Genomic DNA, 72,089 nt, shown 5'->3' with positions numbered 1-72,089 from the left:
AATTCACAAAAAGCACTCGCCCTTCGGGGTTTCCCATTTTTTTTTTTCAGGGTGACTACAGCGACTCCGATGAACTCTTGTTACGTTAAAAGTGGTGCAAATGTGTGACGTACAATACTATTATTGTTTGGCGGGAGTTATAGCTCTACCGCGAGTGGCGAAGGGACGAACTGAATCCAGTTGACGTAACGTCGGCGTTTTCGCAGTTTTCGCTTGTTGCGTTTTCCGCCGTCTGCGTGAGCAGCGAGGCGTAAGGTCCGGTTGTTGCTGTTTGTTGAGGCTGCTGATGCCGTTTGCAATCTGAAATGCCTGGTAAGCGACAGTACGGCGAATACCTTTGGAACACCAATTGCAAGATTCCTACCCGCTCGAAGTGCCGCCTAAACAATCGTCGGACTGTCGAGCGTCCTACTGTTGAGTCGGACGATTCCGAGAACCATGCTGAGGACAACGACACACCTGGCCAGTCTCAAGCCACTGAAGCTACTAGAGCTGCTAGAGCTACGACCCCACAGAGTCAATCGTGTGACAACAGCGACGGAGATAATGCAGATGCCGCCCACCGCGCTTGTGGTGGGTTATATATTCATTATAACTTTTCTGTTTCCACGGTTTCCACACACGATTGCGTCCGGGCATACACCACTCATAATGAAAATCATTGTTGTCCCATCACAGTCGACACGGCGGCTGCGATGGACTCGGCAGCCGAAAGCGAGGACGAGACCGGGAACAAGTTGTCATCGTCGGAGGACTCGCCGGACCCGTCATCGTCGGAGGACTCATCCGACCCGTCATCATCTGATTCTGAAGATGAGTCGGATGCTCCTACCTCGCCGAAACCGGGGTCAAGAAGCCAGCTGGTTTGTGACTTGTTACGTCTAAATTTCTCTTTGCCATTGAGCATTTCATAACCTCACAAAACGTTCTATTGGCGGTTGACGTTGAGCGCGCGGGAAGCGGTTGCCTCGGCCGCTTTGAAAATTTACTTCCCTAAAGTGAGAGGCCTGTTTAAGACGAAAACTCAAAATTGCCTGGCGCACAACGATTAAACCGAAACCAAAACGGTTGCTTGTTCATACACAATTGCTAGGGGCTAAAATATTTGTTCTGGAATGCTGATTGCGTACAATAATTACAATATGCTTTTCCTTTCTTCTGTTTTTCACCCTGAACTTATATAATTGATGCAATATTCTTCAATTCAAGGAGTAGACAGCTGACCTGGCAATAGATTCAGAACTTGAATGAGAATATTTTTCTCGAGGGAAACGTGGCAGCTGTATTTTTGCGAAATGAAACAAGGAATTTAATAGTATTAAAATCTTGGAAAACATTGTGACGGTGTAAGATACTGTATAGGCAAGGACACGCAGCACGGTGAATGGTGCGACCTGATCAACCAGATAAAGTCCTGTTGGCACATGCCCGAGGAGCCTCTTTTGACAGCGTGTCCTGCCAACAAAACTAAAAAATAAAGATAAAACAAAAAACTTGTTGCTACGACATTTCAGGTGCATGCACGCCTCGCTTGGCACGCCTGTTCAGAACACCAACTGCTCACTCCTCAAGTGATACTGCATGAGCTTGAGGCAAAGACGTTGGATGGGGTGTGGAAGCATGTCCAACTCCACCTTCCCGAAAAGAGACACCAAGGACAGGTGTTCGGTTGCCACACTTGAATTGAGAAATGGAGAAAGTTGTCCACACAGTCGAGGAATTCTTCTCAGGGACACTTTGCAGATGTTTGTCGCTCCCATCGGTAGTGAGCGTTTCTACACAACAGAGATGCTCGCTTGGACACCGCACCAGAGGTATCCGTTTTAGCTCTTCCAGAAAACTGTTCTTTCCACCGCTAATGCATGAAACTAAGGTCAGTGACAAAGCAGCATCTAAGCAACTTGTGTAACTCAAGTTCCCAGTTTTACATGATGTGGCACATACTCAAAACAACTTTAAAAAATTAAAGCCGTTTACAACTCCCTGTAATGCCGAATTAGAGCGCATCTCTTTAGGAGGAGGGAAAGATACGGAGAAGGGGCTGTGTTCATTTTCCTCTCCTGCTCGCCTTTCATTTAGGGGAAACGCTTCTGCTAAATTTAGTGGAAAAATTTCCCGCTAAATATAGTGGGGAAAATTTTCTGTTAGATTTAGCGGGAAAATAGCGACGGTGAGGCCTGTTGTAACCAGTGTGGTATGAAGCATTCTGAAAACGACCTTGTGAAGTCGTTTTCCTACTTTTTTACCTTAGATCTTGCTAGCCAAATCCGTGAGATGCTTGAGACGAGCGATGGCAGCATCCTAGGCAAACACCGTTTGTCGTACGATGTCACAGACATGACTGAAAGTCTTGGTTGCAGTAGGCTCCCACTGGGTGCAGATGACCTAACCGTAACCTTTAACACTGATGGTGTACCGCTTCTTGAAAGCAGCAACTTTGGAATTTGGCCCTTGCTTGTCTAAGTTAATGAACTTCTATTTAGGAAGCGAATGCAAAAGCTCCAATTGTTTGGACTTTGGTTTGGTTCAGGAAAACCATCTATCAATACATTCCTTGTGCCCTTTGTGAAAGCATTGAATGAGCTGTCGTCGTGTGGCATCTCATGGACCGACAAGGGAGGGAATACCAGAGTGTCAAAGGTATTCCCAGGGCCTTGCACGGTGGACACCGTTGCAAGGTGTGAACTCATGCAGATGACACAGTTTAACGGTGCATATGGATGTGCATGGTATGAGGAGCCCGGCGAGGTGGTGGAAAAGGGGAAGGGGCATTCTCGTGTGTACCCAGCCGGTGCTGCTCCTCCCAAAAGGAGGACGCACGAGTCTTTCTCGCAGCATGCCCGCAAAGCGCGTAAAGGCGAACCAAGCTGTGGTGTAAAAGGGTCAAGCATCCTTTTACTACTTTCTTTTTTTAGCTTTAATACAGGCTTTTTGGTAGATTACATGCATGCCGTAAGTTCAGGCTTCGTGCGATCCATCACATTTCTCTGGTTCAAGGCAAAGCGACGTGACGCGTTTAACCTGCGTCCCTTTATGAGGGATATGGATGCTAAGCTGATGGGCTTGCAACCCATCTGGGAAATGTCAAGACTGCCCAGATCCGTGAATGTCACGAAAGAGTGGAAATCGTCGGAATGGAGAAACTGGCTGCTGTACTGCTCGCCTGTAGTTTTGAAAGGAATCCTTCTAATACATCTTTTCCTGTTAAATCTGCGTTTATTTACACTATGTACAGTTTAAGTCGAAAAGAAGCTAGCCATTGCTCATGGCGTTTTGGAATCAGGCTGTCTCTGCTATCGCGGGTGCGCGCGTGCTTTTCTTGAGCCTCGTCTTCGTCTTTCTTGACCGCGATATATATCATATCCCCCTTCTTGATTAACACCCAGTACATAGTCTTTAAAGTGTGCTGGCTGCTTGATCTGGCGACCCCCTCGGGTAGTCCTTGAACCGGGGTCTGCTTGGACGTCCACGTTGTCGTCCACGGTGTCTCTGTCCTGGACTTCAGCATTATTGTCCATGGTGCCTCTGTCCTGGACGTCAGCATTATTGTCCCCGGTGCATCTGTTCTCGGGCTGTGTCATTTGTGACTCGTCTATGTCCTCCGTGGCTGGGTAGATTAAGAATGGCGAAGCTTCTTCTTTGCCCTCTAGAGTTTCCAAGTGTGATCTTCTGGGGCGAATATGATCAACGTGTCGCCGCTGAAGTTTTCCGTCCTCCGTTCTTGTTTGAAAGGATCGAATACCTAGCGGTTTCATGATTACCGCGGTAACCCATGCTGGTCTTCCACCGAAATTTCTCACGTAGACGGTTTGGCCTGCCGAGTAATCTGCCGTTACTCCGTCCGTCGGAGCTTCTCGGTCTTCGCTTGTCGACGAGCTTTGATTCATGAGATCGAGAGGTGTGGCGATCCGTCGGCCGAACATTGCTTCGGCGGGTGTTTTCCCCGTGGAGGTTGAAACTGTCGTATGCTGCCTGAACAAAAACCTGGCGATTCTGCACTGGATTGTTCCTTCCTTAAGTTTCAGGAGGGCCTTTTTTGTTTCGCCCACCATACGCTCCGCTTGCCCGTTTGTGGCCGGATGATATGGGGCGCTGGTGTAGTGTTTGATGCCGTTTCTCGTTAAGAACTCATCCATTTCGTTCGACACGAAATTTGGTGCGTTGTCGGAGAAAAGGATTGTGGGTACTCCAAAAGTTGCAAAGGTGGAGCGAAGGGCGTCGATGATGCGTGTAGACGTCGTGGAGTGCATCGGCTTCACCTCCAACCACTTCGAGTAAGCGTCGACGACGATGAGGTACGATATCCCGTCGATTGGTCCGGCGAAGTCGATGTGAATTGTCTCCCAGGGTCGAGTGGCAGGTGACCAGTCAGGCGTTGGTACCGGAGACTTGGCCCGATGATGTTGTTGGCACGTCTCACACGCAGCTGCGGTTGCTTCGATGTCTGCGTCAAGCCTCGGCCACCAGAAATGGCTCCGAGCAGTACTTTTCATGGAAACAATACCCGGGTGGTTGGCATGCAGCATTTTCAAAGCTTGCTCGCGTGCTGCTTGTGGTAGAACAACACGTGCCCCCCACGTCACGCTGCCGTTGTGTGTCGCCAACTCGAGTTCTCTGCGCTTGTACGGTGCGAACTCGTCTCCTGTCCAGTTTGTGCTGGTTCCGTCTTGCAGTCCTTGGTAGACTTTTGACAAAACGGAGTCTTCCTTGGTCAGACGCGCAATGCGTTGACCCGTCAAGGGTGGGCACTCCATTGCTTCGAGCATAAGTACATCTCCTGGTGGTGCGGCTTCGTCCTTCATAATTGGCAGTGGTAGACGGCTGAGTGCGTCCGCGTTCTGGTGCGCCTTGCCTTGTCGGTAACGCAACTCGTAGTCGTAACAGCCAAGTAGAAGGCACCATCGGGTCATGCGTGGTGACAGCATTACCGGAATCTGTCGACCTTGGCTCATTATCCCCAGAAGTGGCTTGTGATCGGTGTACACGGTCACTTGTCGCCCGGCGACGTACTGGTGGAAATGTTTCATGCCGAAGATGATGGCTAGTCCTTCCTTATCCAGCTGAGCGTAATTACGTTCGCTTTTGCCCAGTGTTCTGGATGCGTAGGCAATTGGAGCTTCTTCTCCGGCGTCGTCCAGCTGCGACAGAACTGCCCCAACACCGTATGGTGATGCGTCGCAAGACAAAACAAGTTTCCGCTTGTCGTCATAGTGAGCGAGCAGGGGTGCTGAACTAAGCAGCACCTTCAGCTCTTTGAAAGCCTTGTGCTCTTCGTTCCCCCAGCCCCACTTGGCGTCTTTGTCAAGCAGTCGATGCAGCCTTTCGGCGGTAGATGCCCTGTTCCGCAGAAAACGACTGTAGAAGCTCAGCATTCCAAGAAAGGCTTGGAGCTCCTTTTTGTTGCTCGGTTCCGGGGCTTCCGTGATGGCCTTTACCTTCTCGGCGGTTGGTCTCACTCCATTAGCGTCAACGTGGTAGCCTAGGAATTCTATCGCTGGAACCCCGAATTTGCATTTGGCTTGGGAGACCCGAAGTCCGGCTTCCGCGAGGCGTTGAAGAACGGCTTTCAAGCGTTCTAAGTGTTCCTCTTCAGTTGCCCCTGTGACCATTATGTCGTCAAGGTATGCTCCCGTGCCTTCGATGCCTGCCAACAGCGTGTCCATGAACTGTTGAAACAGCAAAGGCGCAACTGAAACTCCAAAAGGAACTCGTTTAACGCGAAAGAGCCCCATCGGTGTCGTTACAGTCAGTAACTCTGCTGTGGCGTCGTCCACTCGCAATTGCTGGTACGCTTGTTGCAGATCTATCTTCGAGAAGATCTTTCCTCCCCGTACGATGGACAACAGGTCTGGTGCTGTGGGAAGCGGATATGCGTTTGCCTTGAGTGCTGGGTTGACCGTGCACCGATAGTCCCCACAAAGCCGTAGTGCACCGTTCTTTTTTTGGACGATGACTAAGGGTGTTGCCCAGGACGACGACTTTACCGGCTCCAAAATGTTCTGGGCCTGAAGCTTGTTCAGCTCTTCATGTACTGCTGTTCGCAGAGCAAAAGGCACAGGTCGACTCTTCAGGAATTTTGGAGCTACGTCCTGCTTGAGGTCTATGTGTAGCGGTTCGCCGACATGACCATCGAGCTGTCCTTGGAACACTTGCTCATGGGTTCTTAGTAGATCTTCCAGGGTTGTTGAAGACATTGAGTATACGCCGGAAACCTGGATGTTCAACGCAGGAAACCAGTCCCGACCAAGCAGACTTGCTCTCTTTCCGTTAACCACGTAGAGGTCCAGACGAGCGTCTTTGTCCTTGAATCGTACGTTGACCGGCACCTTGCCAGCCAGTTGCATCTTGTCTCCAGCCCAGACGCACAAGGAGAGGTCGCAAGGTTCTAGCTTAGGAGGTCGCCCCTGCCAAAGACGTTTGTATGTTTCGGAGCTGATTATGGAGTGGGAAGCTCCGGAATCCACTTCCATGTCGAGGTGTTGTCCGTTCACGAGTATCTCCGCGATGACCCGCGAGGTGTCTCCCTGGGTAACGCTGTTGACAGCAAAAAGATCACCATGTGTCTCATGCTCTGTTGCGTCCGCGTGATGCGTGCGACACTTCGATTCCTCTTGGGACTTTCGCTGGGCTCTGCGTTTGAAGCAGGCCTCTTCCAAATGACCTTTCTTGCGGCAAAATGTGCAAGTTGCTTTGATATGCTTGCAGGCATCCGGCGTGTGCGAGCCTGTGCAGCGGAAACAAGGTTTCTTCGCTGTTTTTCCGCCCTTGGAGGTCTTGACTGGGGAGGTGCTCTGGACCTTCCCTTCTTTTTCACCTTGAATGTGACGTTGCTGGCTGGCAGCAGACTCGGTAGCCAAGGCAATCGCGTAAGCTCGGTCGAAGGTGATGTGACGTTCGACCAGCAAGCGTTGCTGTAGGCGCGAGTTTTTAATGCCACAGATGAAACGGTCACGGAGCATGACATCTAGTGGCAGAACGGTAGAAAGTTCAGTTCCTGGTGTTTGTGCGGCCTGGGCCGCTTGTGTCACCTCGCTGGACGAAGTAGCGGTTGTAGCCGTAGTAGTCCTGGCCGGTACATTAGTCACCGTTCCGAAGTTGCAGTCCGCTGCGATCTTGCGGAGGGCGGTGACGTAATTAGAGATGGTCTCTGCCGGTGCTTGGTTTCGCTGATGGAACTTGAAACGGCTGAGCAGTTCTGCCGGCTTCGGGTCGTAGTGTTCGTTAAGGAGTTTCACAATTTCTCCAAACTCGACTTCCGAAGGCTTTCTCGGAGCTAGAAGAGCTCGTACGGTGTCGAAGGTCGACTCACCGCATGATGTGAGCAGAACTGCTCGCTTCTTCACGGGGTTGGTTATGTCCTTGGCTTCGAAGTAGAACTCAAGGCGTTCCAACCATGAACTCCAGTTTCCTCCGGGGTTAAATACCGGAATTCGTCCGTGAGAGCCGCAGTCTTCCATCTTCAGGGTTCGCGAAACTCCCTCGTCGCCAATTAATACATCTTTTCCTGTTAAATCTGCGTTTATTTACACTATGTACAGTTTAAGTCGAAAAGAAGCTAGCCATTGCTCATGGCGTTTTGGAATCAGGCTGTCTCTGCTATCGCGGGTGCGCGCGTGCTTTTCTTGAGCCTCGTCTTCGTCTTTCTTGACCGCGATATATATCACCTTCCTTCGAAATATTTCAACCATTGAATGCAGCTTGTTGAGATCATGCATTACCTGTTAGGTCCATCACTTTGTATTCAAAAGCTCCGAGACCTTAGGGTCACCATGTTTGGTTTTGTCCAGAAGTATCAGGAGTTGTATGGCAAAGAGCATGTTACATACTACACGCACCTGCTCATACATCTTGTCGATAGTGCAATGGAGTGGGGCCGGCCTTGGGGCTACTCGTTATACCCCTTCGAGTCCATTAATGGGAAACTGGGGCGGCTTGTGAAGGGAACTCGTTATCCACATTTGCAAATTGTGGACAATTTTTCTTTGCTCCCGGCCTTACCAAGACTTTGGAGATCTACATCTCATCAAATGGGAGAGGTGGGGGGGGGGGGGGGGGAATAGGCCACTTATTTAAGGCCCTGCTGAAGGGATACAACTTGAAAATCCAGTACATGCGCAATGGCCTCATTCATTTTTATGGGAAGGGACAAGTTGGGGATGTCGGGAGACAGTAAAAAATATTGAAATTGGGTGTTTTAAGCTCTGCACTGCTGAACTGGACAAATCTCGGAGGAAAATTTATTACGTTGTGGCAGATGATGTCTTTGGTCGCATTACTAAGATGGTCGCCTACTGCTCGAAAAACCACACAGAATGTGATTGCTTAAAGGAAGTTGATTTGTATGTAAGAGCACAACATGTTCAAAACAACGTACTGAGTAGGTTCAGTGAGGGTAAATTTTTTCAGTTTGTTGAAGTTAATGACACTAATCAAGTTTTGAAGGGTAATGCTAGGTCTGTACAAAAGTGTGTGTGTCTCTGCTGTCCTCCTCACACTTACTTAGCCACTGTAAAGGAAACGTTTGTGCTAGAGTCTGCATAAACTCACGTGCAGTTCTGGGTGTTTACCAGATTCCTTGTTTTAGCCAGAAGAAAGCGACAAAAGGAAACCATCAATGGGTAATGAAGTGAAAATTTAAATGCACAGTTGAGACAAAACGAAATGCGAATAGACCGTGCTTGGTTTTCAGAAGATGCTGCACCCCTGCAGTAGTAAAATCCCGGGAGATGCCCCAACCCTGAAAGATAGTGCATCTTTATTTTTGGCTTGATTTGTTATATTTTTTTAAATACCGAAACACAGCCCACTCCTAGTAATAATAGTGCTGGGATCAATGAGGGCCTCGTCATACATGCGGCTTGTTCACTGTGGCGGGATATAAGCGAACGCTGCTGACTGGGAAGTACAGTCATCTTTGCTTCGTTGCCCCTCACCACCATTACAAGCTTGGAAGGGACACCACTTAAAAATAGCAATTTTTTTCAAACTTTTCTTGAATGTACATTGAAAGTTAGCCCACTCCATATTTTCAGCTGATTTGCGGTTGGTGTTAGGTGGGCTATCTCTCGGTATTTTATTGTAGGTTGCGGTTGGGAATGTGCAGCTCCACCTTTGATGTTTTAAGTTCTCGCTAAGTGCATATCAAATTTCGTCGTCATGCCCTTAGGTGATGCAGCATAGGTCAAAAACCATGCACCCGCTATTCGTGTTTCTTCTAGTTCCGACTGAACATATTTTGATCACCAATAGTGAAGTACCGTAAAATACTGAAATCCATGCCATGATAAACCATGATAAAAACCATGCCACGATAAGTACAACCCCTCAATTTCGTAATAGTTGGGAAATGCGCATGGCATGCATCTGCATATTGATGACCAAAGAAGCACCCATCTTTCAGTTTTTTGCAATTATCTCCAAATTTTAAGTGGGCACTTTCTAGGGACGTTTTGGTAGGATTGACCACAACCATAATCGACAATTGCACATTTGTATTTTGAACAAGTTACCTTATCCCAAGGCACAATCTGACTTGGAATATCCCTGGCATGTGTGTCACATCTTGTCTCTGCACTGGTGCTGAATGGAGCATTTTTATTTTTTGTGTTTTTCTGTGGCATAGTTTTTTCTTCTGTCTTTATTTTAATATATATTTCTATTTAATATGACAGCTGGAAGTCAGTGCAGTGTCTCTGGTCTTCTGTTTTTTTTTTTTTTTTTTACTTCTGTTGTATTATGTTTTATGCTATGAAAATTCAGGGTTTATATCCTGAAGCAACAAAAGTTGTTCTAGGGTTGTTTTCAATTCTCTTTATTTTGTTTAGAAATCTCATATCCAATTTCTAAGCTAAGTTAAGGCTGGCATTCGCTATTTGTATCACGGGCAGAAATCGTTTTAAGGAATAAAAGAAATAAAATAGCGTTTTTTTTTTGTAATTTCACAGTGCAATTTTCCTTACCCCCTGCGCTATAGATTTGTTTTCTCCATTAACTGATAAGAAGTTAGTGAACTTCAAACACCAAATCAATTCTTGGTTCATTTTAAGGTAGCTGCTTACTCCTTCATGGGCAGCATAAAATATGGCTCCTTGGAAGGGGTTAATTTGTATGTAAAAATGGAAGTTCACAGCATTATACTCATGAATTCACTGAGTGTCATACATCTAGTGGTATATGTAAACCTTAAGATTTATGTACATCCCTAAGCAATGCTTGACTTTTTGTGCAGAGGTTGATAGCTGCTGTACCATTGCTGTGATAAAGAATGTCCGCACTTCGTATCTAAAATATTGTAAGCCAGGTTCATTGCTTCATCTGTGTGCGACTTTGCAGCCCCCAATGAAGTGCATTAGCTGTATTCTAGCTGTCAATGAATTGCGTAAAGTTGTGAATAAATGTTTTCGATGCATCTGAACAAATTTGTTTGTCCTGCCTAATGCACAGTGTAAATTCATGCTTTTTTTATTTTGTTTTTTTCACCATTGTTTTTGGTGGGTTCCCACTCCAAAGAATGGAAATCAGCCGATGTGTCTGCTGCTTTTGATAAAGCTGGCCGCGGTCTGTTATCGCTTTTCTGCATAGATGAGGCATGAGAGTTGTTCGCTTTCAAATATTTCTATTGTTTCCTTCCTTTACGAAGTGACTAGTATATAAGCTCAATGATATTACTATTTTCACAGACTGAGCGAGAGCGGCATGGCGTGTCTTTCAAACACCCGGCCTTCAGCGCGCGCTCTATGCCTTCCACCATGCTTTGGCAGTATGCGCGTGCTGGATGTGAACGAGATGTCGAAGCATTTTCGAGGGGGAGACTCAAGCTTGAGGGGAGACAACTGAAGCTCCTCCCTGTTCTCACCTTGTCAGTTACCTTAGAGATTTTATAATGCAAGCTATAGGCTCTCAGTGGTGTTAAGTTTTGGATTCCAATGTTTGCACATATGAGTCTGAGCAAGAATGTTTATTCTGAGACATAAGTGCATTGGTTTTTTTGCAGGGTACCCTTGCTGGGGTCCTCTAGAGCAGAAAGCACAAACCATCTGATGTCAACTACTCATTGATACAAACTCTTTTGAATCCCTATTGAGGAGACAAAGAAATGTATGTTGCAAGGGATTAAATTCAAGTTCATGTCCAGTGACTAAGCTCAAAATAATGAATGATGAAACTCATTTATATATCTAATGAGTAAACTCTAAAAAAATATTGACCTCTTAATAATAAAAGGTTTTTGCAAATAAGTAAATTCAAAATAATATTGAGTTCTTGACGATAAAACTCGTTTGCATCATGGATATTGCATTCATCATGATGAGCAAACTCAATTGCATCCTTAATGATTAAATTCAAAGGAATATATGTATATCGAGTTCAAAATGGAGCAAACTCAATTGCATTCCTAATGAGTAAAATCAATAGAATCGATATTGATTTTCTAATGATTAAACTCAATTGCATTCCTAATGAGTAATATCAATAGAATCGATATTGAGTTTCTAATGATCAAACTCAATAGACGCTGAGTTTATACTGAGTTTCAATTGACTCTATAGGAACACAGTAGAAAGTCAATTCAAACTCATTGATCATTTTTGTAAGGGAGGTTAGACACGAGAACTGCGTGAGCACTCAGCTTTGGTTCCGGTCAATGCCTCGGCGGACACTTTTGTAGTGGCTCGTTTCCTACCCCTTCGGTGATGAGAATAGCCGAACTCTAACAATGCCTGGAGCTCAGCACGCGTTGTCTTCGTCACGAATCCCAGCGCGTGGCTATCATTAACGTTGGCGGCATAGGATAGGCACAAGGCCATGCGGCGGCTTGTTTTGGCTTTGAGTTGAGGGTATGAACGATGCTTAGATTTGTCCGAATTTTTTTGACGACTGCGATTGACTAGAAAGAAAGCTAAGTCAAGTTTATTCGGTTATTCACGTTAGAAAATGATTCTAGGTAGTATTTAGACAAAGTAGAAAAATTGTTTCATGGATTTTTAAGTAGGGTTCTTGTCGGTGTCCTTAATCGTGAACTGGTACATATGTCAATTTGCGACACACCAACAACTGAGAAATGTTTCTCTAGTATATCTTCTTACATATCCTTTGTTCAAGTGAAGCGGTTCTTGAGAAAAAACAGCTAGAGCTGAATTCTAGAGTAGTTTTATACCGTGAATCTAAATATCGTTTTCCCCGAAGATGTAAATATACGCGAGGAAGCACGAAAAAAAAGCGGCCAGTCGTTACGTCATACCAATATCTTTCGGCCGCCAAGCGAAGGTCGCTCATGTGGTCAGTACGTGCAATTGCAAGCTTGCCAGGTATATTCCCCCGCACTGGCAACAGCCGGGGCGCATTTTTCTGGTCTTTTTTTTTTTTTTTAATTATAGCCATAGTGCCCGTGCACAGCTTTAATAGGCACTGAAGATGCGCGAGAGCAGAAATATTGAAAATTTCGGACATGACGTCATGCTAAGGGAAGGCGGTGCTTCAGCTGTACGATGAAAATGATTTTCTGCGGACTCCACGTAAAAAAAATTGAAAAATAATCTGAATATTTGTTATCCTGTGGGCTACATGAAGATGTTTTAAGGGTTTCTTCTCAATTACGAAAGAGCTTCAGTTTACATTTAATAAATTAAAATACTCTGCAAAATAAATTTTTGTTACACGTTCAATATTTTTCGGGGACCATAATTATGTCAATTATTTGAGTTCGGCATCCCCTATTTAGGTTATATTATGGCGGACCGACCCCGGCTGTATTACCACTTTTTTACTTTAAAAAAAAATATTCAGTACAAGAGCCATTAAAGGCATCTGGTTATAAATCGGCGATATGTTAAAAAAACATTTTAGTCCCTTTGGTGGACACTGACAATCTTAGCTTGTGTCAGTTTCTTCAAGAATCCAAATGTTTTTTTGGTCACGAATGACAGACGATCAGGAAGGAGAAAACGGAATGAACTAAAAATTTAATCGGTGCGAAGTTGTGCCAGAAAAAACAAGAATAAAAAAACGAAGACCAGAAATCGAGAAAGCACCAGCGAGCATCGACGGCGGCAGCAGCAAGCGGTGGTGCTTTGGCGTAACAGCTGGCTATCGCGAGAGAGAATCAGCGAATGAATCGGCAATACGACGCACGGCTCTTTATCTACTGGGCTCATCATCTCGAATATTCGGCCTAGAATATTCGGGAAATCGCTAGGGCGATACTGACTTTAGGCATCATTCTAGCCTCCTTACCTCTTATGCTCGGGGTAACAGTATAGCGAATCTGCTAGATGAACGGAGCAGCTACCGTCTATATGATGCACGCGGCAATATTTTTAGTGGCAAAGCAATCCAAATAGGATTACCCGTTTGTGCAAGGTATTCAAGCTACTAGACAAGAAGATTACACTGAATATATTTTTCCGAAGTAAAAGCGTAATGTTGATGACATTCTAATTATGTAAATGTATTGCAATAGGAAAACATATGTCGTATCACACAGAAAACAACAAAACAAAACAAGGTTACGAGTTAAAACCACACGTCACTCATGAAACAAAGCACTAAAAATTATCCTCGAAGATTGCACTGTGAGAATGTTCAAAATAGTACACTTTTTTCCGCATGAAAATAATAGTTTTAAATATAAATATAATACGCACACACACACACACGCGCGCACATGCACACACACACACGCACACGCACACACGCACACACACACACACACTCACACGCGCACGCACGCACACACACACACACACACAAAGAACCATCATTGGCCAATAATCAGAACCTAACATGGACAAGCTGCTCTGATATGCTTCGGCTGTGTCATAACTGCGACGCTGTTTCATCAGATAAAGCCAAGGTGCGACAGTCCGTGGGGAACGAATTAATAAGGTCGAATTACACGGGGCGTGTTCTGGACGTGTTAAAGCGTGCTTTACCGGGCGTAATATTGACGCCTGGCTGGCATCGACTGTAGCCTCCTTGGCGCCTGAGGGTCGACCAATACGCGTGTTTTCGGCGATCCGACCAAGACATCGGCACTTCGGCGTATTTTGACGTCGCTTAACCGTGGCGTCCGGCGGGGTGCCGGTCCGTCAGCTCGCGAGTTGAGAACCTGAAGTTGCTCGAGAACCGGCTCGTCTAGTGACGTATTTGTTCAACGCTCAAGTCACTGCAGTCAAGGAAAATGTTTGTCGAGTGCGCGAGTTTGTAGGCCTGCATTACGGCATTCGCAGCGATGCATATGAGCCTTGAGAGCAAGAGAGGTTAATGAACGAGCCCTGGGAATGAACATATAGATGTGCTCATATCTTATACACCAAATATTTGTAGTAGAAGCCTTCAGTTGGGTTCCTCTGGCGGACCCGAGAAACGCCAAACCTTGGCGTGTCCCGAATTCCCAGATTAGGACTTACTATGGCAGTTATGGCTCAAGCATGGCACCAACTTTGGCGCTCTTCTGGCGGACCAGAGCAACGCCAAACTTTGGCATGTCCGAAATACCCAAATTGGGCGTTGCTCTGGCAGTTGTGGCTCAAATATGGCACTACTTTGACACTCCTGTGGCGGACCAGAGAAAAGCCTAACTTTTGCATGTCCAAAATACCCAAATTAGGCGTTGCTCTGGCAGTTATGGCTCTAGTGTGGCACTACTTCGGCACTCCTGTTGCGGACCAGAGAAAAGCCAAACTTTGGCACGTCCCAAATACCGAAATTAGGCGTTGCTCTGGCAGTCATGGCTGAAGTATGGCACCAACTTTGGCGCTCCTCTGGCGGACCGGAGAAGCGCCAAACCTTGGCATGTCCTAGGATCGCCCAACTAAGGCTATAGTTAGGCACTGTACTTTGGCAGTGATGAGTGCCATGGTGCAAAAAACTAACTGCGCCAAAGTTGGGCCCTTATGTTTGCCAGACCTTTGCCCAAGTTGGGCATTCCTCTGGCGTGCTACCTGGGTTAGTAGGACCCGCACCCTCGCACCCCGGCGCATTTTCATTAGTTCTCAGGTACCCTTAAAGGACACATGCAAAGGAAAAAAAATGTTTTTAGACAGCTTAGATGGAAAAAGGATGTCATAAAACGATTTTACAACGAAGAAACAAAATTTTTAGAGCTATATTTACGGCGCTATACGAATTTGCAGTTGGCGCTCGCGGGAGCCGCCGCTGGTCACGTGGTAGGCCCGCGCGCCGCCGCGCTGCGTCGCCGCCGCACGCTGAGCGTTGTGCGAACGCCACTTCAACGCGTTTCTCCACGCCGCCGTCGCCGCCGCCGCACAAGTTCGTCTGCTTCGGGGCGCCGCCGCCGTCGTCTGACCGGCGCACAGGTCTATCACGTCTGCTTGTGCTTTTTCAGGAGTTTCCTTTGGGCTCTAAAAGTTACTTATTCGTCTTGGTTTTTTGTTATACTTCAAACAAAGATGAATAAGTTACTTTTAGAGGCCATAGGAAGCTTCCGAAAGAGCGCAAGCACCACGTGATAAATAATGACCAGTCACGTGATAAATACCGACCACTTTTCCGCGGTGCCCGCGGGCGCCAACTACAAATTCGTTTTGCGCCGTAAATATAGCTCTAAAAATTTTTTTTCTTCGTTGTAAAATCGTTTTATGGCGTCCTTTTTCCATCTAAGCCGTTTAAAAAAATGTTTTTTTCTTTTGCATGTGTCCTTTAAGGTAGAGCAGCCTGTGTCGATGGCCACGCGTTCCGGCGTTCGGGTTTCATTCCGTGCTTGCTGTGAATCGGCGGCACCTCCCCCCCCCTCCCCTCCACCCCCCCCCCCCCCCCACCAAAAGATCCGCGGCGTTCAACAAGACGACAAGACGCGCCGGAAGTCGAGATGCTGCGTACTCCGCAGCCAAGTCAATCCAAGAGCAAATCCAAGACTGAGGGGCGGAAAGGACTTCTCCTCCACGCAGGTCGAAACAGCGAGAGTTTCAAATGTGGAGAGGTTGTGATTTCGACTAAATTAACTCCTGTGGCGTAAATATTGCTAAAAAAATGCTTTCGTGGAAGATTTGTTTTGTGGTATGCTTGTCCCAATTAGGCTGCTAATTTTTTTTTTAGAGCGCAGCTCTTAGGCGCCCGTTTCCGGCTTAAGCGGCGTCGGCGTCGCCGTCGCCGTTGGCGTAACCGCGCGGTGCATTATGGGGAATGCCCCATAATGCACCGCGCGAGCCCCCCACCGGGGTCACGTGACCCCTCCTGAGGTCAAGTGACCCCCCGAAGTCACGTGACTCCCCTGAGGTCACGTGACCCCCCGAAGTGTCACGTGACCCCCCGAAATGCCGGTGACGTCATCAATGACGATGACGTCATCGGGGGGGGGGGGTCGCGTGACATCGGCGGGGGTCACGTGACCTCGGGGAGGGGGTCACGTGACCCCCCCGATGACGTCATTGTCATTGATTACGTCACCGGCATCCGCATCGTCATCGTCATCATCACTGATGACGTCATTAGTAACGTCACTGATGACGTCTCCGGCATCCACATCGTCATCGTCATCATCACTGATGACGTCACTGGCATCCGCATCGTCATCATCACTGATGACAGCATCAGTGACGTCACTGATGACGTTACGGACATCCGCATCGTCGTCGTCATCATCACTGATGACGTCATCAGTGACGTCACTGATGTCGTCCCCGGCATCCGCATTGTCATCGTCATCATCACTGATGACGTCATCAGTGACGTCACTGATGACGTCACCGACATTCGCATAGTCATCGTCATCATCACTGGTGAAGTCATTAGTGACGTCACTAATAACGTCATAGGTATCCGCATCGTCATTGTCAGTGATGACGTCATCAGTGACGCCAGTGATGACATCATCGGCATTGTCATCGCCACGTGACCCCCAGGTCACGTGACCCCCAAAGGTCACGTGACCCCCCCCCCAGTACCCTTCCCTCCTCCTCCTCAAGAGCTGCGCTCTAATTCGGCGTTACAGGGAGTTAGTTGTAAACGGCTTTCACTTTTTTCAGTTACCCTTTAAGGGCGTAACCAACTGGCACACAGGGCAACCCTTTTTGGTGGTAACGGTACACCCTGCAACGAGGGTGCACCGTTACACCTGAGGTTAGAGTGCCACATTGCCTCGGAGGGAACCTTAGTTCCTTTTGGGGTTAAAAATGCTTTCTTTAAAAGTAAATTTTTTACCTCCTTTAGGGGGAAACTCTATCCTCCTTTGGAGGTAAGACGACATGCTTGAGGGGACAGTTTTTTACGTTCTTTTGCCTGGTATTTGAGGCTGGGTTGAGCTCCATATGGAGGGAACACTTGCCCCAGCTTTTTCTGGGTGAAATGTAGACTTTATAAGATCATTCTTACCCCATAAAGGAGGGTACTATGGCCCTTTGTGTGTGTAATAGTATAAGCGCAATAAAGGCACTTGTAACAACAGTTTCGGGGTTCTAGTTCGCAACAGTCAATAAAATTATCACAACAAAGTGCATAACAATTAAGTGCCTACCCGTCAAATAACCGTGAACTTTTGGAACACTGCTTGGAATAGCACAACCTCATTGGGGTGGTCTGAAATGACTGAGTCTTGTACAAACCAGAATCGAAGCAAACGCAGTGTGATATAACATATATCTAGTATCAAACATATTAGATCAAGCAATGCAAACTAAGACATCACTAGCCGTGACTAGTGCGGTGCATCTCAAGGACAGTCTTACTCTGTGCCCATCCTTCTATCCACAGTAGTTGAATAAATGCTGGAGTGGAGAAAAACAGACTCTCGGATTTGTTCTTCTAATGTGGAAAGAAGAAAGGGCTCGTATTTCCTGCTGCTAATGAGCCGCAATAAACTACCGCGACGGCCATAGGGATCTAACCCATTTGAAATAAATTGCAAAAATCAGTTCTCCATGGAGCGACATTGTAACTTACGACATGGGTTCAACTAGGTGGTAGACTTATTTTATAAACATTTCGAAAGAAAGAGCTTACCTCGGTGAAAAGTTACGAATGAAAACAATTAATTTCCTACGGACCGGCATGGAGTTAAGCCCATCTAAGACAAGAGCTTAAAAACTTAGTTGCAGGCCACTGGGGCATACATGAGGCAAATTGGGCGACGAGAGCAAAGTGAGAAGGGTCTTCTTTCTACATTATGTTTTGGCTTACTCAATCGTCCCAGAGGCCCGTAACGGCATTTTGAAACTCCAGTCTTAAGTAGGCTTAACTCCACGACGGTCAATAGAAAAATGTACTCTTTTCATTTGTAACTTTTGACTGAGGCAAGCTTTTTTTTAAATGTTCATAGAATAAATACACCGTCTACTGAACAATGCCGTAATAAGTTACAGAGTTGCAGCACGCGAAACTTACTTTTACGATTTATTCGAAGTAGGTTCGACACTTTGACCGTCGCTGCATAGCATGTGCTACAGTCTTGCCTTTAAAATTACACATGATAAAATAAGTAGGGATGTGTGAATAGTGACTTTCCTGACCGAATCAAATACTTTCCGAATATGGCGCACGCTGATAGTAGAGATTACAGCTTATCACAGTTTCCTAGAAACCATTGGAAAAGCACGCTGCTAAATAAAAGCTTTGAAGTGAGCAAATGCTTAGTGCTATTAAAGGGACACTGAGAGTGTATTTATGCTCTCCACGGTTTTTATTTTCACATCACATATGAGAACCCAACTACCCAGAACACAATTTGGGGCTCGAAATTAGTTATCTTTCCGCCTGAAAACCGTCGATCGGAAGCTGGCTGGTCGGAGTCGCGCTGACTCTGTTCTCCATGGTCACGTGCCGTTTTCTCTGGCTCAGACACAACCACCAAAGATAACCGAAGCCATGGGTGAGCGAAGGCACACACTCAATACTAAAACTAAAAACAAAAGATGATACCTATTTTTTGTTTGCCTTCAATACACTACAAGTACGTTTATTGGGGGAAAAAGAAGTAGCACAGCCACGTGATTTCTGGCAACACTCTCCTCCCGGATATTTCTTCTTCCTCCCAGTCCAGTTTTGATTCCGACTTCGAAAAGTGGCGCTTTTTTATTTTCTTAGAAATGAAGCTGTAGCTTTGACGCTGTTGGAAAATTTTGTTTCGGTTGTTTAACCTGTGATTAGGTTGAGACCAAACTACAACAATGTATGAGTTTGACGACTATAGCGGAATTCGGGCAGAACGCAAAGAGTGTAGAAGTACAGAAATGAAGTTATGAAAACTGCCTTGGGGAAGTCACTACAATAAAAGTAAAACTAGAAGACCAACGTAGAAATGCTGAGCATGAGCTCACTTAGTTTACAGGTGGCAGTTTTGTGCGAAATATAATAGTTAAAACTGTACGGCTTTCCACAAAACATAAGTTTCGCAAGAAAGTGTGCACTCTAGCTCTAGGTAGAGCAGGAAGCGGACAAACATATGCCGACTTTTTGCCAAATACGTAGGGTCCTGCTCGCGAGAAAAGCATAGCGACACGTGCCGGAGCTCTGTGACAACCACCTGCAAATGGACATTCAAGGTGTGAACGGTTCAAAAACTGCTCCCGATTATGCGGAAAACATTCTAAACAAATTAGAAACTTTTAAAGAACAATGTTTCGATTCGTTATTAAAAAAACTGTGAATATTCGCACACCCATAAAAAGATTGTACATGCAGAACATCAGGTGCTGTGAAACCATCTCGTATTTAATCCTTGCAATCACAGACCACTGTGTACATGAACCCACCACCTTAAAACGCTTTGAGGCTCCGAGTAGGAAGTAGACTGAAATAAATTAAATATGCCGATGCTGCACAAAGCAAAAAGAACTCATTTTGAAATTTACAAAACCCTGACTACGAGGCAATGTCATAGAACATCTGTAACTCTCAGAATCAACCATCAGACGTGAGAGATGGAATCCAGACGTGAGAAGGAAAAACTACCAAAATTATTTGACCGAAGTCCGAACATTGTTGCACAGAATCCTTTGGGTTGCTACTATCTAGAAAATAAATGTGGGGTGAACAGAGAGAACATTTCCGAAGATAATTTCAGTCACGGAATGCATATTAAAGGACATATTACTAATTAAAATTGCATATTGTAAATTGGCTGTTCTTCAGAAATTAGTAGAGCATAGCCGTCGGTTGTCGGTACACGCCATATGAAATCATTGCTGTGCACACAATATCAAAACATAAATAGAAATGGCGATATGAAATCATTGCTGTGCACACAATATAAAAAAAAAACTATGAACCATAATGGGCCCATCTAACATAATGACGGAAATAACAACTAACTTCTTTTGCGCGAAGTTACGGAAGATTTAAATTTGATCTGCAAGGCTAAGAGCTTCTATTGGCAACACTGAGCAAGTGTCGTCAGATATAATAATAAGCTTCACAAAAGCAGTACAGCTTGTTGACAAATTATAAGTAGTGTCACAAGTTGCTTGATGGTGCAAAGGAATGCTGGTTAAGGTTAGGGCAGAAAACCAAAACATACTTAAAATTGGCAGCGGCCTTTAGCTTCAAAGTCCCATAATGAAGGAAATACATTATAGGTGATTGGTAAGGGAATTGGTGTGTCACGTTACCTGGATTTTCCCCCTAAATTTAGCGAGGAAACTGAATGGCTGTAAAGGTCACGTGACGCCAGCTCACGTTACGCCGATATGCCCCGCTAAATTTAGTGGGGAAACTGGATTCCATCTTTTGGTCACAAGACATGCAATCTTCCCGCAAAAGTTAGCGGGTAACTCAAATAGTGTACATGTAACGTGACGTTAATTTTCCGTTTAATATAGCGGGGAAACCGAGTTGGTGCATTGTCCACACGACGAGTATTTTCCCGCAAATTTAGCGGGGAAACAAAATGTGCGTATAGGTCTCGTGCTGCCAATTTCTCCGAGATGTATATGTCAAGTGGCATCAGGTGACGTCAGGCAACGCCACTTTCGCCCCTAAATTTGGCGGCAATTGCATGAACGAACGGACGGACAGACGAACGGACAAAAGTTTGCGATTGAGAGGTAGTCTTAGGAAGCATTTCATGGTTTAAAATAGTCTCTTACATTGCTCGACTTCCAAGTTTTGCATGTGACGTCAACCCAATGGATAGCGCGGAAAATTGGAATATTGGTTTTGACCTTACCATCATTTGCCGTTCTTTTTATCGCTACTTTGAATTACGAGATAATAAAGAGCATTTTAGGAAGAGTAAAGCCTGGATTTTCCGAAAACGTATTTAGTCTGTCTAGCTAAAAGAAACGCTTCCCAGCGGCCTTACCCCTCAAGCTAAATACAAGTCCTTTAAGGAACTTGTGGTAGTTAGTCGCCAAGCCTAAAAATTATCTCACTTCTACAACGGTACCTTGGCTTGCAGACTTGAGCCCTTCTTTTTTGTCTTTGGTAGTGGTTATCAGTTGTGTTTTCCGTCGCCCAAAAAGTTTCCTTCCGTCCGTCATGTTTTTTTTTTTTTTTCTCATATGAATGCAAAACACACTTCGAACTCCCGGCCGCGCTGCAATAATCCTGAGGTATATTTGTTTGTGCGGGGGGAGGGGGGTGGAAGAATGCTCCTTTCTGCAATAATGGTTATTATTCGCAAGTTTTTCTGTAGTTTTCTATGTCCAACTCCTTTCCAAATGCCTATTAATGTCTACGATGTTTTACTAGTGTCAATAATATCGTTATCTGTTTGTTTTTTCTGAATCTAGTTGAAGAAGTTGCCAATGAATAGCTATTTGTCACAGTTAAAGCCAATGAATAGCTATTTGTCACAATTATGTGAGAGCCTAGAGACGCACCCCCCAACTGGCCAATAAAACCTGTTTGGAAGAAGTAGCAGCAATTTTCTTATTATTGCACGTTTGTTGATCTCAATGGCCTTTGATGGCTACCCGTCGTGTGTTTACTCATTTTAGCATTTGCATACATGGGTACCAGCTTGAATCGCGTTGGATGGTAATGACTGAGTTCGCTATTGGTTCGCCCTTGCGGGCGTGTCAGGCAAACATACTTGACATAAATAGTCCTTCGTAAGCAACGCTCAACGAGAAAAAGTGTATATCGGTAAACGAAGAAAGATTACAATTAGAGAGTCTAGGCAAGGAAGGAAGGGTCTTGAAGAAAACGTTAAAGTCTTCCGAAGAAACGCGGCGCAGTTCAGCGCGTTTCCGCTGCCCAACGCCTCCTAGATATCAAAGTCGCTGTCATAGAACCTTTGGCATCAGCCGACGCGGGGGACCCAGGTCACGGAGCCGGGAACGCCACTACGACTGGTATTTCTAGAGTCCTATCCCGCCCATACATCACAAGTGGTCCCGAAGGTGCAATACACGACGCCATAAAAGTCGGAGTGTCATGCATTCGGGTGTCACGATCCTGGCAGTGTGCCGTAGAAACGCTGGCGAAAAGCACGAGCGAACGTGAGTGTCGCTGTCGTCGCGGTGTCTCAAGTTCCATCTCCGGGCAGCCGAAGCTACCGTGGGCTGTCAGACTGGAGAGCGACCTGCAGCAGAACAGGCGTCCGCCATATCCACCACCGCTCTTGGGACGCCGCCAGGATCGCGACCGTCGACAGCATGACACTTCTGTGACGTCACCAGGCGGAAATCGAGGGACGGCTTCTTTAGACGAGGTAAACGCACCAGTCCGAGTCGGGTTCGAGGCCCGGGTTCGACAAGAGTGCTGCGTCGACATTTGGCTAGGACCCTCGTTCTCAGTGATTGGACACGAGTTCAAGCCGAGCGCCGGCGCAGCACTCGTTTTCACTCTGTGCCTCGAGTTGGTCTTCTCTAGGTGACGCCAGAAATTAAGCCCAACAGCTTTCTCATCTTGGAGACGTTCTGCCGGTGCAATTGCAGATCATGATCCGGGACGTTGCAGCATTGTCCAGATCCGAAGCACTTTCGCACATCGTGAGGAAGGGCGGAAGGCGTCGACTATAGTCCTGAGCTCATGTGTCCAAAGAAGTTCCACGAGCTTTCTTTCGGCCACTTTGCCGCTTGGGCGCACCGTTATTTGCCCAAAGTTTCACTATCGCCATGTTCTTGCTTTTGAAGTGGCTGTATTTTTCTCTGGCTTTCCTGTTGGAAACATAAAAGCGATATAAACAAAGGCGGGCATTTATAAATTATATGATTATGATGATTTTGGCTCCATTCCGCACAGGACAACGTTAGGAGAAAAGCGCGTTTAAATGGACAAGGGAACAACGTCCCGCCCGGTCGTCTATCCAAAACCGTAGATTAACGCTGTATGGCGCCTACAACCGTAAGTCGGAACCATCATCTCTAGGTTATAAAAAAAAAATATTCATCCCCATTTTTATTTTCACTTTGATATAGTGCGCACGGCAATTATTTCATTTGGCGTATACCTACAATCCACTTTGCTAACTCGTGAAGAACTGCCAATTCACCAATGTTCACTTTTAATTAGGAATCTCTCCTTCAATGTGCGTTTAGGGACTCCAATTCTTTTCGAAAATGTTAACTATGTCCATGCAACCTGCTTTGTAGTCGTAGTAGCTTGAGGGGGCCGAGCAACAATGTTTATACTTCGCTCAAATAATAGTGGTAGTTGTTCCTCGTCACGTCTGGGTTAAGACATGGAAACAAATCCTACATACACTCGTTAGCACTTTAGAAAAAAAATTCAAAACAATTCATGTTTTGCATCTCCTAAGCACCATCAATTTTTACACCTTCTTCCAAGTCACGTGCGTAGTGACGCGCAATAGTGAGTGTGCGGTTGGATCCTCTTTCAGAGCCTCCAGCGCGCCCGGCCTCTGCTTGCGGTTTACATGACGACCTTGAAGAATGGTCTGAATCATGCGGAGAGCAGAAGGAGGGGAGTGGGGGGGGGGGGGGGAGAGCAAAGAGCTTGACTTTTTGTAAGGTAGTTCGACTGACGTAGTAGCACAACGGGGCGAGCCTCAACGGAGGAATCTTTTTTTTTTTTCTACTTCGGGCAGATGGCACAACTAAAACTGAATACAGTACAGCTTTGTCCATGATACGAGGTTTTGACGCACTTAGTCATGTTGAAGCGATACTACTTATTCGAATAGAGCATTACAGTGAGCACATAATGGCACATCTTGCCAACGTATTACATATTATTCATTCCGCGTCACGCCATAGTTCCCATGAGCGCACCCCGCGGCCGGAAATCACGAAATATTCCTGTTTTTTTCTTTGCCATTACGCAACGGAATCTTGATATTAAAGAAAAATGAGGCGGTTGCTCCATTGCGTTTGGTAGCATAAACAATGTTAAATCTGAAATTGCGAATTCTTTCGAATTTACCTTTGTGGCATCGCACATTTAAGAATCGCAGGGTGTGTCCTCTTATGATTTCGCTTCTCGCTACGTGATTGGTTCTTTGGCGCCTGACGCCGTAAACTGTTTGGTTGCAGAGCGACAATCAGAAAATCAAGGTTGGGCGCGCCCTCCATTTCTTCAGCTGGCAGTACCTATAGTTTCCCGCTTTTGTAATCGAATATATGTGAGGAAAGTCTGGCTCTGTGAAGATACTCCCGGTCTGGAGGTCTTTAATCTTGAATTGGTCCCCCCATTCTAAGTATTGCTTGCTTTGGGTATCATAGGGATGTCCTGGCGCAACAACAATTTAAGTTTTCTGGCTCTCCGTGGCCCAAACAGTAGAAGGCAGGCTAAGCACGTTGGTAGTGTCAAGGCGGCCACGCCCCTTAGTTGTCATAAATCTGTAAAAACAAAAAAAAAAATAAACTGAAGAACAACTGCAGAACACAAGAGGGAGGAAACAATCTGCATGTGTCGACACTGAGCGCCGGCACTCTGCAGATTTACAGCCTCGTGATGGTTCGTTATTCGCTTTTTTATAAAAGAAATGCTGCATGAGACAGTGGTGGAAAGAATGAATATTGTGTATCCTGCAAATCGAAAGTCGTTTGCGCATACACACTGCTTCATTCGCGGCCCAGTACAGTAAACCCGTTGTTGTTCGTAAAACGTTTCAACAATGAGGGAAGCATACGTTCCACAAAACAAAAATAAACCTTTTAATTATAATATTTATCTCGTAAAATTAGTGGGGTAAAAAGTCATGTGTTTGAATTACATAAATTACATAGATGCGTGTGTTTTGCAAAAAATGCCTAATCCAGATTTCAGTCACAGTGATTGCTGCGACCCCTTATTGGACCGCAATGTATCCTTATGTAACTTACAGCCAATATGTGATGACCTTATGATGACTCTGCGATGACGCTCTCCGCTTTTTTTACCGCAGGCGGCACCATACGCAGAGGAGCAATTGCAATGCCTGCTCGAAGAGTGACACACTCATTTGTGAAAATATGCAAATATTACATTTATTCTTCCAGACGTACCATTGGAAGTGTCTCCCACACAAAAAGTTTCAACTTTCGGGCTCTGAGAAACCGTTACATGGGCAGCAGCTCAGAAAGACAAAGAATAGAAGCAACAAAAAACACCTGCAGACCCACGGTAAGACGGAGTCTGGGCCCCGTCACAAGGGCAGCAGGTATGAAAAAACACAGAATAGCAACAAGAAACACTCATAAAAATAGGATATCGCATGACTACCAGTGTAGTAACGTCACATCATGACGTCATGTTACGCTATGCTATCACATGACAACGAAACGTCATGTGGCACCGCGACGTCACATGACACAGTTACGTTTCTTTACGTCGTGGCGTTACATGACATCCTGACGTCACTTCAAATCGTATCACCACGACGTAACTAAACTCCGTCACTTCGTGGTGTTACGTGACGCCGTGACAAATGAAGGGGGTAGGGAAAGAGCTCAAAACAGCTATTGCTATTAACTATATGAAGGAAGCTTCCTGCAGGAAATGTGGTGTTCTCAGCAAGGCTCCCTTTTTTTCAAAGCACGGAAACTTGGTCTGAAATTTGACCCTTGCAGAGGCGTGCCATCAACCGGACTTGATGCGTGAAATGAAGTCCAGGAGTCGCTCCTCGCTTAACCACCATTCACGAAGAGAATCTGCCGCTGGTAGGTCCGGGTTCACTTCGATGTGGCCCCATCTGCACATGTGCAGGGACAGTTCTGCAAAAACCAAAGCGATTAATCCATGGCGTTTTGTGTAAAATACAGAGCAAGATGTGAAGTTCATTGGGAACTCTCTGAAGTGGCTTGAAAAGCAATAACTATGCAGGATCATGACGCTAAAGTTTTGTAGAGGTCGTGTAGGCTCAATTTTTAACATCTTTTAGTTCTGGGTAATCCCAGCTAGCAAAGCAAGTGACGGCAGTACCTTCATTTTCTAGCGGAAGGATTTCTTATAAATAAATATTATGAAATGTTTCTTAAAACACAATCAGAAACTTCCTTGGTGGTTGTCTACATTAGAGTCATTTCTTTATTGACTAGAAAAGCTCCGTAAACAAGAAGAGCCCAACGATCAACCGCATCAAGGGGCGCAGGCCGAAAGTCCTGCATCATGAACTGTGTTCAATCCGACAGGTCTTCCCAAGAAAGTCTTCACGTACCACATATTTAAATGTTCCGCCTGAGTGAAATAGTTCAATGGCCATTTGAGAAAGCCACATAAATCGGTTCTTTAACGCATCGCGCTATAATATTGCCTTAAGGGATGGCCGAAGGTTCTGCATTTCGTGCGTCAAAATGGAAACGAATGAGTTTATTTCAGTAACCAGTAAGACATTAAGAACTTGCTATTGCTACCTCCGGTGTCCGTCGACTAAAAAATGGTATCTGACTAGCGCAACAGTCAATCGATGGAGGCAGGTAAAAGTGAATCCTCGGACATTGATCTCCGATAGCATACGACGATTTCCAGTGAAATTCAGCTCAGGCTTTTTTAATCAAGTGCGTTATTCTCTTACTTTTACTATGGTTCCTGGAGCGCGTCTCTTACTGTTGCGTTTAGCGCGCCCAAAAAAGTGGTCGCTTGATTTCCGCGCGATGACGTCATAGAAGTGTCATGGTGTTGCCCGCCGTGATCCTGGTGGCGTCACAGCCGCGCTGCTGCACGTGGCAGACGCCTGTTTTGCTCCAGGTCGCCCTCCATCTTGACACACTACGGAAGCTTTGGCAGCCAGGCGTTTTGACGCTGTGACGATGGCGACACTCACGTTCGCTTTTGCTTTACGCCAGCATTTCTACGACGAACCGCGAGAATCGCGACATCCGACGTCATGACACTCCGGATTTGGTGACGCATTTCTTGCCACTTCTGTAGCACTTTAAACGCATGGGCGGAATAGGACGCTAAAGACACCACTCGGAGACGCGCACAAGGCACAGCCGTCCTTTTGCCAATAAAACACACTGAAGAGGCACAAAACCAATAAAAAACTAATATTATTTGTCTTATCGTTTTGAATATGTGTAAACAGCTGCCCTCTCTCTCCGCCGCAGTCTCCAGACGTAATACATTTTGGACCACCGGAGTTGGTAGCACATTCGCGCTCCTGATACCTTGCTCTTGCATTAGGTACGCTTTCTCTTCAAAATTTTGACACACGAAATGCACCATTTTCGGTAACTGCCCTACAAAATGTTTGCTCGAAACGTCAAGAACCCGAATTATGCAGACCCTCCAAAGAGCCAACAATTGATATGTCTCAGTCCGTATGTGAATATACTTACCAATATGTAGAACCGCACTCGAACAAAGGACACAAGGAACAAAGTATACGCACAATACTTGACAGTCAACGCCTAATGTATGAACTCTGTTTCTTGTGGCCTTCGCTGATATGATGTTGTTTATCTTTTTTTATAGATACTACTAACCAGTTGCTAAGTCGCCCAACTTAATTCCTTAGTACACGAAGAAATTTCATGTCACAACAAACTTACAGAGAAGTGTACACACGCCGAGCGACGTTGCTAAAGAAAACAAAGGATCGCCACTATTTTTGTACCTATGGGCGGCGAAATATTCACTGTGGTGGAAAGTGCTAATTTGAGGCACTAATCTCCCTATTGAAAATCGCTCTGAGGGGACTTCAGGAATTCTTTAAAGGGTGTGAAGGGGACTTCAAGAATTCTTGTGATGTTTGAAAGGTGAACCGATATTTCCTGGTGGGTTCGTTGGCCCCGTCAGAGGCTCTCCTGAAATGTCTGAAGTCCCCTTTACAATGCCTTGAAATGTCTGAAACCCTGTCAAGAACTTTTCTAATGGGGTCGGGAAAAGCTTCAGGCTTCTTGAGATCTCTGTGGGGACACGGCCTAGGTGGAGAAAATACATGTCGCAGAATTAGAACATAGCTACGTATTGTTCACAAAGGGAAAACAAATAATTATATGGAGAATGTCGATCGTATGTCTGTACGGTCAGTTTTTTATTACTGCTCTTCTATCAAACACAACTGGGCTCCTCGACCCGTCTGTCAGTGACCGGGTGTTCGGTCGCCAAGGGGGCTACGGATTCGATCGCCCCATGTGGAGAATTGACAAGGCGCGGGCCGAGTGTTGTTGGCCGAGCGGCGTTTTGAGGAGAACAAGCTTTAATTGTTGCACTAATAATAATAAAAAGGGCAAGCCGAGAGCAGCGCGTTGCCCAAATTCAGGGACGCTGCGCTGGGGAGGTTCCGAGGGCGAAGCGGCAGCGACTCGTGCCGGGAACCGGCTTCCCCGCGGGGGACTGTCCCCAAAAGGGAAAAAAAGTAAATAAACAAAACTATTTTGCTTTTCACCAGAGTCGGAAGCCCTCTCTTTTTCGCCGTCGCCAAAAACACGAACAGGCAACTCAAATCCCCCCCCCCCCTTTTACAACGCCTACACACACACACTACGCTTCTCTCCCCCCGGCAATGGGGAGAGGGTGCAATACCGCCAGTTCCGGACGGCACGCTTCTCCAATGGTCGGCGGGAGAGAGTGGTGTGAGGAAGCCGAAGAAGTCAGGAGGCCGCTATAGCCATTTTCTTTCCGCTCGTGGGCGGTTTGTTTCTCACCGCCATGGAGATCTCGAACGCACCGTTTCCTACATCCAGAAAGGTAAGCGCTGCTTTGAGGGCTCGCCCCTTGGTCTGTTTTAATCCGTGCCGTTTCTTCCTTGGTTCCGCAGGTGAACCCCAGTTCGGCGTTAACCGCCTTCAGCACCGCTCGAGCACCATCGTGTTCAGCGCATTCAAGGAAACTGTGGCCGGTGTCGGCCTACTCGCAGCAAGCCTGGCAGCCGGGATCAGCGTTCAACCGCATGTAGTGCCTACGCACCGGGATCATGGCACTGTGGGTCCTGAGACGGCGGATGACGGCCGCTGTCCCGCCTTGTTCTTTGCGCCTCTTCGTCCGACCGGCCTCAGAAGAATCCAGCGAGCGAAAAATACGCCGAAGACGCCGCCCCGACGACATCGTGGACGAAACCGTGACTGTGCTCGGAATTTCTCAACGGTGACGGGATCTGCTTGCGAGTTCGTGGTTTTCGCTAAACGTGCTTACTGAGACTCTGTATGTGTACGTGAGGTGCACCTGCTCCGTTTTATTAGCTGAACTACCGTACATCAGGTATTTACCCAACGGCATTGTGAGTACTTTGAAATATATTTTTCGTTGTCATAAAGAAGTTAGTTGTTCATATTTTATATTATCTCTTTCGTCGACATCTGCTTGCGCCCGGGTTTGAACAAGCGTTGGTTTTATTGTCTTTTTGAGTGTTAATACGCAATAAATTTTCAATAACGTTTTGAACTGAATTTTTGTCTATGGTTCACAGTCATTTGGGCGTCTAAAGGGTTGATGGGCTAAGGGGTTGGGGTTGAAGGGCTGTGGGGCTGGAGGGTTTTTTCTGAGGGGTATATCCGAAGGGTATTTTTGAAGGGTTTTGAAGGCCTGTGCGGTCCCATAATCCTTCAAGGCTGATGGGCCCTTTAGAATTATTTTCAATAGGGCTAAGGGATAAAATTTGGTACCCGCCCTTCATTTTGATGTAAAAGGCGAAAAGGCGCTAATGTCTTGTTCGTGCTAACAGTGTCGCCCATTGCACGTAAATGTTTCAAAAGCGTATGCATGGCGGAGCCAACTCTGGCTGTTAAAAAGTATCGTTGCATATTGAGCTCGTTGTTTCTAGTTTTGTTTTTTTTTCACTTTCGGTGAGTTCTTAGTCCTATGTCGCCAATTCCCGCTTCAGTTGCTCACTACAAATGAGACATTTAAAATTCTGTAATGCGAAACAAGCGCTCAGCTCTTGAGGAGGAGGAGGGGAAGGTACTGAAAGCAGGGCATGCTGATCCTCCTCCTCCATACCCTCCCCTTGTCCTTCCCTCCTTCTAGTTCCCTCTTCTTCTCCTCCTCATCTTTCTTCCCTCCTTTCCTCCATATCCTGCTCTCTCCTCCTACCCTCTTCCACACCTCCTCTTCCCTCCTCCTTCTCCTTTTCCCTCTTTCTCCTCCTGTTTTTCCTCCCCTCCTCTTCCTCCTCTTTCCGTCCTCCTCTGCTCTTCCCACTAAATCTAGCAAAAAGTTTCGCCGCTAAATTTAGCGCGAAAGGTTTCGTGCCAAATTTAGCGGATTAAGTTTTACCGCTAAATTTAGCGCAGTTACGCCGACGCCGACGGCGATGCCGATGCTGCGGAACCGGTAACGGGCGCCGAAGTGCTGCGCTCTAAAATGTTTGCTACTCCGTACACTGATTCAATCACTTTTGTCTTTCTACGTTTATGGCTGAGACTGCCACTTGAAAAAGACTGCCTCGGCGTTTAGTCGAACGCCTGTTTTTCATTTATAATCCTATTTTCATGCGATCCACGTTAAAACACTCTGTTCGCCTCAACCCTGCGCGGCGAGAAATATCTTGTTTCATACCGAAGATAAGCATCTTAGGGATTGAGATGGGTGGATGTCTTCAAGGAATCAGCGACGGCCAACAAACGCAAGGCTCATCAGTATCATGTGGGCAGCTGGTTGAGACAGACTGGCACACGGCACTAATTTAAAGTTTTCATATCATGTTAAATAAAGCTGAATGACTCTTTGTTCGACAACTCCGGCAAAAAACGACCAATTATCGTGCGTCCCTTTTAATGCCAAAATACGGGCGAGCGTTAGATAAGCTGGATATGCTCGCATCGAGGTCCAGCCGCTAGTCAAAATATCTCCTAGTACCCGGCCTCGGAACCTCTATTTTTTTAAAGAAAGACAGCTACGCTTTGTAATTTTACAAGAAAAAATCGACCTGTGAAATACACCTTCGATGAAAAGTTCAAAATGCTACGTGTAGGCGTCGACTTGAACGGTCCATATAGGTCGAGCCTGGCGGCTTGGGTCACCCCACATATGCAGTGTCCTCCGACCTTCCAGATGATCTCATCCGTTCGAAACTCGTCAGCCCCTCCAGTAAGAGTCTTCGGTTCCGCCGCCTGGGCCAAACGGCCTCGCTCCTAGTCACGATTCAAGGACCCAGCCTCCCTGGTATGACACCTTCTGTTCCACGGTCTTGAGACCCTACCCACCGTGCCCCAAGACACAGCCCTACCTACACTGCCTACGCCTAAAATGCTGAACCTTCTTTGCACGAACCGCATATGCGTTCTTATTAATAATAATAAACAATACTGTGGTTCCCGTTTCTCTCCCGACGAAAACCCCTCCGCCATCCGTCACAACTCTGAATGACTATGACTCAACTGTAGCGGGAACACCCGACGACGGACCCCTCCTGCCTTGCTCGCCTGGTTGCGACACAGACGCTACGAGAACAAACCATGATCATGCGTGAACGATATGTCACCAACCAAAGGTCACCACAAAAGCATCCGCAGAGGAGACTTGGCAGGATAGATGGGATGTATAAGAACACTTTGATTTAACTAAATATGGTAATTATCAAAATACAAATGTAACGTATAAGTAACGACAGGTTATATTTTTTAAACTTCAACAAAAACGAGTTCCATTCTCTCAGATGGAACTTGTAACTGGAACAAGTTCCAAGAAGCAGAAGGAAAGAGAACAAGCTTTCGTTCAACTTTTTTAGGAACGCGTAAAACACTGGTTCGAGCTCTCCATTGCATCAACTACCCAATCCCGTATCTTGGGCTGGGGGCAGGCCTCCCCTCTAGCCCATCCGGCGAGTGGCCCAACCGTCGCCCCTACACCCTCCGTTAGCCCTATCACTACATCACCTTCTCCCACCACCTCCTCCCTCAATTAGCACAACCCACCATTTCAGAGACCGATATATCACACATTGCACTTACTACTACCTTAGACCTAATTCTCCCATGTCTCTTTCAACAAATTATCACCCCCTCATAAAACAAGCTCTCACTCCTTTTTCGATACCCTTCATGGCCTCACTGCTCATATGCCGCGCAAGGAGTGGACCACCATCCCAGCATCTGCCCACGAGCGCAACTCGGCGCACCATGACTGACACACCTTTGACCCGCAACCCTCTTCATTCACCACAATTCCTCATTGTCTGGCAGTGGAGTTGCCGTGGACTCCACAAGAAAAAAAAATGTCCTCCTCAACCACATAGCTCCCCAACCAGACATCCAAGCTATTCAAGAAGCTGGCGGAGCGTTCCCCCTACGGGGCTACATGTTTTGCCATCCGAGAACGAGTCATCCTCGTTGGGGCACCGCAAATGATAGCACTACCTTTACAATGACTCTGACTTAGGTGCACAAAGACCTCCAGACTACCCAAGATACCACGCATGTCAACACCGCCACGTAGGAACACGTCAACACCACCACTGTCGTAGGTGACCATCGTATTACTATCATCAACACGTACCGGAACCTAAACAACCCTCAGCGTCCTTCCCACAGCTACAAACCCTCACCTCTACTCCAAGCGCCTGCGGCATTACCCTCCTTTTAAGAAACTTTAACTGCCCTCATCCCACCTAGGGCGACGACTGCGCAGAACGATTATGCCGTAAATTAGCTTCCTCCTCCAACAACAACCATTTCACGCTCATTACTCAACCACCTACCCTGACGCGCATGGGCACGGCCCAAGACTCGGACAGGTTCCCGGACCTTACATGGGTTCAAGGACCCCTACGGGAGACTTGGGAGAACACCGAGGACGGACTCGGCAATGATCATCCCATCTTCGAACTATGCCTCCAAGTAAGCTCCCGCCTGTGTCGTACCACCCCCTTTTACCACCGAACTAAGCTTACCGATTGGCCCAAAGCCCGAACGGATCTAGAATCTTTTGGTGCTAGCCACTTTTGAACCAAAACTTGGGGCGCAGCAATACTCTTCACGATCCGCCAACACGCCAACACGATCCCTCTACGGAAGACCACCCCCACGTTCGCAGCCACCTCCTCGTATTGCTGGACAAGCGCACTGTCATTGTCCAACGCTGCCACCGCCGTAAGCATAACACCAACCTTCAAGTCCGAATGCAAACTACCAGCCAAAATTGCCGAAAATATGACGACCCCCATGCAATACAACACTGGCATGACTTTTGGCTTATTCTCTTTGGTAAGCCAAATCCCGATACACTCTCCAAATCTTACTGCTAACCCAAGATCTCGATCATTCAAGACTCACAAAATACATTCGCAAAACGTTCTACCCCCGTCACCGAACCCCACACCCTGCGTCCTCTGCATTCGCACCCAGCCTGAAGACCTCGATGGCGGTATTAAATCTGAACTTTTTATCGGAACACTTTGGTCGGCCATGCATCAACTTTAGCGTTGTACAACTCCAGGATCCCACTGCATAACTTATACCATGCTCCGTTACCTTCCCTAGGCTAAGATGGAAGAACTTCTAACACACATTAACCACGTATGGGTCACCGTATTTCCCCCACTGGAATGGAAGAAAAGGCATATCCATGATCCTGCTCCCCAAACCAGCAAGGCCACAACCACCCCGAAAACGTTTCGCCCCATATCCATTACCTCATGCCTGGGAAAATAATAAAAACAATTGTGTTCAACCCCCTCGAATGGCACCTCGATGCCGGGAACCATCTTTCGTACACTTCGTTCGGATTCGGAAGACACGTTGCGCTCCAGACGTGACGCTCCACGTCAAGGAAAACGTCTTCGGGCACCCGAGCAGCTCCCAACTCAGCACTATTGTCGGAGTTAGCAAAAAAAAAAAAGGCGTTTGATAACATTCCTTAAGTCATCCTGAACAATCTGCATGAAATGCAACCCTGCACCGTGTCTTCTACTATATTAGAGACTTTCAGACCGCACCGCCCACGTCCTTAATTCCAACGGTCAACCCTCAGCACACTTCCCATCTCCCACGGCACGCACCAAAGATCCATCATCTCCCAACCTTCTTCAGTATGACCACGAAAAAGCTATCTTTCAAACTCTCATCAGTACCTTACCTGTACCACGTCATCTATGCAGACGACGTGACCATCTTACGCTCCCGCGGCAATCCTGAGACTCAGGAACGCACCTTTCAAGACGGCTTGAACACTATCCAAGCCACTTAGCTCGCCTTTGTGTCAATTTTTTGACGTAGAATTACGTCTTTCTCCGCGCTTCAATGGGGGTGCAAAGTTGGGAGGTCCTTATCACGAAAACTTGGTCACGGAAGTGACGTCACATAGATAACGCCGGAGCGCCGACCGAACTGTACCGCCGCACTCCCAGCCGAGAACCGTGCAGCGTGTACGCGCGTCCATTGTTATATATAGGCTCGCTCCTTTGCTCGCTTCAACGCGACGAGATCTTGTCTGGTTGACACATCGACACACGCCGCTCCGGCAGCCGTAATTCCATAATCTTTGCTCATCCCTCTGCACGGTGGACGAGCGGCCGATTTCGCGTGCTCTACGGCACGGGCAGTTCACGCGACTCTCTCGCGCGACTCCGCGAAGCGATAAAAACAATTGCACGTAATTCCGCCTATGCCTTTCGGAGATGGCGCATATTTGCCTATCTCGGACTCCGAGCCGCGGTCATTCGCTTCTTGTGCCCTCGACATCGTCATGCGGTACCAGCCCGTAAACGTTTTTTGATCTGCGGCCGCAGTTCTACAGAACTTTACGCAGCATTGTAAACCTATGAACCTACCAATCCTGTCCCTTGTTCTTTGCGCCCAATTTTTATAAAGCTTTATCCAAACCCACTTTCAACCCGTCGGCCATGGAGTGCTCTCCTGACAAACCAGAATATGTGGAAATCAACCATAACTGAAAAAAAAAACCTCCCATCACTCGCCACCCAAGCATCCGCATTAAGGGCTTTATATGGCAGCAAGTTGGGGAGGGCACGGTGTGAACCACAGCAATCGCCAAACGAATTCACATCGTCCATAACAGACTCACTCGAATCATCAGCCACAATCGCGGTCTTAAGGAACACAATCGATACACCCAATACATCAAACTAGGACACGCCTTTCGCAAGTGCCTAGGCACGGAACTTGGCGTTCACACTAACGACCACAACCACCTCGTCAGACCCACCGCTCTTCACAACACTCTTTAGGAGAAAACGGCAGCCCACCTCCCAGCGCAACACCACCGACTTACCACGTCCTGCCAAGGCAGCGCCATTTTCTCCGCGCTCGGATACCGAAATGTCTAACTTTTACCCATTTCCAAAGAACCCCTATCGTAGGGCATGACTCCCCGCGTCACTGACAAGCCCATCCCCCGACACATGGACCCGACCGTGGACCCCGGAAGAGGCCAGAGCAGAGTCCTCCGTCTTCGCACGTCGCCGCACGGTACCTATCACACGAACGCCACCTTTACCAAAGACAGGTCTACCACCGTTACAGTGGGTTTTAAAAGAGAAACAATTCAACGCCATCCACAAGTACCTTCCCCTCTAAAGCAGAAGAGAAACAACCCATAGCATGGTTACAACCGTACTTTACTGGCTCAATTACTATACGCACATATTGTCAAGGAGCCCTCAGAGACCTCGCTTAAAACTCGATACCAGCGCACAACAGACACGACCAGGCGACGTATATGACCACCCATCCCCATCTCCACGCCTTCTTTGAGTAGATCACCGCACACCAATGTATCGCGGAAAATGAAATGGCCCACATCCTCGCTCGCGCAAATCAGTATTCCATCCTGCTTGGACTCTGACCTACGAACTGCAACCCCAAAACGCAAAGCGCCGCCCATCGCAACGCTCGATGACGACGCTTGAAAGATCGCTGTCACTTCCATGTCACTCTTCCACCCCCACCCTTAACCTCGCCCGATGCGAGGGCACATACGTTCGCCACTCACAATCGCCCTCCCTTCCTTTCGACCTCATGACGCAAGATATAGTGAATCGCCCCGCAACCCCCACTATCAGGTCTGTATTGCCAATATCCCAACAAAAAACACGTACTGGTCTCGTACTCGCGCCCAACGATCTCCCGACTTTCTCCTTTCACACCTTCTTGCTCCCCACCTTCTCTTTACCTGAGAGAACTGGGCCGTTCCCCAGCCAGAACTGCGGTGTGTCCTCTGGCCTCGTCTCGCATTGCACATTGCCCATGTGGTTGGCGCTTAAGACTCCGCAACGAACGTCCAGGCTTCCGCCTTGCCTACAAGGTTCCTTTCAAAGAATCCCGCACTCAAGTGTACACTGCCCGAACATGGGTGGCTTAATCAAACCTTTATCTCTTTCTTTCTCTCCCCCTCTTTTTAGAGCGCAGCTCTTAGGGGCCCGTTTCCGGCTTGAGCGGCGTCGGCGTCGCCGTCGGCGTCGGCGTAACCGCGAGGTCACGTGACCCCCCGCGGTCACGTGGCCCCCTTAGGTCACTTGACCCCCCTGAGGTCTCGTGACCCCCTCAGGTCACGTGACCCCCCTCAGGTCACGTGACCCCCTCGGGTCATGTGTCCCCCCTCAGGTCACGTGTCCCCCCTCAGGTCACTTGACCTGCCTCAGATCATGTAACCCCCTGAGGCCACGTGACCCTCTCAGGCCACGTGACCCCACTGAGGCCACGTGACCCCCCGGGCTCAAGTGATCCCCACAGGTCAAGTGACCCCTGAGGTCACGTGACGCCCTCAGGTCACGTGACCCCCTGAAGTCACGTGACCCCCCTGAGGTCACGTGACCCCCTGATGTCACGTGACCCCCTGATGTCACGTGACCCCCTCAGGTCACTTGACCCCCCTGAGGTCACGTGACCCCCTCAGGTCACTTGACCCGCCTCAGATCACGTAACCCCCTGAGGCCACGTGACCCCCTCAGGCCACGTGACCCCCTCAGGCCACGTGACCCCCCTGAGGTCACGTGACCCCCTTGGGGACACGTGACCCCCGAGTTCACGTGACCCCCTGAAGTCACGCGACCCCCAAGGTCACGTGACCCCCCTGACGTCACGCGAGCCCCCTTAGGTCACGTGACCTCAAGGAGTCACCTATCCCTCAGTACGCTTCCATCTTCCTCCTCAAGAGCTGCGCTCTAACCGGCGTTACAGGGAATTGTAAACGGCTTCCATTTTTTTAATGTCTAACAGACATTAAAAATAGCCCCCATCATCACGCAGTTCGAGTATTACAGGACTCCGTAATTTCGTTTCAGTCAGTTGTGCGGGACAAACTAGATGCCTCTATCGCAGCACATTTTTGGTCCGGACTGGCCCAATCAAAGGGTATGTACCTCAGGCTTCACAACAAAAAAGTTTGAGGGGAGCCGGTTGTCGACTCACAAATATGATGGCACGCAGCCAAAACAGCTGCCGAATGCGGCCAAGCCTGCAAGTTACGCGAAAAGCACAACGTCACGGCGTTTGTCATCTTACTGAGTGTGTGATATCATCGGCTAAACCAATCAAACGCAGCGAACGTGCTGTGGCATTGCCGTTTTATTAGAGTGTCTGTGTTAACATAACCTTTGGCTATGTTTTCAAATATGGTGACACCGAATATAAAGGGGGGGAATTTCCGTAACCTCAGATGATGATTTCAACGTCATGTAGACGGCTTTTCTAAAAGGTATAAATATAGCTCAATATTGTTAAAGTTTTATTTGTATGACTCACCGAAAATAACAATCCTCTTCGATAGTGCGCCAACGTCAAGTTCGTCGACAGAACCGAGCTTCATTAAATTAATGGAAATAGAACGTGGTGGTGAAGTTGCGGTGTTGGAGGAGAATTACATAAATGACCAGGACCGGACGACACATTTCTTGTCTGTGCCTCATCATTTATCTAATTCTCTTATCATTAAATTGCAACGCAGAATAATAACTAGTAAAGGGGTTGTAAAAGGGTCTCGAAAATTTTGTTTATCAGATTCATTTCACCTGCGTATGAAAATTATCAGATTTTGTTTCTGGCTGGACGTGTATGATCTTCCCTTGCTAACCATAACACACTTATTGACATGACTTGAATTGTAGGACTGTAGAAGATATACAGGGTGAATTTTTTTAAATTCGAACAGATTTATTACGAACAAAACATGCACTAATACGGTTTGTGCAAGTGAGTTATACGGCCAGGGCGACATTATGTGAGTGGCTAATCTTTGCGATAAGCCGGCGAATTCACTAAAATTCTTTAAGTAACTTTTTTCATTATTAAAAGTAGATTTATGGTTACAATTAAAAAACTTAGAGAGCGCCATCGAAAACCACTACATCATCTCTTTTTAGGACAACATGAAGCTCGTGGGAAACTCGGGTGCGCACGAACGTTACCACTCGTGACGGAGGCGCAAAGGTAGCAGTGGCGGAACCCGATTATGATCTAGTCATCCGCGTTCCGCGGCTGCTATCTTTGCGCCTGCTTTACGAGTGGTAACTTTGGCGCGCCCCCGAGTTTCCCACGAGCTTCAAGTCGTTCAAAAAAGAGTTAATTTAGTGATTTTCGACAACGCTCTTTAAGTCTCTAATTGGAACCATATGTCTATTTTTACTGATTCAAAAGTTAATTCACGAATTTTAATTGATTACCCGACTTATCCAAAGATTAGCCACCCACATAATGTCCCCCTGGTGGTGTAACGCAGCTGCACAAACCGTATTAGTGCATCTTTTACGCATCTCTTGTAATAAATCCCTTCGAATTTTCAAAAAATCACACGGCATACTCCTTGTTTCGTTTTTACTATCTTGTATTTATTTCACTGCTCTATCCGTTCAATTGAACAAGTTTCGGAAGTTCTCGCTTACATTTTATTAATTCTTTTATTTTCACAAAGACAACACAATAAAAAACTAGGGCTGCGCAATTGATTATTAACCTACCAAATTAATCAATTAAAGCTTCGATCGCAAATATTTTTAACCACTTCATCGGTATATTTTTGTATGAACCAAAAATAATGAAAAATTAAACGCTTTCACCATGCACACTTGAAAGATTCTATATGTGTCAACGGCATATTTTAGGTAAACTTGTAACCTCAAGTAAACTATTAGCCCCGAGAACATGGCGTGGCGCCACCTGACGGGCCTATCGTTGTGATGTAGATGGGAGATCACGTGACCGTTTCCTGCACTCTGCGTCAAAGGTGGAGTGTCTCGGTCTTCACTTTTTTTAATACTACGGGTGTTTAAGGCTTCTTTAGCCCAATGTTTCGTTTCACTTCTCGACCCGGTCTAGTTCCTAAATCGGCTACCGTACGAATGCTTCCGGGGAGCCGGTGACCGTTTGCAGGCGAGCAGGGAAACGTTTACTGCACGGAAGCGCGGGCGCGTGGACTAGAGGGTACGGGTCAACTTGTTGTCGTTTTCGGTGGCTGTTTCGCGCACCGCAATGGATTTCAGTTGCGCTGTCTGTTTTCAGTAGTGCTTCCTGTAAGCAGTATCAATGTGTTTGTGGACAAAGCCCACGAAACATCCCGGCTGCTGCTTGAGGGCGAAGGTGTTCTTGAAGCGGGACACGTGTTTTTTAGTATCAAGAAGCTGGATAAGGATTGCTACACTTCTATTGGATTCGTTCTCCAAACATCGGCACTCACTTCGTACACGCACGAGCTAGAGATAACACTGAATGGAAGAAACGTCGGTGACACATCGTGCTCCTGCGTTGTGAAATCAATCGAGGAGCTCGCGGTCAGAGCCGGGAACGGAACAACTGGCGCAGTCTTAGAATTGCGAATTGGGATGATCGGTGAAGTGCGGCACCTTTTTCCAGAAATAATCGGTCGTCTCCCGGTGTTCTCGTGGCTCAGGAATAAAAAAAAGAAAAAAAATAATTGTCGTGGCTCAGTGGTAACATGCTTGCTTCCCGATTCGCGAGTCGCAGGGTCAATACGATGCATTTGAAAATTTCTTCTACACTTTTTTGAAGCACAGGTTTGGTAACTTTTTTTGCGATGTCAGAATTTTCCAGCGACGAATATTAAAGCTTGTTGATAACATTTATTTTCATAAACTAATATAAGATCATCTAAAGGCGAATGACAGTTGTTCGTGTGAAGCATTGTTGCTTTTCTTTCTTCTGTAAAAAATATTATGCAAATACTCCAGTAGCTAGGTGCACTAGAGTTGTAAAACTGTCTTGTTAGGGGCCCCTACAAGATAGGCAGATGGGTTACAAAAAGAAAAATATTACTTGCAAATACGAGTGCAGCTACTTGTATCAGAAACCTTTAAAAGAGCCACATAAAATTCTCCCATTTAGGCAGCTGCTGGTTGCTTAATTACCACTCAGCTGTAAGTGAAGTTTCCATTTAAATAGTCAGTGAAAGATTATGGCTTGTTGACCTCTGTAAATTACACTTTCAAGTATATTAGCACTCAGCTCTACTTGCATTGCGTGTCGCCAACTTGTATATACATTTTTAACCCCATAGTTCTAATGATTTTGAAGCTGTATGAGAAAGGTACTGCTACATAGGGGGGGACTGTTCACATTTTATTAATCATATTGGAATGCTTCTCCTTGAGGTAGATGTGGAAGCTGGTGTTTGGGTCGGTAGCGTAACTGCGGCATTATGGCATCGCGGCACTGAACAGTACTTTACCATTACTCCCTGAGCTCGAAAGCTGCCGAAGCGGATCCACGCGTGTACTGATCAGGCTACAAACACAGAAAAAATGCTAAAGTACCGAGCGAACGGTTTCGGAAAGCCCCGACCAAAGCAAGTCGTAATAGCTGGCCTTATCACGTGATTCTCCATCCTGCGTCACGGTCGAGCGATCACAGATCTCCAATCGGTCCCGCTCGGGGCCAATAGGGGGCGAGATTTGTAACTTCAGGCAAGTGCAGCAGGTTACGCGCGTCTCGGCCACCTGAACGCCGTGCGAGTGTCCCTTTAGCTTAGCAGAGAGTATTGTGAACAATCGAAGGGGGTCGCTCTTGCCGGAGGATATCAACGGACATCTTTTCCTCAACCAGCTGAAGTAATAATGTGAGAGTCTTTTGGCCTGTCCTCAACCACACATTCAGGTTGATTCATAATCGAAATTCTATATTACGCCACTTATCACGTATTCAAAAGAACAAAAATGTAATTTTAATTTAAAAAGTTATACGTGGAAACTAACGAGACCGACTAATCGATTAATTAATCGTTTAAAGGTGTCGACTAGTCGCGTTAAAATGTTTAATCGACGCCAAGCCCTTGAAATAACACGTGCGTAATTCTTGTAAATCGCTCAACCAGAAAACACATCAGCACTCCCACTTGAAGCAGTAACAGCTTACCGTCGGAGACGCCTAGCCTTGCGCCTTTCACAGCCACCACTGCAGCATGCCTGCCATTGAATTTCTCGACCTGACAAAGAAGAGTGCACATTGAGAACAAAGAGAGCCCACACACAAGTTCCATATGCGTTCCTTCTCAGGTACATTGAATTTCCTGTGACTTCTGTAGTCAAGATACATTAACGCTTAGTGATGAGTACTAAAAGATTGACGAAGGACGGGACAAAAAAAAATGTTGACGAATGCTGACATGACTTTTCTTACACACCCTTTCACCTGAAAATAAGCCGCAGTGGGCGAGCCATTCTATCGGATTCATTTGGTCGGTAAAAGTTTATGAACCATGTAGATAATCTACCCAAAAAGCGTAACGAACTTGCTCCGCCTTGAAAAAAAAAAAAATAGTGCGTCGTTTGCTGCGCGACATGGTAAATATCGGCAGCATCAATTTTAGAAGCGAGAGGAAGCGAAGCTCGCTACTGATCGAGAAGGACGACATCGTCGGGAAACGATGCTCATTTATGGAAAACAGGACAGGACGATTTTCTACCTTGTGCTGTCGAGGGTGACGATAGAATACACCTGTAATTTTGACGGATGACGTATTAAACTGTGATAGAGGTAAGACGTGAGATTGATTGCTTACGGAAAGTACCTTGAAAACGGCGGCAATGAAGAGGATGTCTAAAGGCGCACGCCACCTCTCACAGATGAATAAATACAGCTATAGGTGCGTGATCTCGAGGCATTCATGATGTAATAATTTCAGCCGAGAAGCAGACGGAATCCAGTCAAGCAGCAAGGCGGTGGCGTTACTTGACCATCTCAATCAAGATCATTACGACGTCCAAAGCATTTTCTTGTTGCTCCACCGAACGCTCTGCGGGTGCATTCGCATCGCTGCAAATGTTTGTGTCATGGGTGAGCATCAAGCACACGAAGGAAAACAGGAGCCATCAGCGTTGACGAAGTGTGTCGAAGGAGCCGCGGCGGTTGCTAGCACTAGCTGCGCTCCACGAATCGGGCATACTGAAGACTTCGACGACGACGCTATTCGTTGGATTCTCACGTCGTCACACAGAAGCTACCACAAACAAAATCGAATGCATGTACGTCTTAGCGACTTGAACGCGGTTACGCAAAGCGCTAAGAAATCCCTTCGAGAGTCCGGTGTCTCTCCCGGCCACTTTGATGTCACCATCCATGATCGCTGTCACGCTGAAAAAATATATATTGTCAAACCGTGACGTCACTGACGTGAGGGATATGAGGAGCCAAGTTACATCAGGTACAAGGTTATGCAGAATTAACTGTACTCCTCCAAGTGATCACCAGAATCCGAACGTCAGTAACCTTCGGGAAAGACGCATGCTGATGTTTAAGTAATGCTACGGCATACATAGAGGCTTCAAGTGGCAACAACAATAGATTAATGTGGCTCAGTCGACACCCTGAACTAGCAGGATCCACAACTACAGCCGAACATCGGCTGTACGCACTGGCCCATTTACGACCGTGGAAAAGCATGAGCGCACGGTCTCACGGCGAGGGCGATAATGGCGATTGAATGACAACGTATTGTTGAACCAGTGCGCTGTGTCTTTCTCGGAAACGGGTAGCGGCAAGGGAAATCCCGCTAAGTGAATGCGCTATGTAAGTTTACAGAAAATCCTGAAAGACTAGAGTGCTGACACATCTGTGAAAAGCGTTCTGCCTTATCTGTGCAAGAGTCATCGTGAATTTATGTTTAGTTTCAAATAGGGCGGATAAAAAAATCTAGATTATTGAACTCATAATTTCCGTTCTTATTTAAATATCTATTTAAATCACATGCATTCGTTTTATAATAGTTATACAAAAATCCTATACAAATTAAAAACTACATTTATCTTCAAAATAAGTGCATTCTTAAAAAAGAATGCACTTAATAAAAAAGTCTTAAAAAAGTGATATTTTATAGTTCAAGTCTAATGTCACAACGTCACGCGATTTGGCCACGTGACATGCCACCGTGACGGCACGCCACATGATTGAACGATGTCACGTGCGTTGCCTGCGTGACAACACGACGTCAAGTAGTGATGTCAACTTACGTCATTGATGTGCATTCAAGTTACGTCATTCACCTAGATTCACCGCCACGTCACGTAAACCAACGTTGCGCAACGTGATGTGAAGTCATGTTACTCCACGACTCGACACACAAGGTTACAACGTTACATTTCCTTCAAGAGAGTATGTACCGACGCACAGGACAACCAGTTTCTGATATTAGGGGCTTGCTTTATAAGGCCCATATTCCATGCTCTAAAAGACGCCAGATAGTTTTGCACTGATTATGCGCTATCAATCGCTTTCGGTTAAAACACTGATTTTGGAATTCATCCAAACAATCATCTAGCAAGAAAGGTTGTTTTTCAGAGCGTAACAAAAAAGCAGTCTCCTTCTTCTGTAAAAAGGAATCGGTGTGTTTTCTTTCTCTCTGCACTTCGCTCGCATCACTCAATACTGTTGAGAACTAAATATCCAACGAGTGTGAAAGGTGAGATAAGGTGAGAAAGAAGAGTGTGCGCGGCTCACCCCTTTTCTCTGAAAGTCTCATTTAGAGTCTCACTCTTAGCTTGAATATATCAGTAAGCCGCACGGGTGCCGCTAGTCTTCACTCATTCGTTATTTTCTAGCGACCAAAGTTCTTATGATTTTGGCTACAGTCAGCGACAGGGTAAGAGTTCATTAAAATCCCTGCCTTCAGCACAAGGTCATTGCCCTTTGTCGAACTTTGACTGCCAGCGGTGGCAGTAAGCTCGCGCTAAAGGTGGAGTATCCGCTGAATTGTGTACCTCTTACCGACTGTACAATTATTTTAACTAACCCGCATTCCTTATTTTTTTAGCTTCATCGGACCACAGTATTTTAGGATGAAACCGTTTGTTAATGTTTGTATGGCTTTTTATATCCTGATTTTGGTAAACGTCTTTTACAAATGATCGTGATATTCATCTGAAGCACATCATATTTTGATGTGCTGATGCATTTATGCGATGAAAGCCCGTTCACTCACAATACACACAAAAATTTGTTTTGGCTAGTTCCTTAGTAGAGGTACCAAATGGTTCATATTCCTTCAGCATCAAGAGTGCTTTAACGAGGTATACTTTGCTGAGTAATTAAATTAGTAATTGTTTCATTTTGTAAAGAATATTCTGAAGGCGCAGATACATTAAACCAACTGATAATGAATATGTAAGCTACAAGATGTATTAAAGGGTTTATGTAGCCTTCCATAAATATGATTTAAATCTAATTTGCTTTTTTCGTATAAAATTTATAGTTTTTTTATATTTTCTTTTACCCTGCTTTAAAGCCAGACTGACATATGAGTTGCAAATCAACCGCGAGATTATTTCATTGCGATAGGGACACTGATGACATTTTAATAGATTCCGGAAAAAAAAGCCGCTTGCATGCACAGTATATTCAATTCTTGTATATGAAAAAATTTTTCCTCACAAGGAGTTCTGACCGGGAATTATTTGAGTAATGTGCCAAAAATTGAAATCGTCCAAACAAACCTGATCACCGTAGAGGGTAAGTTGTACACGGCCGGTGTGGTCTGTGATCCAAATGTTTCTCCTTGCTTCCTGTCCAGTGTATGAGGGCTCGAAACAATCGTCCGATTTATCGGTGCATTCCCCGATACCGATTATATCTGCAAACCAAGTTGCGGTATCGAAAAACGACAGAACAAAAGGTCAGTGATACAGACAAAAAAAAAAGAATCCACAAGTATTAAAATTTCATATTAAGTCCCCATTCGCGTCGAACTTCAAATAAAAATAAATCGCCTGACTTAGAGATTCTATCAAAATGTAATTAATATATTATAACACTTGATGATGTTTCTAACAAAGAGCACTTCTTCGTATTGCAATGCTGAAAATATGAGAGATGGCGAAGCAATTTCGTGTGCCATAAATTACTTTTTTCTTTTATAATACAGGCGTCTCTTTTATGGGGTTATTCCATCACTTTCTCTGGAATGCAATAGCGCATAAAATTTGGCAATGAAATGCCGTCACGTAAACTACACCAGTCGTGCACACGTTACTCGATACTGAACCAAATCTCCCGTCAGAAATTTGGTTCAGTATTGCGTGTTTTAGTATTGAGTAATGTTTTATTGCGTATATCAGCAAACGCAAGCACTGTGCATTTGCGTTTGCGTTGCGTGCTCCAGGCTGCACATGCTTGTTGTTGCCATGCGCCAATCCAAGACCACAGTTTGGCCTAAGCGCACACACGGTGGGGAGCACGCGCCTACAAACAGTGCAAACTGTTTACACTGTTTGTGCAAATAAATATTAAGTGCAAACAAGACGTGACATGCCAAAGTACACCCGGTACATAATTAATTACTTCTCGTTGTTTTATCCAAAACCTGGTGTTTTTTTTTTTTAATTTTGTTCGTTACTTAGTATGAAATTACGCGGCTCTAAATTCAGTCTTCGGTTGCACTGTTGTAGGCGTGGCCCATGTGCAGACGTTTCATATCACGTGAATCAGGATTCTTCGAGCGGATAGTGCCCTCATCTGACCTGAGCAAATGCAGACTTGTTTGTAAAAGCGCGTTGGCGTATTAGGTTACGTATCTTACCGGGTAGAATATACTACAGATCCTAGCGAAGGCAAAACTCATCAACGCACATCTGAGAAGATTCATGCTTTTAAGAAGGACGCGTAACGACAAGGTAAATTTTAGGATTACGTACAAGGCAATGTATACTGATCTGAGGGAGACAAGACCGCTGCATCAGCACAAGTCGTCAGGTTTTTTACCTTGCCTGTGCTTCGAACCCAACTTAACAACATGACAGCCGACGCTGGTTGAGTTTCCTTCGAAGTAATTAGATGAGACCAACGCCAGCTGGGTCACCGACTTCCACAGTACCAACAGGAACGTAGCAATGCACCTTTGGTGACCTATCGCCCGTCACATGCTAAAAGCCCAGCGGCAAATGGCCCTCAAATGAATTTATATCACCCGGGCAGCCAATCGCTTCACCTAATTTTTCTTTAACATCGTTCACGTCATGGCTTGGCGAACTATATTTTTTTTTTTAACCTGGCACCGAGAGTGGTTTGCTGCTTGACATGCTGATATCGGCATGTCACGCAGCAGACGAGGCATTACTTTCTCGAATACGGAGCGAGTCTGATACGTATCCGGATGAAGCATCTACTGTCAATGACTGTATGTGTCATCGACTGCGTTGAAGAAAATAAAAAGGCCGCTGGAGTTTCTCGCGGTCACGTTCCGTCCTAGCCAAGCACAGTAACAGGGCTGTAATGCGATGCTGTTCCTCATGCTGTAGCCGACAACAAGATGGCTTTCATGAAAAAAGCTTCCCCGGTTTATGGTTTCGGGTTCTTTTTTCTAGGGCTGGGCGTCGATTAAAAGTTTTAACCCGATTAATCGCCACCCTTTAATCGATTAATTAATCGATTAATCGGTCTCGTTTATTTCATTGCAAAATATTAAAAAAGTATATTTTTTTTGCTGAATCTGTGATAAACGGTGCAATGTATAACTTAGATTATGAATTAATCTCGATATGTAGTTAAGAAGAGTATCAGATACCTTTCGCTAAATATTACTTTTGCCGCGTGAGGCAAAGATGTTCGTTGATATTCTCTAGAAAGAGCGGCTTCCTTTCATTGTTCACAATAATCTCTACTGCGCTAAACAGACACTCGAACTACGTGGAAATGGCCGGGGACATGCGTAACCTCTGTACTTAATCGGATGCTATAAAAATATCGCCCCTGTACAGTTTAACTTGTTCTAAAATTTGACCTAAAGGTCACCCTTCGTACAGGCGTATTCGCCAACGTCTGCGTTATGGAAGTGTTTAATTTTGAGTTTTTTTTGGTTCGTCTAAATTTTACCGATTAACCAGTTAAAAAATTTAATCGCGATTAAAGCATTAATCGATTAATCGGTAGGTTAATCGATCATTTGCCAGCCCTACTTTTTTCCATTAACACCTTCCGTAAAAATGCGAAGTAAAAAAACTAAAATCACGAATGGTTTAACTAAGGCCCGTTCACACCCTTGAGGTGGGCTACTACTGACTGAGACAAGACCGGTTTTGAGCCTTTTGTGACGGCTTACAACCTGCTGCGCCGCCGCGGAGCCGATCGTAAGCTGTTACGAAAAGGCCTAAAATCCGTTTTAGCCCCTTCGGTCCTAAGAAGCTGCAAGTCAGTGAACGGGAATTTATTCCCTTCCAGATGTCACATACCGATGGCGGTGCCCTTGTTGGTGCGCTGAAGGTCTTTTACCATAGCAAACTTGAAAGCCGACAGTGTCGGAATCCGAGGGGTAGCCTCGTAGCAAGGAGTCACAGTCGTCTGGTCGGTGAACAGCAGCTCGTTATCGTTCTCCACAGAAACATAGGTCCGATCGGCCGGTGTTAAGTCACCCCCCGAGATGTAGTAGACCTGAAAGAAATCGCAGGATTCAACAAACCAGTGCGCTGAGAACCAGCGCTCCCGCTATGGCCCTGTTTATGATGTACGTTTTGTGTTTGTGTTGTATTAACCATAGTGCGGTATAAAATGTGCTTTCTGTGTCTCATCGTTAGTGTAATTGCGCGGTCGTAATGCTTGCCAATTATGTCTTGGACTCTGTTGAAAGAGGTGATGATATTGAATAAAGATACTAGTGGCAAAAGGGTGCTCTTTGATTAAAAGCCAGGGTACGGTGTATACAATTGCGAACCCATTCTTTTTAGGTTATACTTGTCAGTTTTTGGAACGCCATCTGACCACTTACAATAGACACTTAATGTTCCCCTTCCGTATATGGGTTGCCTTTAATTTTCTCCGACAAACTGATGACATGACGTAATGCAATGACTAGACGTGGCATATCAGTCGAATGTGGGGGCCAAAAACAACCCGTACAACACTTTGAATGACTACATTCGTTATGCATTCACAAAATTTTGATTGTAGTGTGTGAATCTCGCCATTGAATCTCATTAAATGTTTGAAAATGACTTCATATTTTCATAGCTTGTGGGATATCTCTGACAATAAAAACAATTCCAAGTCCATCTCCAAAAAACAGAAAGATTTGTATCTGATGTACGATAACAAAGTAGAACGAGAATTTAACCCCCAAAAGACTTCTTATCGTTGAACTGTACATTAGAAGATAATAAGACCGCCCCGAAAAAAGATGCAACTAGATAAGGATAGGAGCCACAAATATACATAATAACCCACCTCCCCCAGTCAAACGCACATCAGTTCATAGTGACCCAGAATACTCGCACGTTTCAGTTCAAAGAAAATACAACTACATTCGGCATTCGTCCATAGGTGTAAAACGTAAAAGCCAAATGTTATATTCTCAAAAACGAGAGGTCGTAAAGCAGTGGTGAATTAAAGAAACAAAGAATTTTAATGTATCCATTTTGTGCCAAAACAACTATATATCATTTGGTGTCGCGAGCATCGACGAAGTCGTCCGAGCGAGCAGGTCAAGTCTTATTTTAAGCGCATTCTTATTTCAGAAACATCGAATCCCAAAACGCAAGCTAACTTAGTGATTGAACTGTAACGTTAGAGGAGAGCGATGAAGATGTAAAGAAAAAAAATCGGTGATAATGTTGAACCCCTCTATCTTAATAGTAGGTTCGTTTGCTGCCAACACTGCCACGCATTGAGTAATGTTATACTTCGCGAATGTTATATTTCCCATTTTGGTCTTGCCATGAAGGACTCACTTTGTTGAGTTGAATTCTCTCGTAGAATCCCACCCACTTGCAACATCGGTTACTCATTACCATGGCGTTGATCTCAGCGCTCTCGTCCCGCAGTTCAACAGAGAACATGTACAGGCCGTCCTTGGGGTGAATGGAAGACTTGTGGGTGACGCGTGCTCGAATAGTCCACCTGAACCGAAGAGCAGTGCGAATTTATTACCAATCATAATTTAACACAGAATAAGTTTCGCCAGCCGAATTGCATGATAAAGCCGTCATGCAGAAGAGGTACGTGCCAGCGTTAAATAGAGACACGTTACTATAGTTACGATGGTTATCTAGGGCAGCCTCTTGCAATCAACATGACCGAGAGCGACGTTCGGTTTTTCGCCGCTTCAAATATTGGGCATTCTTCTGCATGCTCGACGTGCGTCTCGACTTCAATCAGCAAAAGAAAAGATTGAAGTACTTCAAATTACACGTTGTAACACGACCGCTGGATCCACAGGTTCTCAGAAACAGCTGACCAGGACACTATATACTGACCGGCTGTGCTTCACTGACAAGGCCTAGCAGCAACGCGCTTCTGAGCTCCTTCCCCACTAACGGTCGATTTGCTGAAAAAAGACCGCACAATATTTTTTTTTTCTTAAGTGGACCGTTTTGTATGGATAGCGAGACGAGACCCTGACCTTTATTTTACGCTCAGATGGCCACTCTGGTACGCTCAGCATGGTATTGTGACTTTCAGAGTAGAAAGCGGTGGTGGCGGACGCTGTCGCAGGTTGGATCTGCTGTTTTGTTTGTAGTAGAGCTCGTATAAACATGCATAATTTTCAGATCACGTAGTATGTGCAAATTATGGTTTGAATATGTCTCTTTCATTCCGGCGTGACGGCGATAAAAACATAAACGAGGGTCGGTAGAGCATAGCTCTTGGTATAACACGATGCTAGCCCAGCACTTCACCTGCCGTACGTCGCGACAGCATTGAGTCGCAACGCAGTTCGTAAAAGCCGTTGGAAAATTTTGGTCCTGTAACCAGCGGTTACCAAGAAGCAGTCCGACCGGCATCGTCAGAGGTAACCAGATATGTCTCAAATACTCTACTCAAGATACTGTATTTCAAACAGTTTTGGTAGTAATTTGGTGTCTTGAAACTACATTTGATGGAAACTATTTGCTACACCCTCCTAATTACATTTCTCAGTTCCTCTTACTTATTATTTGTAAAGGGAGCTTCTGGTAAACCTCACAACAGCCTGCCACGCTTCGCTAGGAGACCTAGCTTCTTCGGGGCTAGGTTTCCTAATGAAACGTCAGCACGTCGGTCTGAGTTTTTGCAGGCGCTCCCCCTTCACGTTCTTCTGCCAGCTTCGCTCCCCCCGGTGTTTTGTTCACAACCAAAAATCCCAAAACACATTTTAGAATTAAAAAAAAAAAAAACACGCGGAAACTTTTTACGGGAATAGGAATCAGCCCACCCTACGCATATTTGAGCGATCACAAACTTGAAGTGGAAGCTTGAAGCAGGAGCCGATATCGACGCCACCGACGCTCTGCTGTTATCTTCTGTTTCCTTTCTAGTTCTTGGGCACAAGTTCGCCCCATTAAACGTTTCAGTTTCCTCAGTTATTTTTGTTTCCTGTTTTGTTCCTTCGTGACAATATTTTTGTTTGCTCTTTGTAACAGTCACCAGTGTGATACTACCTGCAATGAAACTGCATAAAATAGCCCTGCGATTTTCTTTTCTTTGCTTTTGCTTCTTGTAAACATAGTATTATGGTGTCAAGGAAGTCGATATTCCCGCGTGCATGGCCGAAAGGGAATGCTTCTCCGTACTTGTAAAAGATTTTAGCTTACTCTTATCCCTAGGCCGCTAAACTCGTAAAACACAAAGTTGTGGCTGAAGTTCATGGAGCGCACCGATTCGCCTGTCACGACGATGACTTCGCGCTTTTTCGCTGCCGTCCCATCGTCGGTCCGCGAACTTTTGGCTCCAACCTTGTGTCTCACGAGTTTGGGGCCCCTAGTGTAAAATATAACGAGGCCAGATTTACCTTGGCGAGTCAGTCTCGCCCTTTGCAATCGCATATTTTAGGCCGTATATTCGAGATACCGAGTGTAATAAACAACGACCCCAACGCAGACTTGCCGACTTACTCACTCCCGCAGTCTCGCGCTAAGCAGCGTTCACGCCGACCCATCGTCGCTCTCTGCTGCCGCCGTGGACGCTCACTGCTTTTCTCGATGCTCGTTCTTTCTTTTGTTTCGGGATCAAGTTCGCCAGATTAAACGTTTAGTTTTTGCCTGTCCACTCGCCACCTCATTAATTGTAATTCTTGACAATATTACGCAACGCAGAAGTACGTTGAAAAGAACTTAAATTACTCACTAAGTATTTGAACTCCAGCCAAGATATTTTGCAGGAAACGTTAAACCTTAAATACCTTAAATACAATTTTATCAGGTATTTAGGAACATTTCCTAAGTACTTCTGTCTAGTATATGTAAGAGACTGCGGCCGGAGCGGAGCTGGTGAAGCAGACGAGACTTGCGCCGCTTGCGCCTTGCCACCCGCATGCCTGCTACGTGACGTCATTGCACAACTTGGTCGAGCATGAGCGTGACGAGCAATGTTACCCGCCGCAAAAAAAGTTTTGGTTTGTGGTTACATTTTAATGACGATTGTTCAAATAATGTATAACTTTTCGGGACAACAAATTATATTAGCGGCGAGATGTTTTGGTGGCGCCCTCCTATGGTTCCCCCTTGTGACGTCATTACCTTGCGAACAACAAATTGGATGGTGTTTGTAAATAGCATTGTGGAAGCCTGAAATCAATGCTCTCTCAAAGCAACACTGCCAACACCGTCGAAATTAAAGTTCTTTCATTCCTCTTATTTTCGTCGATGGTATACCCTTTCCGACGTCATGGTCAGCTCTTGGGCCAATCGTGGAAGGCCGACCACAGCGACGCTTTCGGTCGCGCACGTTGCCAATAGAGACATTTATTAGTTGGTGATGCACCATTACCCCGAACTTTCTTCAGTTGCTTCGATGTCAGCGTATCTCCGAGTAGCGCGCGCCTTATACAGGGTGTGCGGAGGTAACCAACAACAGACATGACCGAACTCCAGGGGGAGCATATTCCCTCTGGTCAGCTATTGTTTTGATTATTTTTGAGGACCCATATTGAGTAGCGCGTACTTTCAAATTTTTACCGCTGAGGACTAAATGCGTTACTTCCTGAAATTTACTAATACGAAATTCAAGTGCCTTCCTAATCTCTTGGTTGAAAGGAAAGAGCCCTTGTCCATCAGGGAAATATAAATCTGCCAAAGGTATTGCTTTTGCGTCTTCAACTACCTATTCGAGCCATCTGGCCAATATACCTGACAAAGACTTAAAACCTTCAAGTCCATAAACGTGTTTAACTGCTCCGTGAGCGGCAAGGCATTGGCGATAGACACATACCTCCTCCAGGCGCTGAATATACGCACCAATCTTCCCCCAGGGGTCGCCCAGCTGGGTCTTGGTTTTAGCAGACAATCTTCCGAAAGTTTTTTATTACTAATACTAATTATTTATTTGGGCTCAGTAGAAATGATCTACGCGCACACGGCTTTCTTCCCAAAGTAACGTGTCAGCTTCCATTTATGCGTGCGGTAATAGACCTTATGGTACCTATCATTGCACAGAAATCGTCGGTGCAGGCGCCGCTGGCGCCGCATCCTCGCCTTTGTCGCTTTGCCCCATCTGTCAGCAGCACATTGAAGTAGGCGAGCACCGTCCAGCTTGCTGTGATCACCCAGGCACGGCGGCGTCAGCGGCGTCCGTCACTTTCAAATAATCGAAAGAACTTCAAGTGTGCGATTTTGTTTGTGCCGTTGCGCATCGGAACACAAGGTAAACATGGGAGAACCGGAGGTATCTCAATCCCCCTGATATGACTGCCGGAAGTGGCGTGAACGTACTGTAGAAGAGTGCAATCCACTTATGACGATATTCCTGCTGGCGCAGCTGGCCAAGTAGGCAGCACGGCCGTGGCCTAACGGTTGTCGTGCTTGCCTCCCACGCCAAGAGCCAGGGTTCTATTCCTGGGAGTGACCAGTCTTTTGTTCATTCTTGCAATTTAGTGTTCTGGTAAATTCGAGAACCGTGTTGCTTGTTTGAGGTCCGAATGTTCTACGCGCCGAACCTTCTCCACCGATCGTCCCAGAAGCCCACGCGTGTACATACCAGGCTCCGGGTGCCGAGCCGCACTCTCGCCTCAGTGTTCGATCCTGCTGCTTCGCCGACTTCGACGCCCGCGACGCTTTTTAGTTAGCTTTTTTTTTTTTTTTTTTTTGTCCTTTTTGTTTCAGGCACAAGTTTTCCCCATTAAACGTTTAGTTTCCTCAGTTATCCTTTGCTTTATTACCTCTTCATTCGTGACAATATTGATAAAACCTTAAATTCAATCTTTCTGACTGATTATTTTTGTATCTGCTTTGAAACGGATCGTTTCTCGTCTCGATACTCTAGAAACTGGTCGTTGTAAGCGGACATCGTCATATATGGTATCGTTATAAGTGGTTTGCACGTACAGGAGAAAAGGGGGGCTACCGATCACGCCAGTTGGTGGCTTTTGCGCGTCCGGCATTGCATACAACTTAAGGAAAGCGAGGCGTTGCTTATTACGCTGACGCTGACTGCGTTCTGATTGGTCCTTCGGGCGTTCTTATTAGCATATACCACCATCTCATTGGCTAGGGAACGATAATAAGATGCTTAGGAGTCGCCCGGCGTCTGTTAAGCTCTCAGTGACTACGTAGAGAACAAAACCGTACTGCTCGATTTTCTACGGCACTTACAGGCGGGAAGCTTAAAACCCGTACACCCCGACAAGTCCCTAAGACTTAAGCTGACCAGAACCTCTTTTGTATTTTTATCTGTGATAGAGTTAATATTATTATCATAGAATGGCCACAAGTGCCGCATCATCAATCGGCTGCAAATCACGTTCCCGCCCATTGGACACGAGGCCCATCTGAAGTTTGACGCAGCACTCGTAGTCAATCTATGACTCGTGCTGGCCACCGGTGTGGGCCGTAGAAAGTCCGGCACTCGGGCTAAGGTGCCCGGAACAGCATCTCCGACTGCTGGGTTTGCCGCGTCCAAACAAGCGGTCCCTCAATTTGCGCCTAATGACGTCATAGAAGTTTCGTGCTAAAGAGCCTACATTACAGACAGTGTTAAACTGCCCGATTGAGGTTACGTGGTTTATGGGCCACACTTGCAATGCGAGCTGCGAAGAGGTAACCGAAGCGTTGATTTTCTGCAAACATCCCCACTTTCCTCCTGCTTTTCTTCTCGTATTCGCGACTCCAGCGACCTATAGGGGGCGCCACCACCAAACAAACATGGCGGCTGAGTCCAGGTCGCGTCGGGTCGGCCGCGCCGCCTGAATGGGTGGCGCATTCAATTTAACAAATTTTCTTTTGTTGAATGCCCAATTTTATGGGTATTTGAACTGAGACTGTTAAGTGTAGCCGGTGCGCATAAACTTGCCGAGCATTGTTTTGTTTTGCCGGTGTTTTTTGTTCTTTTCATGTCAAACTTTCGTTTCGGAGACTTCGATCAAAACCGAAACTATGGGCTTCGGAGAAACGGTAATAGACTCTAATTAGTTTTGATCATCTATGGAAAGCGGCGAGGGCTACAAAATTGTTCCACCGAGAGTAAGTTTTAGCTAACTCGCATGCCTCGACCATGCGATTTATCTGTCCGCGAAATTGAGCTTTTGTGCCTGTCCGCGTTTCAAGAAACAGCTCCAGTCGTGTGCTCGGTCAAGAACACAGGCTGCAGGAAAATTACAAAAATTAAGCAAGCGCTTCTTGAGCCAAGCAGCATGTCAACTCACTGGCGCTTCACTAAGCAAGTGATACTCGTATTTCAATTCAGGTTTTAGTAGCAATCGAGAAGTCATTTTGACGAATATGCGGATTATGTATTATATTACGTACTATGTCCCACTAAAGCGATATTAGTATGTTCTTCGGGTTGAAATATGAACTTAGTTAACTAACTATTAGGTGAACTGCTGAATAAAAGTATATTTGACAGACAGAGAGATACTACTTAAACTTAGCCAAATGGTTCTAGCCGGTAGAACGGAGGCGAGTGCAGACAAACTGAAGAGAGTCTTCATTGGAGATTCACGCAGAACCTCTCTGTGCATTGAACTTGACTTCGAATCCTGAACGGATAAAATGAGTATTTTTTTGTGGCCGGTCAACCTGAGCAATGTAGACGTATATTGCTGCTGGCTTCGACAGGGGTTATAATATAAATATTGGAGGCGCGATAGATCCTAATGACGTGACAGCTTCTAACTTTGCAAGACGCGTCCCCCACCTTTTGAAAGCAGATAATTTCCCTCATTAATCATATGCAGCAAGCAGGTTTTCTGAATCAAGTAATTGCGAAATTAGCCCAATTCCTTCAATGTGATCTTTTTCGGCGAAAAGCCGCTAAGATGAATAGCCAACGCACCGGCCGGCGTTAGTGGCTGAATTAACCTGAAGCTAATCGAGCACAACCAAACTCAAGGAAAGCAGCTATCGAACCTTCCCATTCACTTGACTGCAACATTGGTGTTCCCTCCAGTGAAACACTTCGTCTGTCGAACTCAGTCCACTGTTTTACATCCTTATAAAGAAACCACTTATCAGTTACCAACCAGTCGTCACTTTGAATGTGATTAGAGACAGACGAGAAATCAAAACGTTTTTCTGTGATTCCTCCTCATCCAAAAAATTGAAAGCACGCGACCGTGTGTTGTGGAGTAAACCGTCTTTCAAACACGTGATGGAAAGAAACAATCTACTGAGACTTCACCACACTAATGAACACTCAAACAAACTTAAGAAATTTTCGGACCTTCGTCAAATTACATTGCTGGCCCCCGCGCCGACAGCACGTGTCCGCGAAAGCCATCAGAGACGCGGCGGGGCGCGGAGCGACCTGGACCAACTGGTTCCCGGTTTTCCCGCCTGGCGGCGTCCGTTTTGCTGGAGTCGCGAATACGCAAAAACGCAAAGCGTGCGCAATTGCGATTGATCGCCGCCGGCGATGTCCGCCATTATACTGTAAATGCTCCCCATGGTTTGAGATGAACTCCCTCTGCAGTCTAGATTACCTATGTCATGCTGTTGCCGGTCGCGATCCTGGCGGAGCCGGAACAGCGTTGGTGGACCTGGCAAACGCTTGTTCTGCTGCAGGTCGGAGTCGACGGTAGGAAGCTATGCGGCGTCGGCAGTCTATTGATACTTAAATGTATAAATATAAACAAGATCGCCTGTATCGTAGACAGTGGCCTTCGTTAAATCTCCAGGGTCGTCCTCATCCATTTCAAAGAAAAGATGCACACGGAGATACGACAGAAAGACACGTTCGGAATAGTTTATGACGGAACAAGGCCACCAGCAAAGACACGTACGTACACGCACCAAGAGACAAGTCACGCGCTGCCGCGGTCGGCAAAGCGACGGTCCCTTAACCCCCAAAAGTGTATTGAACGATTCCCGCGAGGGTTCGCCTCGATCGTGGCCAAATCCTGAAAAATGCCCATTCCCCCACCTTCTCAGTTCTTTAAGCCCTTCTGGCACGCTAAGCGCCTCAGCGGCTTATAGTCTCCCAAACCTGAGCAACAGGGATTATTCACACTGGCAGGAAATATGCACCGAAAGGGGCTGTTGCTATCGCTTGACTGGCATTCGGGGATCGCTGTTGGGACTATATTCTGAGACGGGCTCACGAGTTTCTTTTCGGGAAGGACTATATACTCCTTTCATTCCTGAACTGATAGTACGGTGGAGGCTACGTGCTCGTCGGACCAGTATTATGCTGTCTTTAGTCACGTGATTACGCTTCCGTGCATACACACATACAGGGAGCGGGTTCAAGTGATGATAAATATGGCGGCTGATTGGTTCGGTGAGCGCGTAACTCCCACAGCACTGTAAACTCAACGGTCAACGGAGATTTCTTTTTTTTTTTCTTAATGGCGAGCGGTGTTTAGATGCGGATAGTGCGTTCACTTGTTCTTTTTTTTTTTCTTTTAATTACGCGCCAAGCTATGTTTTGGCGGCGCGGTGTACGTTCAGAGGCGCAGATATGTCACCAAGAAATGACTTAGATTCGCATGTCATGGTAAGCCGTTTTGCCGCTTACTGACGGGTTGTGTGAGGATACCGAGTTGTCTTGGAGAGGCAGAGCAGAGCTCGTCTGGTCATGGCACGTAGTGAATCATCTTCACTTTCAACGTTTGCTTCTTTTAGAAGACGGTCGTACATCGTCGTGCCAACCTCAGCCGGAAACGTTAAGCTGATGCTCCGCCGCAGTCTCCCCTTTTGACATTTGTATTCTTTTAGGCAGTTGACTCACATCAATTTCTCCGGAAACAACAGAGAATAAACGATCCGAGACCTGATAGTTTATTGTACTATATACGACTCACGTAATTTCGTGGATATCGCCAAGAAAGGATGTTGGGAATATTTAGTGGGACTGACATTTTACGATTGGAAGTTGCTCGCTATGTACTGGTTGCGGTGGAGTGATGTATTAGCGTGATCAGTTTTTCCTATGTCATGAAATTTGTCAAAATAAGTTCTCCATAAAAATTAGTTCGCTTCCGTATTTAATGAGATTGCAGGAATAGTAAAAACTCCTATACTTATTCTTATATTTATAAAATAATGATTGGTCCAATAATATACATATGGTCAAATAAGATCACATTAGATCATACAAGAACCTTATAAGAATATATAGTAACAAGAAAATATTATATAAGGATTAAAAAACTGAAAATAAGCTTCTTGTATTTTTTTATTAAATATTATGTAGCTGTTACATATTCTTATATGCTCTTATGTGACCTTATTTGATTATACGCGTTTTCTGGGCCAAGGAATTTCATATACATATAGGATTGTTTACTTGGGTGGCGCTCTAATAATAAAAACGAAGAAAAAAAAACTGCGAAATATTTAGAATAGAAATCCTCGAACGGAGAAAAACGTTTTCATTCAGAAAAAAACTGTCGTCGATGTTCTCTTGTCTGCAAAATTATTTTTATACATTTGTTCAAATCAACGAACCACGTGATGAGCTCTTTGCGGCATGTCGATGCCTGCATACGACAAGAATAGAGTCTTGGCTTTCTTCAGTTTTAGTTTATGCGCTGTTCATTCCAAAGCTAACAGTGCGTTGGGAGCTACGTGGTGACCGAATCAATGAACCGCTTCCTTTCATCTCGTGACCCCACTCTCTGCGCCTAAGTAAGGGCGGGGGCGTCACCAGGTGGGAAAAGATAGGCGTATGACTGCTCCGACGATCACGCAGCATCCACGGCTCTGTTGGTGCTCCAAGTCGGAGGCGCAAAGTCAAGGGCAGCTTGAGAAGGGGGAAGTGGATAAGAAAAAACAAGCGGCCTCTGAATTTCTCTGTGGCATTGCTAGCTGGCCGCTAGACTAATATTTTCTAATACTAAATGGCGACGTAAAACGTAGGGGCTTTTTCCTTCTTTCAGCTGCCGGAAAAAGGGCGAGGAAAACATAGAGGAGAGTAAGCTTCCTTCTTTCTGCTTATTGAACGGGCTTTAAGCAATGTCTTAGTTATTTTGAAAACCAGAAGGTTTAGTCACTTTCGCTTGATACCTTTTTTGATATGAACAAATGAATGTTTCCTTGAACAATAGAAGGAAGTTTGTAAATAAATTATTGAACACACTGATCATCCAATACACTGCTTGAGCCATAGTCCCGAAGATACTAGTATTAGGAACAGTAATCACCGTTTGATTCGGAAACCCAGGATTATGGATAAAAAATGCGCCTGTCAAGTGGGAAAAACACTACATGGTTAACGGTAGATGAAAGTTATCCACCCAAGATAGCGGCACTGAGGCGAGACTAATATTAACAACAGAGGTGACCGGAGCGAAGTAAAGTATGTTTCCACGGCAAACGCGGAAATTATTAGGTTGTTCAAAACTATCGAAATGAAGAAAGTCTAAAAAACAAAGTAGCTTCAATATTGTGTTCGAATTGCTAACAAAGAAAGTGGCCGGCTCCTAATCCTAACAAAGAAGGTTAAAATCGCCATACATGTACATTCAAAATTTTGAGAAATCATTTGTTTCTTTCCGGAATGTAATATGCTCAGAGAAGACAATGGGATGAAACATCCGCGGAAGGTAGTAATTACCAATGAGAAAATCGCTGCCGTTGGCAGACATTACTTCATTCCACAAAGTCTTAGGAGAACACAGTTATAACGTCGTTATAATCTTGTGTAACTTCAAGCTGTATACTTCAAGAACTTGACGCTCAAAACCGAAGAGTCATACTAAATTTATCAAGATATTCGGATAATTGTGGTAGAATTAATTAACCAGCCGCCTTTATCTTACCTGTCAGAGAACCTCCCCAGGGAGCTGATGGGCACGACAACCTTGGGGTCGTCCGCTCTGGATCGATTCATTAGGCGGTCTTTGGTTTTCTCGGAAGGGATGCAGAGAAAGCAGGGTCGGGTCCGTGGAGCCAAATCAGCCGGACGTCTCAAGTGACTATAAAAAAGTTATACATTACTAATTATTAAAACTAGAACTAGGCGTGGGTTTAAACCGATTAATTGGTAACCCTTCATCGGCGAGCAAGTCGAATAGCCGAAAATATTATTCCCGACCAGGAATTATACTTCGTAAAGTTTAAAATAGATTTTAATTTTAATTACTTTTTTTACTATGTTAAAAATGCCATTAAAAAGATGTGCAGCCAGTTGTGGACCGGGTTCCTGGAGAACGCTCGGGATTGCCGGCACCGGAATCGATGACATTGCGGCATGTTGGCGTGACGAACACAACAGTTTTTTTTTATATATTAACTTGGCTTCGGAGTTCTCTCAACTGGTGATCTAAAAGAGTTTCGCGAAATGCGTTTCCACGCGATGCCTTTTGACTTTCAAACGACGCTTCACGTCTTTCTTTGTTCTAGAAAGCCGACGCTCGAGGATCGTCCTCTTTCCAACATGTCCAGGAATCAAATGCTGATTCGACACCCTGCACGTGCGCTTCGCTCGTGACCAGCACGCGTGTCTCCTCCGTTCCGCAGAGCCGTACATGCCGGGTCGATCCGCTGGTGGTGGCACAAGCCTTGAAGGGAAGATTCAACCCCTGTTGGGCCCAGGAGTGGCAAACTAAATGTCGAACAACGCACCAGACGTGACTTGCCAAACGCACATCGCAAAAAGACTCCTTTGACACTTGGCGCTGCGCCAAAAAGTTAAGGAAAATCAATTTACAATTTTGTTTTATCTATATAGTTCCTCTGAATGACCGTGACATATATTGCTGAAGTGACGTACCGCAAAATGTGTCCAGCTCCAAAGCCAACCGATTAATTTATACAACAACTGAGAGCGATTAAAGCATCAGTTGATTAATCGGAATGTTGATCGATAATTTTCCAATCTTTAAATTGGTCACACATTAATTATAAGGGAAAAATTCACTCGTCTGAGGTAGAAAACTTTGTTATCTGAATTTATCCGTGAAGGTAAGGTACAATGTTTTATTTGCCTTTACGATAAGGAGTTTAATTTTGAACAACAATATGGGGTCGTTCGGAAACTTTATTCCAGCTTGATATTTGGCGAATATCGAATACGTTGTTTCTTGAAAATAAAATGTCAAGCCACCTCCCAGGTATGCACTTTGGCAATAAACCTTTTCGCGTGCTTTGTTCTTGATGTATGTATATTGCAAAGGTTTGTTCTGTAGCGAGGAAAAGAAGAAAACTTGCGATGATGAGTCACGTGATCGGGAGTAACTGACATTATGGCATATGCTTAGTTACAAAACAAAATTGTGACAAGCAAATATTCTGCTTTCAAAAAAGTATTTCCAGCGAAAATGTATTGCGCTTTCTTTAGACTTTCCGCGTTATCAATAGCATTTTGCAAGTTTATTCATCCTGCAAACCCTGAAACACATACCACACGCGGTATTTCATCTTTATAACTTCTAAGGAACGGACATGGAGAAAAAGACTTGGTAGCTAAAATTTTACAACTTTTCTCACTACCACGTTGACCACAAAGATACATTTAGGGATTTCAACGTGATCTCAAACCTCCCTAAGATTGTAACATATTCGCTTCGTCACAACATCCTGCGTGTGAGGTACATACAAAAAAGGGCAGAGATAAATTGTCCAGTCGAGAAAACACGCTAGCAGCGCCGGAAAAGAAGAAACAAAGATTCCTACAAAGCCAAAAAAAAAAATGTAAAGCAATTTCTTGCGCAAGGGGTCTTTCTCTGGTGGTTAAACGAGACGCATTCGACGAGTTTTTTCTCCTCGCACGTTTCGTCCTTGCCATTAGACCTCATTCAATACACTGTTCACCACTAAAGTTGCGGTGCAAGTACATCCTGTAAAATGAGGTGTGCAGATACTAGAGAGCTTTAGGGAACCGTTTTTGCCTATCCGTACCCTCCGGTACGAAGTGTGCATCCGCAATTGCAGGAGACTTCCATTTGTGCAGTGCGTATCGCAGGACCCAGCGTACCGTGTCAGATGTGCAAAACCGGTTCCCTTAAACTCTCTACAGCCTGAGGCATGTCTCTTTTTTGTCACATTCGGGATATCAAAACTCTCTGCAGACATGTACGAAACATGCGTATGAAGGGAGGAAGCGTGCGTGGAACACGCCTGAGGTTGGTCTGCACATAATTCTGTAATTTCATTTCATTTCGTTTATTTTACCCTCAAAGTGCTTGAAGGCATTACATGAGGAGGGGAATAGAATACAAGGAAAGATCGTAGCAAAAAAAGTCAAAAACACTCGGCATAGAAAACAGGATGTGGCAGACCACGCACACTTATACTCAGACATATAAACATATAGATAACAGCTACATGCAAAAAGAGGAGACGAAATAAAAAGGACTCGAATAATTCCACACATGCACTCCTAAGCTGGAACAACCTTGTATGCTTACATTTTCAAGAAGCTCATTCTATTCATGAATTGCCACCATAAACGGAGATTCAGAAAACTGTTTCTTGCGACATAAGGATAGCATGATTTTGTGCTGGTGGTCGATGCGGTTGAAATAAAAGTTCACTTTTAAGGTACGGATTATAATAATACATTCGACGGATAAAAGATAGCCGTCATACTTTGCGCCTATCGCACAAGTTCTCGAGGACAGCTGTGAACTTTGGTGCCGTTACACTAAACACAAGCAAATAATCGCAGAAAAAAAAAAAAAAAAACGAACGGCTTTGTTTTGAACAGACTCAATCCCTTTGTACCTGCACGGCTGAAGGCAGGGTGTTCATGTCTACGGCGGACACCTTGTATTTTGTACGACGTACAAGCAGCAGTGAAGGCTTCGCACTCGCTAAGCCGATCAGTCGCCTCCCTTTCATCGCCCCAGCCCGCTCTTTGTGCGCGTGGGTATGTACGAGAGTGTAATTACACGGCGAAGGAAAGATGTACGACTGATCCGACGTCAACTTACGGGGCGACCGGAGCGTGTGGCCGGCCACAGGTTCGAGGCAAGGAGACGTGAAAGCAAGTGTCAAACGGCTGCAGTGGATCTCCGCGCCTGCGCAACGTTACGAGGAGGCGCCGCCGAAGCCTCGGCGCGGCCCGTAAGAAGGATGTACGCGCTTCGTTGTTCCCTGTCAGACTGTTCCCGATACTACCGTGCTACCTTCTATTATTTGCGGGCGGGAGTTAAGGGAATTACTCCCGCAAAAAGTGTTATTTTCGTAGCTGTTTTACGCGTTTCTGCATTTGATTCGTGAAGGAATGCTGGGCGAAAATTAAAAGAAAAAAAAAGAAAAGTACAGCGAGAGGATGCAGGTTAAATGTGTGGTGCGTGATCGTTATGTAAAATTATGAACACAAATATAATTTTTCAGGAACATCGAAAAGTGAGTTTAATCTTTATGAAAGAGCCGTTTCGTAGTAAATAATTGTCGAGATGTGAAAAATTCATTCCTAAACAAATTCAGGGAAAGCGTGATCGGGGCGTTTGAAAATGTAATCCATACTGCCATAAATTTACGATACTCTCAACACTGCGCCAGAGTGGTCCTATGGCTTTGCATGCACTCTTCAAAGCGGGCGGATGAATAAAGAAGCCAAGGCCAACTTTCCGTCGGCATAACGGAACCTTAAGGCGACCTTCCTTACAATATGAGGGCAACCAGATTCTCAAGAGAGTTTAGGTTCGGAAAGTTGTTTGTCACTCTCGGTGTCCAAATACATGTGCCGCTAATAGTAAACACAATAAAGAGTCAGCTCACCGAGCCGCCGTATTTGCATCCGCCCAGTCGCCAGACGATGTCACACTGCGGTGGAACCAGTTTTCTTCGCGTTTAAAAAACAAGCAGACATTGGGAAAGCCTTACGCTCCCTTCAGCTCTAAGCTGACAGTGCGATGTAAGGTACGTGCTGGTTAGACCAGTTAGCGTTTACCCTTCGGCAGGTGATGTCTGTTCCGGTTCTCTCTCACGCGCTGAGGGCCCGGTCACGGAATGAAAGAGAGGCTGTTTATGTGACCGGCGAGGGCCTGGCTGACACCGCACTGTCAGGTTAACGGTGAGCGGAGCTTAGGAGAAGATAACTACGCGACTCGTTTTTCCTGGTTAACAGAAAAAAAAAAAACAAGAGTAGGTGCTGCTGCCAGATGCCTGCGGAGTAGGCACGCGCTCTTTAGTACGAGCGTGTCGAAAGAGTTATTCTGACGAGCTCGCCCCTTCATTTGAACCTACAACAAAGGCGTGCGCATAAGATGCGAATCCTAGGATTACGAAAATGAAACTTTCTTACTCAAGACTTCAAACAACTCCGCGGAAAAAAAAATAAAAAAAAAACAATTTAGGTTAATGAGCTTTACTGCAGATTGCTGTGGTCGCCAAAAGGCGGTCGTTTTTAGCTCTTTCGTAATCTCTCTTTCTTTATTATTATTTATAAGTGACACAAAACACATTGCAACCACTTTAAGGTTCCCGGTTTGCAGTCTTCCTGAATAGGTAACAAAAATGCCGGTTCAGTCATTGTTTTTGTGCCGAAAACCCAACTCGCCGCGTTTATTTATTTATACGAGTTTGACTTCGACCATGAAAACAATTTCTAAATTATGTTCATCAGTTTTACAAACATTTCCCTAAGGTCTCCACGCTTTCTTTCCTTTCTCCACGTGTTTAATACAATTTTTATTTTAACAGGACACGACACACGAACATTTAGCGGGGACCACCCTCACCGGAAATTCATGCCCGAAGTAGGCCCATAGAAAAGAACTTGCCGTCACACCTCCTTACTCGATATACCCAGCTGTTTGGACTCTCGAAGTGCACTCTAAGAAATGCCTGCACGTCTACTTACCCGCAAAACCCTCGAACAGCAAATCTCTGCGATCTAGGAAATCAGGTCAGCGAATGATGATGCGGACCATCTGTTTAGGCCTCAAAATGAAGTCTGCGCTGTGGCATTACGCAATGCAAAGCGTTATGCTTGCACTGCGTAGAGCCACAGTACAGACTTAATTTGTACGTCTAAACGGATGCTCCGCCTCATCATTCGATGCGCTGATTTCGTATATCGGAGAGATTGGCTCTTTAAGTGTTTTGCAGGTAAGTAGACGCGCAAGGGACCGAGCCAAGGGATCTAGCTGGTCCCGAAACGTAGGATATTTTGTTTTTATTGAAACTTGGTTAGAGTTTCAATTTTTTTAGTCAGTCTAAGTAGACGCGCCGGCATTTCTTAGAGTGTACTTTTACTGTTGGGCTATTCGACGTCAATTCATCTATTGATATTGCAGGTGATGCTCATCACAGGCTTGTTTTAAAGAAACCGGTAAGTCATGTCATCGGAAAGAACAATCAGCGGCCGAAACAAATACCTGTCAGACATATAAAAATGAAAATCTCAGGCCTTGAAACTAGGCAAAATCGCGCTTTCAGCATTCAATCCCCTTTGTTTATATCGTACTAAAGCACGTCACATTTCATGCGAGCGTTGTGGGCTGTTTGAAACTCCCGCGCGAGGTCATGTTGTCGCGACGTCATGACCCTAACGACGAATCAGAATTTGTCCGTCACGACACCGACATGGGCTTTTCAACGAAGCGAGCTTGTTAACGTTATGGCGTTAAAAAAAAAAAAAAAACACGAAATAAGGAGTCACGAAGCAAGAAGGTTGAACATAAACCACGTCCTGCGTTTCTCAAGTTGTCTGCGAGCAGAGTCGCGTCTATGCGGAGAGAAAGTCGTCTGCTCCTAGGACAGGAGTTGCGGTGACATCAGAACAACACCGAGCTCTGATTGGCTTTGATTGAAATTATAGAAGTTCGACCTCAATGCTAGACACCTTGAGGTCTACCCACTATTTTTTTTTTCAATCTGCCAATAAGTGCTCGGTTTTGTGACATCATCGCTACCCCTGCAAAGAGGAAGACAAACTTGCGATCCGCGTTGAGTTGCCGGGGTGGATAGCGGAATTCAGCAAACTCTTCTCGAGATTCCAACGCCCTTTCTGAGCGAGCGCTTCACATCGTGATTCAAGGTTCCAAATACTCGTTCCAAACCTCGATCGCGATCTGCTGAAACCTCGTTTTGCGTACAGTCGATGACCCAAAACTTCGCTTCACAACAACTTCGAACGCAATCGGCGCTACCCCCCTAAAGAGTGCGTCGTTTCGGCGGTTCGTGCACCGTGAATCTGCGCTTTCTTCTTCTTTTCTGTGCGTGATCGGTTTAGCCAGTGATTGATAACGCGCGAAGACGACGCAAGCCGTGACGATGCAGTTTTGGCGCTGTTTGATGGGCTCGAGTGCACCGTAGCCTCAGCTGCGCCTGGATTAAGCGCGAAACGGTGTATAGCTAGATAAAGGCCTCTACTGGAACCAAGGTGCAGTGCTTACCTTGCGGCCCGATCGCCGGACGTCTGTCGGCTGGAGGCTGCCGGAACGTGCTTTATAAAGGCCGACCAACATGCTGAAAGGAGAAAACTCTCCCGCAGGTCTTCCTTTCCATTTGAGAAAAAAGGAAGGCCGTCCTTCGGTTATTGCGGAGACTATAACTCAAGGACACATTCTTCTGTATGGACAGGAGGGGAGAAAAAGGCGAGAAGGAATTCAGAGAAGGAAACTGGGAACCGGTTTTCTTGCTGGCTCAAGACGATTCTATAGGTCGGCCTTCAAGGAAATCCAAAATTGGTAAAGGCAAGCTGGAGGCTTAGAAGGACGAGAGGACAAGTCGTACCTTTGTTTTTTTTAGAGCGCAGCTCTAAGGCCTCGTTTCTGTGTAAAGCGGCGGCGCTGTCGCTGTCGGCGTCGGCGTCGGCATAACCGCGGACGTTGCATTAAGGGACGTCACAGCCCTATACACCAAATCAATGCCCCGCTAAATTTAGCGAAGAAACTGAATTATGTGTAGGTCTTCGACGTCTCATAAGGCAACACTGCGACGACTAAGTTTCCCCGCTAAATGTAGCGGCAAAACTGACGTCACTTGACCTCAACACCAATTCACTCTCCCTGCTAAATTTAGCGGGGAAGTGAGTTGGTGTTGAGGTCATGTGACATCAGTTTTCCTGCCAACATTCGCGGGGAATCCGACTTCATGTATAAGTCACGTAACTTGAAGTCAGGCGACATCATTTTTCCTGCTATACTAGCGGGAAAAATTGAATCGGTGTTGAGGTCACGTGGCGTTAATTTCCCCGCTAAATCTAGGGGGGAACCTAAATTTGCTCATATTTGACGTGACACGAAGTCATGGGACGCCATCCTCCCCGCAAAATTTAGCGGGGAAGTTGAATTGGTGCTGCGGTCACGTGGTGTCAATCTTGGAGCTAAATTGAGCGGGACAACTGCGACGTCATGTGACGTCACAGGCCACGGCTTTGCGAGATGCGGCTTCACGAAATCCGAAGCAACTAGCCAAAAACGTTTCAAGTTGAAACAAACACCGCGCGCATTGCATTATGGGGCTCCTACGTTACCCTCCTTGTCCTCCCTGGCCTAACAATAAGCAAAACAATATATATATATATATATATATATATATATATATATATATATATATATATATATATATATATATATATATATATATATATATATATATATATATATATATATATATATATATATATATATATATATATATATATATCAAATTTGTTAAATTTTTTTCCACGGTATATCACGAAATCAACAAAATGCGAAATCAAGAGCTGAGCTCTAATTTCGCATTAAAGAGAAGAGTAAACGTCTGTAATAATTTTGTGTCTAGTCCAGGTGGCGCAAGCTTCCGCCCGTTGCAAATGGTGTAGCCAGATTGCCTATATCTCAGAGAGTGGGCAACCTTAACCATAGAATAGAAAGCTCTTCGAAATTTACTTGTTGGGGCCTCCTGGTGCCAATGGGATTGGGAAGGGGGGGGGGGCATGTGCGCCTGCGTGCGTTTCCATGTGCGAGGAGAATAGCGGGAGGAGCAAAAGCGCAGCCGATTCCAGGCGATCGATTCTTTCGCCTCCCCCTCGCACCTTGTATTACAAACGCGACCCATAAATAAGGTGACTCCATTTGAGCCGCTGAAACCACCCCAAAATCTTATCGCACTAACAAATAAAAACAATCAGGCGGGGCAAAATGCCGAGATAAAGCAAAAACGACAAAGAGAAAGGGAATCAAACAGACAGAGGCAGCCAGAGAGAGAGAGAGAGATGTGACATCGTCAAGGTCGTGACACCAGTTCATAGAAACAACGTGTAGAGCTTGTAGCCGAGGAAGGTTTTGCCAGAAAACGCGCGCCATTGCTGACACGAACTTGTTTATGGGCGGAGTGTGGAAAGAGCTGCATTATGCATGAAAGAAATTTATCTTCAAGTCCGTCCTTGCTGTGGTACAAAAGAGCGACACGACGATAGTTGCGCAACGGAGTGCGTGCTTGGCGAAAAATCTCTTGCTAAGCCGGCTGAGGTCCGTACCAGGTCATGGAGCGCCGCGGGCGCATATGCACGCTGCGAGTATACATATATAAGAGAGTTTTAGAATAGGGGTCGCCAAAGCCTGGGGGCCCCAAAGAAATAGGGGCCTCCCACTGCGCAGGCTCCGAACCCAAACTGACTTTTGGGTTTTGGGTTGGCGCTCACCTCTAACGCAAAATTCCAGAAATACGTAGGGTCCCACTGATCTCAATGACAATTGCTGGATCGCGTTTGCCGCTCTGCGAATGCGGTCACTGGCGGCCATCTTTAGGTAGAGTTATATTGCCTCTAGCCAATGTAAGCTGCTGCAGCCGCTATCGTCCATCCATGGCAGACAGCGTTGTGGTAGTTGTGGTAGCAGGCTGCCATCAAAATAGCGTGGGTGATATTTCGTGCTTGATTGAAATTGTTTGACGAAACATGTTTTTAGAACCCGGCGTGAACGGTAGCCCGACCTTTGAAGACCCGGTGAACGTTTCACGAAATCGCAGCACCGGGGGAAAAGCAGCACAGCACGGATTGAAAGTCGCATCGAAAGGAGCATCGAAAGCAGACGCCGGTACGGAGTCTGTTTTCGATGCGAGCTGCGCTGCTTTCCTCCGGTGCTGCGCTTTCGAAGATCTTTCGCCGGGTCCTCAAAGATGAGGCTACCGTTCACGCCGGGTTTCAAGAATCTGCTTCGTCGAACAACTTCTATCAAGCACGAAATATCACCCACGGTACAGTGTACTAGATCTACGGCTATTTCATGGCAGACTGCCGCCATTGCGCTGTCCGCCATATTATGATGATGGCTAGAGATGATATAACTCTACCTAAAGATGGCCGCCAGTGACCGCATTCCGGTCCATAGGAGGAGCTGGTCAAATGCGATCTAGCAAATAGACATAGAGATCAGTGTAGGGTCCCTAGTTCCTTGGGGCCCGGTTGCGTCGGCAAAGATGGCGGCACCCTTTCCGCTCGCTTCGGATCAAATTCGTCATAGCCGCTGCAGTATTAGCCAGTTTCATTGCCAATGGATGGTACAACCGGCTTTCGCTTTGCTTTATCCCGCTCAAGTCACAAAGGATGAGTGGTGGGCTTGCCCATTTTCCAAAGATCGTCCCTGATTCTGGCCATTCCTAAGCCTAAAGGGACGCGGCAACCGTTGACATGGCAACGTACCACTACTCCGATGCTCCTAGTTGATTTCGCTCATGGCACGATACCTGTACATTAAAAACCTGTTTCGCCACGCTTCAAAGTCGCTCTAGATCAGATATAAATAGAGCAGCTGCTCGCAGAGTATGCTCGCTTACGTTCGTCTCAGTTTTGGCGTAGTTAAAAGCCTAAGTCGTCGACAGGCGGTCAACGCGCCACACGAATGCAGAAAGAAAAAAGATCCAGAACGTGCGCCAAATTAGAGTGCTACAGAAATAATTGTTTCGGGTGAACACAGCCAATAATATTTCTACCGATTCAAAATTGTCTTTTGTTTTAGGAGGCTTGATTTGGTTTTACCTTAACTATTATTTGTAAACAAAGAGTACTTGTCAAGGGGTATATGTTTTACGTTTTTTTAAAATATTTTTTATGATTATTACGCTTGTTTGAAGCATTGGCGCTGCAAGCAGGAAAACCACGTTAAACGCAAGCACGCCGAGCTGCGTTGCGTTGCGTTTGGTTCCCCCAATTTACTAGGGGAATCCAAACGTTGGGGCCCCCTATTCTAAAACTCTATTTATAGCCGCGATGATTACGGAATTGTTTCCAATCTCATTATCAGTCAATGTCCAGTATTGCTGATACAGATTGGAATATTAGATGTTGAATATGTCCCTCACAGAACTGAGCTATTTTTCGTATATGTGTTTGCTCGTTTCTACTTCGAATACTCTCTCCGCATTGCAAGCTTCATAGCATACGCTGTGAACAGCGTCCTCAAATATGGCGTCCAGTAAAATCTTTTATAGAAGACAAGCAGTGATGTCGCATTTCCACGTATACCGAAGTTGTAGAATGTTTCATTAAAAGACGCAGAATTTATGGAACGTTCTATTGAATGACCGCTGAAACACCAGACTAATCTTACAGTTACTTTAACTATTGGCGAATTCATGTGGTCAATTCCCTGCAAAATATTCTGCCATTTTCTCGGCAAAGACGTACGCGTGGACAAAGGCTGGCGAGTGCAAGCCGTTCGGGTGGCGCTTTTCAGGCGCGTGCCGACAATTTTTGCCCGAGCTCCTAGAGGTCGGGCAGCCTGTCTGCGAGACTGTATCCGGTATCGTCACATTCGTATCGCGAAAGGGACCAATACGAAATCATTCTCGACGACAGCAGCAAATAGCGGGATCGAGTCGCAAACGAAGCCATCGAGACAGACACTCTTTTGTGCTCCGAGACGAGATATAAAAAACAACGAGGATAAAGACAAATATTGCTTTAAAGGAAGCCAACATTTGTGGAAGAATTTGTCTAGCTTGCGCAAGGTCAGTTCGCTCTGCCACCCAGCGTGCTATTACACCGCTGTAAAAAAAACAATGCACAGATAGAGGTGCAGCTCGACACTTGAACACGCATTACAATTTCAAGTGGGTTGGGTGCAATGAGAAGACTGAAGATTCCAAAGAAATATATGATATATATTTATGATATATTTATCTCAGCCCACGAGAGCCGCAGCCACGAGGTAAGGCAAATAGCCCATACCTTGAAAACTTGCGGCGCCGCCTCTAATGATGATGAAATGGTATTTTACAAACGAATCGTGTGGATGATTTTTGTGGAATGTGAAATAGTAATATTAAAATAGAATACGAAAAGCCATGACGGCAAGCCTCCTTGGGATTCTCGTAAAATGACAACAGTCCTTCGGCAATTCAAAAAAACGATCTTGAAATTTGACTCGTGTGCGGGCAGCACCCCCCCCCCCCCCCCCTCCCTCGATTTATTAACCTGCCCTCACATTAATTTCATAGTAAAATCCTGTAAGTTGTGCCGACTGTGGTAGCATTAATATTTCAAAAACTGTTGTGAAGCCAACTTTGTTTACATACACCTCACAGTCGGAATTTATGTTAGTGATGCATAAAGCATGCTCATTATACCGTATAATAATCGAGGAAGAAGTTAACGAAGCTCAGGCACCACCCACGCAAATAAAAAAGCCAGTTGCCTGCACTTTCTGTTCAAGTGGAGGGGGTCACCTGGTGCTCCACTGGCGTGTTTTGTAGGCCGGTGCTACCGGCAAGGGCTCGCCGCGAGGATAGACCACCCGAATTCACCATATGCCACCGCTGCCGGCAATTAAAAATTTGGTTGTTGGTATGTTTATAGAGTCTGAACTCAGTCTGCCCCAATGGGCGACTGAGTTCGCCCGTTGGGGCAGACTGACAGCGTGCTCCTCAGCATCATTAAAGATGCTGAGGAGCACGCTGTCAACGATCACTATAGCTAGCAAGGATGAAAACTAGAAAGATCTTCCCAAGCGAGCGGATACTTGACGCCCTACCTGCAATGTGGCCTGTGGCCCTAGGCTGTAAAAGGGAAGACACAGCCTCCCGTCCTTTGGCTATGTGGCAAGCCGTGCGGTCTACACCACCTTGAAAAACCTAAGGGGCGAAAAATGTAAGAAGGCCGCATCGACAGCACGAAACAAGTTGGCTACAGTTTTTTCGCACAGGAAGACTGTGCTCTTGCAATGAAACTCGTTATAGAAGGACTTGTTTTTCCTGG

General features: G+C 45.8%; 2 protein-coding genes across 2 annotated transcripts; one reads left to right on the top strand and one right to left on the bottom strand.

Annotated features, from left to right (window-relative positions):
* Positions 1-2,490: 2,490 nt before the first annotated feature.
* On the top strand, positions 2,491-3,240 carry LOC120847857. The gene has a single exon (XM_040219769.1). The coding sequence runs from the start codon at positions 2,491-2,493 to the stop codon at positions 3,238-3,240; it is 750 nt and encodes a 249-aa protein (XP_040075703.1).
* Positions 3,241-25,682: 22,442 nt separating this feature from the next.
* On the bottom strand, positions 25,683-59,843 carry LOC8038431 (replication protein A 70 kDa DNA-binding subunit-like). Its single transcript, XM_040504307.2, has 6 exons — positions 59,773-59,843; positions 49,331-49,499; positions 47,840-48,038; positions 45,110-45,246; positions 41,538-41,607; positions 25,683-26,051 (listed from the first exon to the last, which is right to left on the bottom strand). The coding sequence occupies exons 1-6, from the start codon at positions 59,841-59,843 to the stop codon at positions 25,918-25,920; spliced, it is 780 nt and encodes a 259-aa protein (XP_040360241.2). The 3' UTR covers positions 25,683-25,917.
* Positions 59,844-72,089: the final 12,246 nt, after the last annotated feature.

This window comes from Ixodes scapularis, unplaced genomic scaffold (assembly GCF_016920785.2).
Source record: "Ixodes scapularis isolate PalLabHiFi unplaced genomic scaffold, ASM1692078v2 PGA_scaffold1__304_contigs__length_218370807, whole genome shotgun sequence".
NCBI lineage: Eukaryota > Metazoa > Arthropoda > Arachnida > Ixodida > Ixodidae > Ixodes > Ixodes scapularis.
The sequence above is the reverse complement of the archived record's forward strand: the minus strand, read 5'-3'. Positions and strand labels throughout refer to the sequence as shown.

Bases quoted from the DNA above. Each gene is read 5' to 3' on its own strand.
- LOC120847857 (XM_040219769.1), top strand. From the start codon at position 2,491: ATGCAAAAGCTCCAATTGTTTGGACTTTGGTTTGGTTCAGGAAAACCA.
- LOC8038431 (XM_040504307.2), bottom strand. From the start codon at position 59,843: ATGAATCGATCCAGAGCGGACGACCCCAAGGTTGTCGTGCCCATCAGC. The intron at 49,500-59,772 runs GTAAGATAAAGG...TCTTCGGTTCAG, and splicing joins CTGGGGAGGTTCTCTGACAG to GTGGACTATTCGAGCACGCG. The intron at 45,247-47,839 runs GTATGTGACATC...CTTGGTTTGCAG, and splicing joins CAACAAGGGCACCGCCATCG to ATATAATCGGTATCGGGGAA.